The following is a 71,834-nucleotide window of genomic DNA, read 5'->3' as shown; positions in this document are numbered from 1 at the left end:
GATTAGATTCGATACATATCACATTGTATTCGTATCATCATCATCATCATCGGTTCCTGTTTCTCTCACTGGAGCATAGGGTCTCAGTAAACAACTCCATCTGATTCTATTTTTTGCAATAAGCTTGATTTCGTTCCACGTTTTTCCTGACGTTTCAACTTCCTTCTGGACAGTTCTCCTCCAAGATATTTTTGCGAGCATCTTGTAGATTCCAATCCAGTGCTTGACGGCAGATTTCATTTGCGCCCTTGCAAATCGTATGCCCAATCCACCTCCACTTTCACAATTTTATCATGTGAGCTACGAGCTGGATTTTGCACCTCTCGTATAGATCGTCGTTACTTATGATATTGGGCCACCAGATCTTCAATATCCTGCGTAAACATCTGTTCATACAGCTTTGAATTTTGTTTTCGATCCAATTATTTGTGAGCCAGGTTTCCGATCCATACAAGAGTACTGATAGTACATTTGTCTTAAAAATCCGTAATTTTGTTTTACGCTGAGGATGCTCGGAGACCAGATAGCTCGGAGCTGTGAATAGGCGCCTTTTGCTTTATTTATTCTGGCGATTACGTCTAGTTCCGCATTGTCTTCAGCGGCAATGATACTACCCAAGTAGGTTAAGGTGTCAACGTTCTCAATTTGATCACCATTTAAGAGGAACGGGCGGCTGATAGTGGATCGAATTTTCACGGCTTTCAATTTCTCGTGATTTATTTTTAGCCCTGCATTCAATGAGGTTGAGGACAGATCGTAAATTTTGTTCTTCATGTCGGTTTGACGGAGAGAAGGCATATATCATGAGCGTAGGCAAGGTCTTCCAGATGTTCATAGAAGTTCCAATAAATACCTCTTCTTTTCCCCTCAATACAGCTTTATATTATATCATCAATAACAATTCAAAATAATAAAGGAGACAGCAGGCAGCCTTGCCGTACACCAGCACTGCTGGGAATGCTTTCCGACAGATAACCATTGTGCAAAATCCTGCATTTAAAGTTGTTGTAGTGAGCGTATACGAGAGATATTAGTTTCGCCTGGATCCTTCGAGTGTGTAACGCGTCGCATATGCTGTTACGAGAAATGCAACAAAAAGCTGTACTATAATCAACAAAGGTTAGTTGGAAGGTTGCCTGCCACTCTTGTACTTGCTTCACAATGAGACGTAGGGTGTTAATTTGATCTACACAGGAACTCTTGCTTCTGAAACCTGCTTACTGTTTTCCAGGAAGCTGTGTATAGCGATTTTAATACGATTTAACAGCACGCTGGACAGGATCTTAGACGCTACTGACAACAACATAATCCCTATGTAGTTTTTGCGGAGCGATAAGTCACCTTTCTTCGGCAGGACGGCTAATATACCTTGTAACCAGTCATCAGGGAGCTCTTCTTCGTCCCAGATTGCATTGAAAATAGGCTGAAGAAGATTTGCAGACTGTTCTGGGTAAGCCATAAAAATTTCAGCTGGTAGACGGTCACAGCCGGCGGCTTGATTATTTTTGACGGGTTTTATTGCAGCGAGTATCTCCTGGTTGGATGGTGGGGAAAAAGATATTTTCGTTGACGAGGAGGAATTATGGTTTCAAGATCACAGCAGGGGGCCATTTGAGTCATTTTGTTGGATAAGAATTTCACTAAAGTGTTCTTTCCATCTTTGCAATTGCTCATCTTCAGTTGTTAATAGACTTCCATCTTTCGCTCTGATTGCGCGAGTTGTTTATTTTCTTGTTATTTCATACAGCATACGAGTGTTCTGAGCTTGAGCTGCTTATTCGGCCTCTTACACCAGCCCATTTATCCAATTGCGTTTGTCCTGTCTACATTGCATCAGAGGCTAAAAAAAAATCGAGAGAAAAGGCTTCTCATTGTGAATCTAAGCCGAAGTTCACTACAGGAAAAGAGGGCAAGTATTTTTATACAAAATAAAACATATGTCATCAAAAATAGCTCCTCGCCTTCTCTTGTATTATTCGGCAATAGGTTTCAACTCTTGGCGAGTTATGTCGCGATGGAGGTGATCGAACTTTTATCAGCAGAACTCAACAGAAATTTATTTTTTTAAATACATATTTTTTTTATTCTTTTATTAAGTTTAGGCAAGAATTTTTGCTTGAACTTTTTTAATTTCAGTGAATAATCTAAAACAAATACTCATACAAATGTTTGCAATCAACACTCCTCATACCAAAAAATACAAGTAACAGTAAAAAAAATGAATTTACTCTACCAAAGCTAATGACCGATTGATTTTACAATGAAGAACAATTTTTTTCTGTTTTTTGCTATTTTATTTTGGTCTCAAATCATTAAAATTCAACAGTCGATTTGTGTTTACTCGGACACATTTGTATAATTAAAGCCAATCAAAGAGGGTTTTGATGCACGATTTGTCGAAGTCGTCTGTCGCTTGTCGCCTACCAGCCGTTGCCTAGTTCTTGCATTCTCTGCTGCCTAAAGCTGGTGTGCCCAGTTGATGGATTTGACGTTGTGGCGTGAGCAGTGCACAACGGTATTTGGTGTCAATTTTTTTACACAGCAACAAAAACAAGCACGCTACACACGTACTCACTTGCAGAGAAAATGCTGGGATCGTAAAGTGGATCGGAAGGCCGCTGTTAGTAGCGGCACACAGGAGGATTCGTACTACAGATGTCGTATTTTAATCGATGGAATCGAAGGTGGATTAATCAAGGTTTTCTTAATCGATTTTTTAGTTTACGATTTTTTTATTTTACAATTTTTATTAACGATTTAATTCATGAATCGATTAAAAAAGTGGAAAATTTCTATATTTCTTCCGAGTTAGTGAAACTAAATTTGTTAATATTTTGCGCGGATTTCGAAGAAGATTGAATACAAATTTTAAGAATCTTTAATGGATAAAATTAAATAAACCTGTTTGCAGTATTTTAGTTGCAATTCAATTCAGCAATCAGTTTAAATAAATAAAGAATTGCGGATTTGATAATTTTCTCGTAAAGTAAAATAAAGTTAATTTAAAGTATTTTGTCTATATCTTCCACAGGTTTCGAAGAAGATCGAATAAAAGTTGTAAAATCGAAAAAAATTTTAAGAACTTTTAATCGATAAGATCGAAGATCGATTAGTCGATATATTCATAATATGTATATTATAGTTTTTGCGTGTAAAAATTTTTCGCAAATGGTTTAAAACTGTTTTATGGCGATCCTACGACTACTACGACTGCCGATCACCTTCGATTATTTCTGTGATTTTATCGACATTTTCGCTATTATCGACCTTTTTTTTAACAACAAAAATGCCTGAATAAAATCGGCGAAACCAAATTGCACCATTCACAATTTCAGCGACCTGGCTTGCATTTTCGCCTTTATCAAAGAAAAACTGTAAAATGTACCGAATTTTCTCTTTTTTCACTTCCATCGTTAATACCATGTAATTGAACAAACAAAAATGTCCTGTTTTTTTAATGTGAAATGCCACCTCGACAACGAGCATAAACTTTAAATTATTTATGAAGGATCGAGATATCGATCACTACAGCCATCTACCAAGAAAGTAATGAATTTCTCTCAACAAGTGTCGTTGACGAGGAGCCTTCAAAAACAATGAAGAAAGACATTGATGACGTTTTTGTCAAAATTTAAGAGAATTTTCAATGATAATTCCATTTTTGAAGTAAAATATAAAAAAATATTACATTCAATGAGCTTTTAAACAGATAAACGCCATCGTTTCATGATTCCCAAGAAAATACTTTTTTTGAAGTAGGATGAATGCGACAATTGGTTGCTATGCGTGTAAGATTTTTTATGCGATTACCATTCGGAATTCAGAGCGGTCGAACCTCGGCAGGCAATGACACACCTCCGAATGTATTTCTGCCATCAAAAATCTCCTCATAAATATATTCGCCGTTCGGAGTCGACTGTAGGTCCCTCCATTTGTGGAACAACATCAAGACGCACACTACAAATAGGAGGAGGAGCTCGGCCAAGCACCCAAATAAATATATATATCGCCTTTGTGACCTCTTCTGCCACTAACTGAATCTTTTTTTTTTTTTTTTTTTTTTTAGAATAATAAACTTTATTTAATTTATTCCAATTTTTTAAGAGTATCTTCATATTAATAAATATTTGTTGCGGTAACTTGAGTGGTTTTTTTTCTTGAAACATTTTTGTGCAACACTATTTGTCAAAAAAATGTATCTTGAAGACTGTAAATGTATTCATATTGGATTGGGGAATAAGTTCGTAGCGTTTTTATATTTTCTTTTTTTTTACAACGATTTGTTTGCTGTTTGGCAAAGGGCAAGTATTCATTCGGTAGAACTCTTTCTGCTCTACAAAACTATGTTAATTGAATTTTTGGTTATTTAATATTTTATTAGTTTTGAGGCTTAGAAATGGAATACTATGAAGGCAAAAATCAACATTTTTCTCATTTCTCAATCACCTTCATTCAATAGGATTTACCAAAAAATTGGGAGCCTGGAAGAGCCTATTCGACCAAACCATACTCCTTCACGACAACGCCAGGCCCCACATTACACAAGTCGTAAAAACCGCGCTCGAAGAACTCGAATGGGAGGTCCTTCAACATCCGCCGTATTCTCCGGACCTTGCATCAACCGATTACCATATTTTCCGCTTCCTTTCAAACTATATGAAGGGTGTTGCCTTCGATTAAAAAGAGATCCTTAAACCTGACTCAACAAACATTTTTTTGACACCAAATGGCGGAACGGCATCAAGAATTCGGTCGAGAGGTGGGAAGAGGTTATAAACAGCAACGATGAATATATAATTGATTAACTTATTTATAGAATTATTGTTTTCTGTTTAAATAAAACCCTTCGCTAAAAACGCTACGAACTTATTCCCCAACCTAATAGGTCGATATATTTTATTTCACTTCGAATCAAGGAAAAAATCGATTTTTTTATTATTGCTCTTACATCTCTAATTCATACCTCCCAAGTGCGCCAACACTTGATGTGGCCAAATTGGCTAAATATCTATACAAACTCATGCACATACATACTTTTGTACATAGCAATGGGCACAAAAGATATTCGAGAGCATGTAGACTACATATGTATGTATGTATGTATGTACAATTGTATTAGCTAAAGGTGATAGATAGCACTAGCCAGTGATCGGCAACGGGCGTTCAGCATTCGACTACTGAGAAATTAATAGCAAATTTTCACTCGTTTTTATATTGAAATCTTCATTTCGAAAAATTACTTTTAGTGGGGAAAATGACCTTAACGCGATAATTTCAAAATAATGGCCTTTCAGAGTTTTTCAATATTTTTTGGAAATCGATAATTTCAAAATAATGCCCTTTCAGAGTTTTTCAATATTTTTTGGGAATACTGCTAAAGTGATTGTCTTTGGTCAGATGCAATCATCATCATCATCATCATCTATTAGCGTTACTGCCCGGTGCGGGCTTTACCTGTCTCAGCAATCTTCCTCCATTCAACATGATCCACCGCTAGAAATTCCCTATTTTTGACGCCTAATTTCTTTCAGTCCTCGGTGACTTTATGCAGCCAAATTGTTTTTGGTCTGCCACGGGGCCCTGAGCATAAAGGATTGTAGGTCAGCAGAAGTTTTTGTGGCCTACCGTCAGCCATGCAGATGATGTGTCCTGCCCGTCTGATGTTTTGCGCCATTACAGAGACATAGGAGCTCCTTATTGTGCCTCATTCTGTATTCGCCATCTTCTTCGCACATTTGGTCAAATACTTTATGCAATATTTTGCGCTAAAATATTCTTAGGCGCTCCTCGGCTGCAAGATTCATTCATTCACGAGTCGAATGAGCGATTTATAAATAGCGAGTTGGCTCCTACGTGAGAGAGATCTTGATTTTAGGAGAGTTATGTTACCGTAGTAAACACGATTCGCCGCCATTATCATGTCAGATGTGCAATTTTGATTGCTGCTGTGGTTACTTATTAGTACGCTGAGATATGTAAATTTTGACCTGCTCTCAAAACTGAAGTCTTCGATGTCAATAATGCCAGACGTGTTCCTTTTCACTTTTTAGATCCTCATATATTTGGTTTTGTTTATGTTTATTGCCAATCCTACCAATCTCGCATTTTTTTCTATCGCTAGTAAGATTACGTCTTGGTAGCCTCTACTACGGGCTACAATGGCTTTATCGTTCGTTTATGCTATAGTCAGAGCGGACCTGAAAAATATTGGGTTGGCAACTAAGTAAATGCGGATTTCACACATAGATTTCACTCATAGATTGGCTTCAGTTGAATTTTTTCGTCATATTTTGTTTTTTATTTCCGCAAAGAGAAAACCGCATCGCAAGCTCATAAAAAGTTATAGGCTGTTTATGGTAACGAAGCCTTAAAAGTACGGCAGTGTCAAAATTGGATTGTCAAATTTCGTTCTGGTGATTTTTCACTCAAAGATGAAAAACGCTCTGGTCGCCCAGTTGAAGCTGATGACGCCCTAATCAAAGCAATAATCGATTCGAATCGTCACAGTACAACACGCGAGGTTGCAGAGAAGCTTCGTGTATCACATAGGTACATGCATTGAAAATCACTTAAAACAACTTGGCTATGTTCAAAAACTCGATACATGGGTTCCTCACGAACTGAAAGAAACGCATTAACAGCTGCGATTTGCTAAAGAGACTCAACGAAAATGATCCATTTTTAAAACGACTGCTAACTGACGATGAAAAACGGATTGTTTACAACAATATCAAGCGGAAAAGATCGTGAAGCAGTCCTAGTGAACCAACTCAAACAACATCAAAAACTGACAGTCATCAAAAGAAGGTTGTGTTATCAGTTCGCTGGGATTACAAAGGAATTGTCTGCTTTAAACGCTTACCACCCAATCGAATGATCAACTCTGATGTCTACATTGAACAACTAATGAAATTAAACAATGCAGTTGAAAAAAAGCGGACCAAATTGACAAATCGAAAAATATTTGTATTCCATCATGACAATGCAAGGCCATACACATCCTTGGCCACTCGGTGAAAATTATTGGAGCTTGGTCGGGTTGTTTTGCCATATCCACCATATAGTCCTGACCTTGCATCATCTGATTACTTTTTGCTTCGATCTTTACAAAACTCCTTGAATGGTAAAAATATCAGTAAGGATGATGATGTCAAATTGTACTTGATTCAGTTTTTTGCTAATAAAAACCAGAAGTTTTATGAACGTGGGATTATGATGCTGCCTGAAAGATGGCAAAGGGTCATTGATCAAAATGGGCAATACTTTACAGAATAAAGTTATTTAGTTGCATGAAAAAATTTTCTTCAATTACTTAGATGTCACGATCTTGTGAAGTCTTTAATATCACAATGCAAAACTAGATTGAAGAGGGCTGTTGAAAGGGCATCACCTTATTTTACACCGCTATTGATATTAAATGAGCTCGACATATTTTTTGGATCAGATACAAAGTGGCGCAAAATTAATCAGCCTATAGGAAAAGTAAATTTTTTTTTTTGGAATATTGGTACAACTGTTCTCTATAGTGTCGCAGAGTTTGAAGGTGATCTGTCAATTAGCTTGTTTTTGGCATTTAATTATATCAGTCAACCGCAGGTGGGCTCTGCGATTTCACTATGGATAGAAATATCGAACAAAGAGTTTGTCTTAAATTTTTTGTTCTGAGCGAGATTTATTGTGCCGAATCGTTGAATATGTTGCAGAAAGCCTATGGCGAATGTGCTTCATCAAAAACACGGGTCTACGAGTGGTATAAGGCTTTTGCAGGGAGCCGAGAAGTCGTGGAAGAGGGCCGATTTGCTCCGATCTGGTCGCCCGTCAACGGATGAAAACGTCGACAAAATCAAGGAAATGGTTCTGGAAAACCACCATTTAAGTTTGAGGAAGGAATCTCGTGACCTTAGCGTGTCTTATGAATCAATTCCCAACATTTTACACCATCAATTGGGCATGACACGCGTGGCTGCTCGACTCGTTCCAAGAGACTTGAAATTCTTTCAAAAAATTGATCAGAAGAAGGTGGCTGGAGACATGAAGGTGGCTGAGCAAGTGAATTCGGACCCAACGTTTATCCAGCGCACCATAACAGGTGATGAGACGTGGGTATTTGAGTTTGACATGCAAACCAGTCAACAGGCGACTGAATGGCGCTATCCACATGAGCCGAAACCGAAAAAACCACGTCAAGGTCGGTCAAAAGTGAAAGTCACACTACTCGTTTTATTTGATTGTCATGGCGTTGCGCACTTGGAATTCATTCCACATGGTTCTACGTTAAAAAGAAAGAATATTATTTGGAAGTTATGCGACGCTTGAGAGGGAATGTGCGTAGGAAACAGCCCAATTTGTGGAGAGAAAACTCATGGCTCTTGCACCATGATAACGCACCGTCTCACAAGGCTCATATGGTGCACACTTTTTTGACGAAAAACTCGACAAATATCAACGAACAACTACTGTATTCACCGGATTTAGCCTCCTGTGACTTTTTCCTTTTCCCAAAACTTAAATTGTCACTCCGCGGATGGCCGCTTTGAGTCGTTAGATGCCATTAAGGAGAATTCGCTGAAGGAACAGAAGAAGATCGTTAGATGCCATTAAGGAGAATTCGCCATTAAGGATAATTCGCCATTAAGGAGAATTCGCTGAAGGAGCAGAAGAAGATCTCTTCAAATGCGTTAAAAAGGTGCTTTGATGACTGGACTAATCGTTGGCATTTTTGTATTGCATCGAATGGAGCCTATTTTGAAGGCGGCAAACTAAATTTTGAAGATTAAACAATTATTTTGGGTTTTATTGAACAATTATCGATACTTTTTCGACAGAATGTAGTTAAAATATCAGTCAGGCACTTCCCAATACCACGTTTTGATATCATTATGAGACCTCCAACGGACAGATTTCCACAGCCAACTAGAACTGTTGATGTAACGGAGAAGGTTGACGAGTTTTAGGTTGGATCACAGGCGGTCAACGAAATGAGCACCGAGTAATCTCAATCATCTAGCTGCCAAATCCGGACATTTACAGAGAAAGCGCTCGACAGCCTTCTTTTCTGAAAGGTGACCAAAGCTTCTGCAATGGAGATTAAGTGGAAAACCGGGCTTTTTTGCGTGTGTGCCGATCGTGCAATGGCCGGTAAATACAGCTAGAAAGTTAGAAAATTGAATGGCGTCGAGTACCCAGGACTTTCTGAGTCTTCCGTTTATTGTATTGGCGCTAAAGGGTTTTCGAGATAGCACATGAATACATGAAGCTCCCTGTCTTCTGCGCTTTCCTGAGAAATAAGTTTTGCAAATTCCCCCTTAACAAGAGGCAGGGGGATGCCGATGACCAGGCGGCATGGTTCTGAGGCCAAAATGCAAAAATAAGGTGGGATGATTAAATTTGCGCCACCTTGCATAAAACCAGGTTCCAGGTCGTGCTGGTAACATAGAACTGACTGTCGAACTGTCGGACGATTTCTGAACTGGGCTCCTCTATTTTAATTTTTTTTTTTGCTTTTGATACTTAAGTCGTATTGGTCGATTCCTGAAGTGGCTTCGTCAATTTTAATTCTTTATTTTTTGCTACTGAAGTCAATTTGGTTCTGTGCACAAAATTTCGTTCGGATACTTACTTTTTCTACATTTGCACCTAATTTTTTAATGGTATCAGGACTCATTTGGGATTACTTGCCGACCACTGGTGTAAAGTTTACATATACACAAACATATATATTACCAAATGTGTGTGTGTGTGTGCGATGTATTCAAATGGTTTGGTGCGCTGCAATGGAATCATGTAAAATAGGTGGCACGTTACCGTTGTCTCGTGTTCAAAGCGTGTTGCTGGTGTATTTCCTTCAATTCTTCTGCCTATTACTGTTACTGTTGCTGTTGTTGCACTGTTTGTTACTGTCGAGTAACTGTCAATGCGACCGCTACGAAATGTAGACACAATTTCCAAGTGCAAAAGGTTACAGGTACAAAGTTGCTGGCTAACTTGTTGCCTGGCTGCCCACCTCCGCGTTGCAGGCACGACGCAAACATGCGGCACAAAGTGCAGTTGAGGGCGGCAAAAACCAAATCGAACCAAGAAAGTGAATTAAAAATAAATGAAATTAAAAAAAAAAACAGAAACAAAAGCAAAAACATTTAGGAAGTACCATTTCATTTGTTGTAGGCCATTAAAATCAACATTAGAACTGCCTCGAAGCGTTAAAGTCATGATGATGAAGTGATGTCGTTTGTCGTTTATTTCCAATGCTTGTAAGCATTTCTTTAACTCATTCAATTGGTTCTTGTGCATTGCTTTTTTGAATCGAAAAAATCAAAATAAAAAAAAATCAACTCTTACCATTGTTTGTTTGTACAGCGACGAGTACTACATTGAATTTGAATTTGAATTCGCTGGGTGCAGAAATCAAAGCGAAAGAAGCGCGCGCGCGCTCGCAGCCGCTACTACCACCATTGCCGCTGGTGTTGGTGCTGGTGCTGCTGCGCACGCGCAACAAACGACATCAAGCGGGCAGCTGAGCCATCGATCCACCGACCGACCAACCACAAACCGCACTCAATCATTCAGCTGCAGCGCTATGTAAAATATGTCTGTCTGTTGCTAGCACTGACTGCTGTTGTTTGTGTTGGCACTGTGGTGCCACCGAGACAAAGGTGACAAAGTCACGAAATTCTTGTCAATTTTCAACTACAGACCAATTTGTTGCGCGCTCTTTCGCTTTGTGAATTTCGTGACAAATCAAGCTACCAAAATTGGGAGAAAATTCAGCCACCTTCTTACTTTTCTAACACACACACACACACACACACGCAAACAAACAAACGAAAATCTCGTATGTAAGTGCCAGTGGTAGGTGCTGCTCGTTCAGCTCAATGTTTTGGCGTGAGCTTTTGTTCGTTGTCGCTTTGATCAGTGAGGATTTGACGTTTTTTAGCCAATATGTTTTTGCTATTCTGCATTTCCTTTTTTTATTTTTCTTATTTTATTTTTTTTTCTTTTTGTTATGTTGCAAATAAAACTTGCATTTTTTATATTGCACTGTTTCTCATTTTATTATATTGGAAATACGATTTATTGCCAAGGAAATACTGATATGGGTGTCATCTGGGCATACGACTCCCCGGAGGAGAGAGTGCACTGATGCCAGGTAGGCATTTTTTTCTGCAGGTGGGTGTTAAATAAATTTGCATAGAGAATTTGAAAATTTTGCACATATTTATTTATAAATTTTGTAAGGCAGAGGATTAGAGAGCGAGGGCACTGCTACTCGCCTCCCACTTGAAATTGAAATTTGAAAAGGTCGAGCCAAGGAGCACCAGGAGATTTGGTGGCTCCTAAAACACTCAGGCTAAAGAGCCCATTGTATTTAAAGCTCTGGAAAGAGGGTAGATAGTCAAGGAGAGAAGGAGAAAAGTATCAGAGAGAGAGACAGGAATAGAGGCAGAGATAGAGATAGTTAGTCTGTGAGAATTTTCCAGATTCTTTGGCAAATCTGTAAATATCCTCCAGTTTTAGAGAACGAATATTACTCATTCTCATGACATCGGAACCCAAAACTCGTAGTCGTGCTCTAGCAAAGGCTGGACACTCACAGAGAAAGTGCTCAGTGTTATCCGCCTCCTCCAAGTACGACAGACAAATTGGGTTCTCAATGATTCCAATGGTGGTCATATGCTGACCCCATGGGCTGTGTCCTGTAATGATACCAACCAGCAACCGAACGCCTTTCCTTCCAAGTTTTAGTAGAACAGTTTTCTGTTCGGACTTGTCACAAAACCCTTTGCAGTTCTGCAGCGTTCTAGACCGAACCATCGCTCTTTATGTAGATTACCTACATAATCGCTGATCCAGTTCTTGATTCCTGCGGAACTGATTCCGATTATTGGCTCTGGGCCCTGTGGGGGCACGGTTGGCCAATTCGTCGGCAATTTCGTTTCCTTGAACACCGGAGTGTCCCGGAACCCATATAAGTACAAGCCTGTTTTATCTTGCGACAGAATTAAGCTTCTTCTTACATTCTTGAACAATCTTTGAGGTTTGCTTCGCGTTCTCCTGGGTCTTCAATGCAGCCTGACTGTCACTGAAGACTCCAATCTGTTTACCGCTCCATATCCTCTCGACTATCCATTCGGCTACTTTTAGGATGGAAAAAACTTCTGTTTGGAAAGCAGTTGCCATTCCCCCCATAGCATAGTGATACTTATTACTATCGTTTAAGTACCATCCGGCTCCAGACCCTATTTCATTCTTGGACCCATCGGTAAAGAAAATATCCGTCAAACCTCCCTGCATGCATTCTGGATTGCTCCTTTGCTCACGCAATGGAAATCTGACATCAAATTTCCTTCCAAATGAAACTGTGGGTATCAGGTCATCTTTAGGTGCCAAAAACAGTGGATACTGCTCCGACAGCAACTTAAAGATTTCTCTGTGTCCCGAAGATCCATCTTCGTGTCAGAAACCATATTTATGGAGTCTACACATTACTTTTATTGCTTCCTGTTGTATCTTAAGATCCAGGGGGAGCAAATCAAGCATAGCATTTAGGGCATCACCAGAGGTTGTACTAATGGCACCCGTGATGCATAAACATACACTTCTTCGCAGCCTGTATAGTCCCCGGATTGTGGACTTAACCATGCTCCGTCGCCACCAGACCACAGAAGCGTAAGTAATGATTGGTCTGATAAGTGCCGTGTATATCCATAGGACCACAGCAGGTTTCAGAACCCAGGTTTTGCCAAAGGCTCTACGGCATTGCTGAAAAATCTTCAATGCGCAATTCATATTCATTGAAACGTGCGTGTACCCAAGTCAGTTTCTTATCCAAGATTACTCCTAGATATTTAACTTCATCGGAATGACCAAGTGTCACACCTTTCAGTGTTGGAAGACTGAGTCCATCCAATTTCCGTTTTCTCGTAAACAAGACTACGATTGTTTTGTTCGGATTAACGGAAAGACCTTGTCTCATGCACCAGTCATCGATTTTATCAAGAATCCTCTGCACTTTCGTGCAAAGCCTCCTTAAGGATTTATCCGATGTTAGCGCACAGACGTCGTCCGCATATGCTTGGACGTGAAACCCGAGTTCCTGCATCTCCACTAATAGAGAGTCTACGACGAAGCACCACAGCAGCGGAGAAAGAACACCGCCCTGGGGACATCCTTGCTTGGCCCTAACTGTGATTTGTTCGTCACTGCTCCCACCAGCGGTTAACAGCCTCTCAGAGAGCTTGGAATGTATCCATTTTATAATGGCTTCATTAACTCCGTGTCGTTCGGCAGAAGAACATATCCAGCCGAAAGTGGCATTATCAAAAGCCCCCTCAATGTCCACGAACACGCCCATTGTGTATTCGTCAGCTTCCAGCCCGGCTTCAATCTTGCTAACAAGATCGTGTAAGGCCGATTCACATGATTTTCCACTCTGGTAAGCATGTTGATTTCTACTAAGTGGACTTTTCGGCAATACCCCCACTCGGGAATAGTCATCTTTTCCTGGTTTCGGTATAAATACTACTCTTACGCGTCGCCATTGGGATGGTATATAACCAAATGCAAGACAGCCTGTGAAGATTCTTTTCAGGGCCTTAATCAGCCTGTCTCCTTCTTTTTTAAGCATTGCTGGATATATTCCGTCAGGTCCAGGGGACTTAAAGTTCTCAAAGGAAGACAAGGAAAACCTTATCGATTCCCTTGTCACTATCCGACTAGCAATATACCAGCTGTACCTAGAGGTTCCACCGTTGCTACCGTTATTGTTCATGCCACACTCTACTTCAGAGAGAGTTCTACTCCCACTTGATATGAGGAATATGGACAAGGATGATAGCTTTACCAGGCTTGGCCAATAACTATGGTGAAAAACAGAATTGTGAGGGGAACTTCAGCTGCCACGTCACAGAGGATTCGCCAGCCGAAATCTGCACGAACATTTCACACTTATTCACACTCTCGTTCAATCAGTTGTTGTTCAGACGGCATTCAAGGAACCTTGTGTTAATTTTTTCGTATATCACTAACACAGTCTTAGTTTTTTTCGTAAACAAACCGCTTCGTGACCCCAGTTACGTAAGCCCCTCAGCTGATTCTGTCAGCCGCATAACGGTCTGTTATTGGTCTCACCTTCTCAATTCTTTTCATCATGGATTGTAGGCATATCCTTCTCAACCTTCAAACTGTGTGCCATAAGCAGCAACGTTACTTCAGCCAACACAAGATAGGTTGATAGCCTGACATGTACGGCTACAAAAAGAATTTTACCAGAACGGGACATCAGGCGCTACTCAATCTGTCAAGGAAAAACGTTTCTATGTTAATTGATTTGATTAATATTTTATTTACTAGGCAACATCACTTGTCGTATGTAAGAAACCCGATATTGAATGGAGTCTACTTGTCGTTCAGCGAAAGTGCGCGCTACCTAGGCTTGATACGAGATAAAAAGTTAAATTGGAATTTAAATGTTGAAAACAATGTGAGGAAAGCCTCAACAGCATTTTAACGATGCAAGAAAGCCATAGGGTCCACTTGGGGGTTTTCTCCGAAAATAGTTGGTTGTATTCAGCAGTTGCAAGACCGATTGTACTGTCCGGAATATAATATTAATATGGTGCCCGCCACTTGCTAAAAATAAAGGGTGATTTTTTAAGAGCTATAGGAAAGTTTTTCAAAAAAACACACGTAAAATTCTGAAAACCGCAAGTAATTTTTATTGGCATCGATAGTACAGTCCATATAATTTAATGTTTGAAGATTATTTCATGCAAATGTTGACCGCGACTGCGCTTCAAATGGTCCATCCACTTAGTCCAATTTTGGCATACTCTTTCCAATGTTTCGGCCGGTATCTCACATATAAATGCTTTAATGTTGTCTTCCAATGCGTTAATTGAAGCAGGCTTGTCTGAATAGACATGAGCTTTAACATAGCCCCACAAAAAATAATCTAAAGGCGTTATATCGCACGATCTGGGTGGCCAATTGACAGGTCCCGAACGTGAAATAAAATGTTCACCGGACTCGCCTCCCAAGAAGTTCATTGTTACGCGTGCTGTGTGGCATGTGGCTCCGTCTTGCTGAAACCACATGTCATGCAAGTCAAGTTCTTGTATTTTGGGCAAAACAAGTTGGATATCATTCCACGGTAGCGCTCACCATTCACAGTTACGTTCGATTCGCAGCATCTTTGAAGAAGTACGGTCCAATGATACCTCCAGCTCATAAACCGCACCAAACTGTGACCATTTCTGGATACATTGGAAGCACTTGCAATTCTTCTGGCTGATCTTCAATCCAAAATCGACAATTCTGCTTATTTACGTACCCATTGACCCTAAATGAGCTTCGTCGCTGAACACTATTTTTCGATAAAAAAGTGTATCTTCGGCCAACTTTCCAAGGGCCCATTCACCAAAAATTCTGCGTTGCGGTAGGTCGTTTGGCTTCAATTCTTGCACCAGCTATATTTTGAAAGGCTTCACACCTAAATCCTTTCGCAAAATTTTCCACACTGTTGAGTAACAGAGGCCCAATTGCTGCGAACGGCGACGAATCGATAATTGATGGTCATCATTAGCACTGGCCGATACAGCTGCGATATTTTCGCCAGTTGCCACTCTATGTAAGCGAGTTGGTGGTTCTAAATTTAGTCACAATAGCTCGAAAAGCCCACTGAAGCGTCGATTAAACCGACCATAAAATGGAAGAAGCGCGCGATTGTAAGACGATTCATGGTTAAATTATAGACCAAACTGAAGATGTTTGACAGTGAAACAAAACACGAAGCGTGCGTCAGCTGTTTAAACCAGCTGTTTAAAAAGATAATAGCTAAAAAATCACTCGTTAGCTGTCAAGTCAGCGGGAACCCGCCGTCCTAAAAGCGTTCAATAAAGATCGACTATATTAGAAAAATTTTCCACTATTCCACCTACTACAGATTTCTGTAACAGCGAAGAGCTCTATTTGAATAAAGTTTTTAACTCAATATTCCCTTCTAAAAAGGACCGGGACGTTGGTACGGAGATGATTAAAATGGAGTCAATATATTATATTTACTAACGGATCTAGGCTTGACAATCAGGTCACTGTAGTGTCTTTCAAGCAGAAGTTATCGCCATTAAAGAATACTTATTGCTCTAAAAGAAGAGGACCCTAACTACAAAGGAAGTTTTAATATGTATGTCTACTCGGATAGTCAGGAAGCTCTAAAATTGGTAGAGTCAGTGAAACACTCGTCAAAAACAGTAATTTAATGCCACAAACTATTATTCGAAGTGTCGCAATATTTTAAAATATACCTGATCTGGGCGGCAAGCCATAGAAATATAGAAGGTAGCACATAATACAGGGTGGGCCATATAGCGTTTGCCTTTTGAACCACCTATTTTTTTGAGAATGGTAACACAAATGACATGTCAAATGTGTTCATAATTTACTTAAAGGTTTGACATTTACGAAATGGGACGCTATACGCTTGAACAAAATTGGGAAATATTGAAAACCTATTTCCAAAGTGGCGAGTCTTCTTCTTCTTCCGCGGTTACAGTAAATGGCGAGCGTTACCGTGACGTGCTCAACGAGTTTTTGTTTCCAACAATTGAAGAGGATGACATGGACGACATTTGGTTTCAACAGGACGGTGCAACTTGTCACACTGCCGAAGTTACACTCGAACTTTTGGCTACCGTTTTTGAAAACCGAATAATCAGCCGAAATTCCGATATCAATTGGCGGCCTCGGAGCTGTGATTTAAGCCCGTTAGACTATTTTTTGTGGGGAGCCGTTAAAGACAAATGCTATGCGAACCATCCAGAGACGATTGATGCTTTAAAACACGAAGTCGAAGTTGCCATTCACGAAATTGGAGCCCAAACAATCGAAAATGTGCATAAAAATTGGGTTGATCGAATGGCCTACTGTAAAGCCAGTCGTGGCAGTCATTTGAACGATATTATTTTTCATTTATAACTGACAATGTTCGGTCTTCAAAATAAAAAAAAAAGTTTGAAAAAATATTGATTAGTTTTTCTTTATAGCCGATTCAAAAAGCTGTCGAAGCTGTCAATGTATTGAAGAAGAGCAACACCTCTTTGTGCATGCATTGCTCTATACAGAAAAAAGTTTTTCCACGCTCGGACTCGCCTTGAAGAGCTCTCTCCAATAGGGTTGCCGCAACTAACAAAATTCATTAAATCCACAGGTTGATTCAGAATGAACTTAGTGTGTCGGATGACACCCACTCAGCCTAATTGCTTTGTCCACTGTATTCTAGATCGACATGCTCACTTCAACTATTGCAGAAGCAACAAGAATGAGGAGGAGGGACAGTCTGTCAGAAATCTTCTTCGGAACTGCCCTGCGTGGCATGCCCCTAGGTTTAGATACTTTCGCGCTTGCTTCTTTAATGATACTGCAGGCTTTAGTATCAGCCAGATCAATGGATTTGCACTTAAAACAAAGTGGTTTAACGAGGATTCAACTGCTAATATCATATCACAAAATATTAGAACGGTCTAAGTGAGTTAGTTTAGAGACCGACTTGCACTTTCAATTGCTACCTACATACCAAATTATTCATTTTACTCCAGAAATGAAACAAAATAAATCTTCTTGATTGGCGCGATAACTGCTTAAGCGATTTTGGCCGAGTTTAACAAACCGCGCCAGTTGCACACACCAAGTGAAGCCAAGTCCTTCTCCATCTGATCTTTTCAATGTAGGGAAAGCCTCTTCCACTGCTACCACCAGCTGGTGCCGCGTCGAATACTTTCAGAGCCGGATCGTTTGTATTCATTCGGACGACATAACCCAGCCAACGAATCCGGTAGAGTCTTATTCGCTGTGCTATGTTCATGTCGTCGTAAGCCTTATACAGCTCATCGTTCCATCGCTTGCGATATTCACCGTCGACATGTTGCTATGGTCCAAAAATCTACCGCAGAATATTTCTCTCAAATACTCCAAGGGACGCCTCATCGGATGTTGTCATCGTCCAAGCTGCTGCGCCATACGATAGAACGGACATGATGAGAGCCTTATAAAGTGTTAGTTTCGGAGCATGGAATTGTATTACGAAAATCTATGCTCTGTGAAAAGTATTCATCCGTATTTTCGCTCTCTAATTTTGTTCAGTCTACCATCGACCAAATATTCACAATACGCCAAATCTTGGAAAAGACCCACGAAAGGAGAATCGACACACACCATCTTTTCGTCGACTTCAAAGCTGCATTCGACAGTACGGAAAGGAGTTACCTGTATGCCGCTATGTCTGAATTTGGTATCCCCACAAAACTAATACGGCTATGTAAGATGACGTTGCTCAACACCAGCAGCGCCGTCAGAATTGGGAAGGACCTCTCCGAGCCGTTTGATACCAAACGAGGTTTCAGACAGGGTGACTCGCTGTCGTGTGACTTCTTTAACCTGATGTTGGAGAGCATCGTACGAGCCGCAGAACTTAATCGCTCAGGCACAATTTTTTATAAGAGCGTACAATTGCTGGCGTATGCCGATGATATTGACATCATCGGCCTTAACAACCGCGCTGTTAGTTCTGCCTTCTCCAAACTGGATAAAGAGGCAAAGCGAATGGGTTTGGTGGTGAACGAGGACAAAACGAAGTACCTCCTGTCTTCAAACAAACAGTCGGCGCACTCGCGTATCGGCACCCACGTCACTGTTGACAGTTATAATTTTGAGGTTGTAAAAGACTTCGTTTATTTAGGAACCAGCATTAACACCGATAACAATGTCAGCCTTGAAATCCAACGTAGAATCTCTCTTGCCAACAAGTGCTACTTTGGACTAAGTAGGCAATTGAGTAGTAAAGTCCTCTCTCGACGAACAAAACTAACACTCTACAAGACTCTCATCATGCCCGTCCTCACGTATGGTGCAGAAGCTTGGACGATGACAACATCCGATGAAGCGACGCTTGGAGTGTTCGAGAGAAAGATTCTGCGTAAGATTTTTGGACCTTTGCACGTTGGCAACGGCGAATATCGCAGACGATGGAACGATGAGCTGTATGAGCTTTACGACGACATAGGCATAGCGCAACGAATAAAGATCCAGCGGCTTCGTTGGCTGGGTCATGTCGTCCGAATGGATACAAACGCTCCGGCTTTGAAAGTATTCGATGCGGTACCAGCTGGTGGTAGCAGAGGAAGAGGAAGGCCTCCTCTGCGTTGGAAAGATCAGGTGGAGAAGGACTTGGCTTCACTTGGTGTGTCCAATTGGCGCCGGTTAGCACGAGAAAGAAACAACTGGCGCGCTTTGTTAATCTCGGCCAAAATCGCGTAAGCGGTTATCGCGCCAATTAAGAAGAAGAGAGAATTTTGTTCAGCGATGAGCCCTATTTTTGTCTTAATGGCTACGTCAATAAGCAAAATTGCCATATTTGGTCTGAAGAGCAACCGGAAGCCCGAAGCTATTCAAGATCGGCCATTACATTCATTGAAAACAACCGCTTGGTGCGGCCTATAGGCTGAAGGAATCATCGGCTCATATTTCTTCTAAGACTAGGCTGGCGTCAATGTAGCAGTGAATGGCGAAACGCTATAGCGCCATAATAAATGACTTTTTGATGTCGGAAATTGATGATGAACACAACATTTGGTTTCAACTTAAGCACGTGAAACAATGGATTTGCTGCGTCGTCGTTTCGATGAGTAATTTAACTCTCGGCTCGCACCAGTGGATTGGCCACCAAGAGCGTGTAATATCACACCTATGGACTTTTATTTGCAAGGGTATGTAAATTCTAAGACGGCCGCCGTAGCCGAATGGGTTGGTGCGTGACTACCATTCGGAACTCAGAGAGAAAACGTCGGTTCGAATCTCGGTGAAAGATCAAAATTAAGAAAAACTTTTTTCTAATAGCGGTCGGCTCTCGGCAGGCAATGGCAAACCTCCGAGTGTATTTCTGCCATGGAAAAGCTTCTCAGAAAAAAAAATATCTGCCGTTCGGAGTCGGATTCAAACTGTAGGTCGCTCCATTTGTGGAACAACATCAAGACGCACACCACAAATAGGAGGAGGAGCTCGGCCAAACACCCAAAAAAGATGTACGCGCCAATTATATTATATATAAAGGGTTTTTCAATTGGCGCGGGCCGATTTTGGCGCCCTGTGGCAGCCATTTTGTTTTGGTGACATCTGTCAAATCTTTTGTTTATTATTCAGTTGTTTATGCCAAATCATCATGGCAAGTTACACGATTGAACAGCACGTTCAAATGATAAAACTTTATTACCAAAATTAGTGTTCATTAACGCAAACGTTGCGCGCATTGCGCCCATTTTTCAGTAGACGTGGTGGCCCTTCCAATTTCTTATGGCCCATATTGAACCATATGGACCTAGACGACATGTGGTTCCATCAGGACGGCGCTACGTGCCATTCAGCAAACGCCATTTCATTCCATTTCAACATCTACCCGCCCTTATTGAAAAACCCTATATATATGTAAATTCTAAGTGCTTTGTTGATAAAACAGCTTCGATCGAGGCATTGGAAGCCAACATTAGTAAAGTTGTTCACGAGATACCGCTCGAAGTCCCCCAGGTAGTCATTCAAAATGGCCGAATTACGGCGTAGGTGCAACCAACAGCTCATATTTACAAGGAATTATCTATAAAAAAAATGTCATGAATGGTGCTGCCCAAAAATAATAAGGTTTGCCCAATCAATTTGAATTTTCGTTATTTTATGTCAATTTAAATTCGATACCTCTAAATTGATCACCCTTTATAACATTGAAACAAAATAATATTGTCATAAATATATTTGTGAGCCTTCCGTATTAAATGGTTTAAAACAACATCTATGAGCGTCTTTTGAAAGACCCTTTACATGTAAATGAATCTGTGCAATGCAAGGCTCGTCCGAGGTCAGATCGCCTGCTGTGCCAAAGCCAATTGAATTATTTCATTTGCCAAAATGGTGTTTGCTATTTTGACAAATTTTCACAAGCACTTTATTTTTAATAATATAAAATGTTTCTAATATTTTTTTTTTTGTAATCTTATTATTATTTTTTTTTTTTTTAGATTTAATGTAATTTTTTTATTTACCTTTTTTTTCAATTTAAAGTGAATTTTTTACATATTTGCATTGCTACTTTTTTGCCCTTACCATTAATTTTCTTTTCTCTACCAAATTTACAGCCGTGTTGTTGCTTTAGCTGTTGACACTATTATGCGGCACGTTGCCATTCTGTGGCAAAAAAACATTAGCTTGCGACGACATGCCAAAGTTCATGGTTGGGCCAATTTTCCATGTTTTTGTTGTGTAAGCGGAAGAAAAGTTGGCAAAATCGGTTTTAATAAAATGAGTCAATTTGTATATGCAACAATTTTTAGTTATAATGGCGTGTGTAACTGTAGTCGATTTCGCGGAAGTGTCAGCTCATGGAACCAGTATGCAACGTTAGTAGAGTAAGAAAGCAGTGGCTGCCATTAGAACAGGCAAGTGAGGTAAACGCCTAAGCTCAAGTTGGAGCGCCCTAAATGTGACCTCACTGGCCATTTTGCTGGGCCATTTTGGGTAAAATTTCAACGCTTCTTATTCAACGAACAAATTTCGTTGTCGGTTAGTCGGTTAATCTTGTTTGTGTTTTTTTGCAACATCATTCGTATTCAATTGCAAATAATGTGGCTTCACCCAGCAACATGTAACCACTACGGACAGCATTAGAATATACATACACACATATATAAGTGCATATGTTTATAGTTATATTCTTAACACTGGTGAAAAACACATCTCGCAGTTGATATATAAAATTGCCCCACATGTGCCCTCTTTAGCATTTTTGCCACTTTTGCGCTTATACTCGCATGCTCAGTGTTCTACTTTTGGGTGTAAGGTTAACGGTAGTCCAAAGCTCGTGTGTGTGCGAAAGGTATGCCTATTGAGGTTACCATGATGCAATCATGAACTTGTGCGCCTTACTATGCCGGTGCTTATTTTCAGTAATTTTTCTACGGACACACATACATACATAGAAGTACGAGTATTAATCAGGAGTTCTGCATTTTCCCAAGAGAAAAAAAATTAAAAAAAGTTTACTTATTAAGTAAAGAAATAGTTTGAGTTTTTATGAAGCCAAATTTTTTGGAAAAAATTATATAAATAATTTGACTACATAAATGGAAAGAGAGAAATTAATTAAGGGGTACGTACATACAGTGGCTCAATAAAGAACTCGGACAAACCTTAGTTAAAACTTTGTATAAAAAACTCTGCTAAAATAAAGGCAATTTGAAACAATATTTTTCGATTTCTATATGCTTTATTTATATAATTTAAGAAATAACAAAAACATAAGATAAGTCGTGTGCACTTCTTTTACAATAACAAAAAACTTTCAAAATGAGGAGAATTCACGCCAAAAAAGAACTCGGACATGGAAATTAATTTTACTTTAAAAGCCAATAAAAATAAAAAATAATATTTTGTGGGAAACCCTTTGGATTTAATAACAGCATTTAGTCGTTTCGGCATTGACTCCACCAAATTTCTGCAAACGGAAGGATCAATTTTAGGCCATTCGTCCTTAAGAGCAGCTTCGAGGTCCTTATTGTTTGAAATTTTGTGATTTTTGAGTTTATTCTCCAAATGCGCCCATAAATGCTCAATGACGTTTATATCAGGGGACTGTGGTGGAGTTTCAAGCACTTTCGGGCAGTTATACATCAACCACAAGCGAACTTCAAGCGCCTTATGCTTGGGGTCATTGTCTTGGTAAAAATAAAATTGTTCCTTTATGCCCAATTTTTAAGCACTTTGAATTAAATTTCTTTTTAAAATTGAAAGATATTGCTTGTGATCCATTATGCCATCAACAAAAAAAAGATTTCCGGGTCCGGAGGCGGACATACATTCCCAAACCATCACTGAACCGCCACCGTGTTTAACAGTGTCACGCAGGTTTTTCTCTTTCAGCTCCTCATTTGGCTTCCTCCATACATACGACTGCCCATCTGATCTGAATATGTTGTATTTGCTTTCGTCGCAAAATATCACATCTTTCCAAAATTCAATGTCCTTATTTTTATAGGTTTTTGGAAAATTAATTCGTTTGTTTTTATTTTCCTTACTAATGTAGGGTTTTTTTCTTGCGACTCTGCCATTGAGGTAGTTTTTTCTTAGAACTAATTGCAAACTTTCTGGATTGCAGTCACTTTCAAGATGTTCTTTAACTTGTGTTGTAAGTTTTGAAGCACTTAAATGAGAATTTGCTCTGACTTGGTTTACTATCCACCGCTCGTTAGCGTCCGTAAAAAGCTTTGGCCGTCCTGATTTCACTTTGTTTTCTACAGATTTTGTTTCTTTAAAGCGTTTTATGGTGTCACATACAGTTGATCGCGGTCGATTTACAAGTTTGCCGATTTCACGCATGGTTTTTCCATTTTTATGTTGCTCAATAATTATTTTTCGCACTTCCACCGAAGTTTGGCCACGTTGTCGACTCATTTTACAAAAAAGAAAATGCGTACTTGACACAATTTTATTGACACAATTTACTTCCAAAACTGTCGATCGTTCCTCAATTAACTATATATAATTTAAAAAATGGGATTCCCCCATTTAAACTGTCAGAAATTACGAAGTGATGCCAGATGTCCGAGTTCTTTTTTGGCGTGAATTCTCCTCATTTTGAAAGTTTTTTGTTATTGTAAAAGAAGTGCACACGACTTATCTTTTGTTTTTGTTATTTCTTAAATTATATAAATAAAGCATTTAGAAATCGAAAAATATTGTTTCAAATTGCCTTTATTTTAGCAGAGTTTTTTATACAAAGTTTTAACTAAGGTTTGTCCGAGTTCTTTATTGAGCCACTGTACGTCCAGCAGCGCCAAAAATGCGCTTAAGATAGTAGCCCGGTGTGACGAGTTCAAAAAATCGAATTTTTTTATTTTTTACATTTTTCGGAAGAAAAACATCTTAAAAATATACTATAAAAATTTCAGACAGAAATTTTAATTATTTTTAAAGTTATAGCTAAAATAAGAGAGCGCGCCGTAGTGTGTATGAAAGCGTGTGACACGCCAGCAGCAGCTGTTGTCGAAACTTTAAACGCGTTTTTCTCAAACCCATGTTTTCGAAATTTCGGGGAATCACTGACTCAAAACTATTCAACCGATTTGGCTAAAAATTTAACCCGTTATTCTAGACACACATATCTGGATTCCGGACCTTTAAAACATTTATTTTTTAATAATAAACTATTTAATTTAAACAATTTATGAAGAAAAACAATTAGATTTTGAGAACTTTTTTCACAAGTCCGCAATTTTGTTTTATTTTTTTTATTTTTATGTATATTTTAGGTTCGGGACCTAAAATAAAGTCAACAGAATAATAATTTCTTTGATTTTTTTATTTCAGATGACTTTGGAAGGCTGTGTGTTTCCCCGAACCAACTCATCTGTTTTTTAAGGACTCCACTTTGACGTCAAAAATTAAAAAAAAAAATTTTATATACTTCAAAACACCAATAAAAACACAAGTAAAAACTTTAAAAAGATCGCATTTTATTTTCTTTTTAAAAAAGATTCCTGAAAAAACGTCGAAATTTCGGTCGTTACACCGGACTACTACCTTAACGGGGGAGCCTGCTTTAGAGGCTTCAAAAAATCGATTTTTTTGTTATTTTTTTTTGGGAAGTAAAGAGATATTCGATTTAAACGAAACTTTCAAGTTTTATTGATATATATTTCAGCAGTCTTCTCAATTTTTTTCATTACAATATACGTCATATTATGCCTGGTACAAGCATTTTGCCGAGGCGCCTCGAGTGTGCATGTGTCGTGCGGCGGGAAAGATGCAGGTCGCAATTTTCATCTGAAACCAAAAACCCAATGAAATTTTTATTTTAGTATAGTATAAAAAAAAAAAATAAAAAATAAAAAAAGGCAGATATTTTTTTATGAGGAGCTTTTTCGTGACAGAAATACACTCGGAGGTTTGCCATTGCCTGCCGAGGGGCGACCGCTATTAGAAAAATGTTTTTATTAATTTTGCTTTCACCGAGATTCGAACCAACGACCTCTCTGTGAATTCCGAATGGTAATCACGCACCAACCCATTCGGCTACGGCGGCCGCACCAGAAAATTAAACAAAAAATGAGAAATTAAACAATTTTTCGCTAATTAGAAAAATAAATCATTTTTTTGGAAAAACATATTAAATTAAAAACATAAAAATCGTAAAAATAAAAAACCGAGAAATCGCACTTCGAGCGATCCGACCGCTCGTATACCTACTCGACGCTTGCCCACAATTTCTTCTGTAACTCCGAAAATATTTTGAATTTGCTTCTGAAATTTTGAGGACACATTCTTGGATAGTTTGGGAAGACATTTATGCAAAACAAATTCGATTTTTTGAAGCCTCTAAAGCAGGCTCCCCCCTTAAAGAAAAACTGATTTTAGAAGGCATAACAATAAAAATAAATATAAAAAAATTGTATAGATTGTTTTTTAGTGCCTAAACTTCATAAAAAATTTTGTTATAATTTTTCTTTACTAAAATTACTATATGAAAAATCACGTGACCCAAAGTACATACAATGGGAGAAAAGTTGCTCCACAGTCTGCATCATTTCTCCTTGAAATGTTGATGGATCTGTAAGAAGTAAAGAAATCCTTGTAAAATAAAGTTGCAGTTATAGTCTGTCGAAACGGATTTTTTTTTTGTAAGTGTGCGTTTTACGTCATAAATGGCACACTTTAATTATGTTTATAAAATTGTTTAATAAAACTATTAAAAATCAAATGTCTAGAAAAAAAAACTTTCAAATATTAAAAAGAAAACCGTATCAAAAAATATAATATTAAAAACTGCATGAGTTATCATGCAGACCGTGCCGGAAAAAGTATTATAGTTTCGAGAAAAACGAGTTTAAACTTTGGAGTGGATTTCGCTCGAGGTCACGCGCTAACGAAGGGCAGCTAGCTACCTGTGCGCATCAAACTCTTGTCGAGCAGTTACATTTTCTACTATAACTTTTTATCTATGGGGAATTTTTACAATCGACTTCCACAGAAATACACCTAAAACCATAAAGAATAATAATCTGTAAAAAAAGGACGTATGTATGTAACCCCTAAAGCCTCTTAATAAATGCTTTCAAATATCTCTTTTAACCAAACCACCTCTCCTAGTCTCAACCAACTGGCTGCGCAGAATGAGGCTTTTAGTAGCGCCCGTTTTTTAAGAGCTTGAGAACTTAAAATGATAATGACATATAAAGGGTTTTCCAATAGCAGGTGTTATCTATCGCTATCGAAAGATGATTAACGATTTTGTATGGCCGAAATTGGATGACTGATTGATCTGGACAACGTTTATTTGCAACAAGACGGCGCTACGTGCCACACAAGCAACGAAACCATTGGTCCTTTACGGTAAAAGTTTCCGGACCGTGTTATCTCTCGAAGAAGTGATCACAATTGTCGTCAATTTTTCTTTGGGGCCACGTGAAAGAAGAAGTCTACGCCAACAGCCCAGGGTCTATTCAAGACCTCAAAGATGGAATTCGTGAGGCTATCGAGGACATAGGGCAGCCACTTTGCAATTCGGTTATGGAAAATTTTAAGAAAAGGATATTGTCCTGTAGGCGTGGTCGTGGTGGTCATTTTCCGGATGTTATTTTCCACTATTAACGGCATACCTTCCTCTTTATAATAAAATAAACATCCGATCATTTATATTAAAAAATAGCATTTTTGTTTGAATATCAAAATAACACCTCTTATTGGAAAACCCTTTACATGTAAAAAGAGTGTTGTAATCAAAGATATTTAGAATGCAATTTTTGGCTGCTTTTCAAGGCATTACTTTTCAAATGTCAGCTGAGGTCAAAAAAGTATCTGTTGGAGTAAGCGCTTGGGCCAATTTTCGAAGCACTTTTCTCACTCCCGCTTAGGTAACTCTTGCATGTGATTTGAAAGCAACAACAGCTTTTTCAAGTAGAGAAGACTTCGCCTGTTTTTTTTTTTTTTGTTTTTTGAAATCTGCGGAAATAATATACGTAAAAATCATTTTGTGTCGAATCTGGACTATCTGGCGGATAACCCTTCTACTCAAAAATGCAAATGAGCCGCGATGGTTTCATTTTCAGCGATTGGTTACTCTCATTTTTTCGACCACTTCTGACCTTAATTTGATGTTCATCGATTTTGAAAAGGCTTTTGACGCGTTTCCGAAAAAATCATTTCAATAATTAAAACCAATTATGATGGCGTTAAAATGCCGTGTGCTGCTCAAAGGTAAGCTATCGGTGCCAATCGAAGTTCGAAGCGGAGTATGCCAGGCATGTGTTATTCCTCTTAGCAATAGGAGGTGTCCTCGAAGCAGCCTTAAGCCCTCACAACTGCAGTTTTAAATGGACGATGACTAGCACGCTACAACACATCTATTTATTATGGTAATGACGGATGCCTCCTGGCACATCGCCTCACCGAACTTAAAGAAGTGGGTTCCGTGCTTCATAGGGAAGCTAAATGTGCCGGCCTTAAAATCAATTTGGACAGGACGAAAGTGATGAGATAGGCAAATAAGATGGGTAGGTGGATGGAGATTGTAGGTAACCCTATCGAAACAGTGGAGGAATTTACTTACCTCGGCAGCAAAATTGCCCCGGGCGGACACGGATGTAGACGTACGCTCCTGAATCGAAAAATCCAGAAGCGCATTCGGAATGTTGTGATCTGTACGGCGAAATAACAACCTGAGCTCCAGTTTAGAGATTTGGCTCTTCAACTCGATTGTGCTAACGGTACTACTGTATCGTAGTTCTACCTGGAAAATTACCACCGCTGCAACCAGTCGCTCACAAGTTTTTGTCAACCGTTGTCTAAGGACTATATTCTGCACTTTCTGGCCAAAAATAATGCCAAACAAGGAATTACTCAATAAAGCAAACTGGAGCCGCTAGACATTTGGATTAGAAGACAGAAATGGAAGTGCATTTGCCACATTTTACGCACGGAAAACGTTAACATAGTGGAGCAGGCAATGAAATAGAACCCTCTCATAGCGAGAGGAAGACCGCCTGGCAGGCCAAGGGAAACCTGGAAAAGAACTGTGGATGGCGATACAGCTCAACTCGGGTGAAGGAGTTAGGGGTAACCCCTGAAGGTGGAAGAAGGTGAAGGCGTTACCCAGTAATCCGTCGAGGTCGCAAATAGGTGTTGTTGGTGCACTTAGTCCCGCTAGTGATTCGAGGCAACAATGATTATAATAATGTCAAACATTCCAATAGAAACATCAGATGGCGCCGGGATACACCAGAAGTGCCCAATACCAGAAATATAAATAGCAACCCTCGTATATGTATAGATTCACGAGTCGTCGCTTGTACAAACTTTAGGACATCTTTTTATGCTCGACGTTTGAATTTTATCAACATACATTCAATCGAACCGACTTATGTACATCAATCGACACGAGCCTTATTATGGGCCAATTTCAAATCGGCCAAATGTTCATGTAAAATGTGAATTGATCCTCAAACTGTTATTGGTAGAAAATTCATTTCGAAAGTCATAGAAAATCATCGCAAAAAATGTTGACGATTTAATTCAATTTTTTTTTACCAACCCGAACGTTTCAAGTAGCTTCAAATAACCCAAATAGCTTTCGTATGACAAAACTTTCTGAGAATGAATACCTTTAAAAATCATAAACTCTATGGTGGCAATGCCGAATTTCATATTTTCACGCAGATATAGCGATGTCCCAAAACTTATGTATGAACCCTCGTATTATTGTTATTAACAAATTCAAATTTGAATGAATCACAGGAAATACGTACGTGAACTAATAACATTTTCACGATTTTCGGATAAAAAATTGCTACAAATATTTTACTAAATCTAACAATCCATTTCGGAAATGTCAACAGAAGATTATTTTTCGTGCAAGCTGCACTTGTGCTACTAAGATGCAACGTCGACGTCGTACTCCTCTGCTTAAACGGTTAGTCGGTCCATTACGGCTGCAGCTCATCTGCTCGCCGCATCAGTAGATCGTTTGCAAAAAATCTGCATGAAAAACTAACGAAAAATATTTTTTCTTTCCTTTTGGTTGTTGTTATTTCTCCATCGTTTATGGAATATACGAACTTTGGTTGCACTGCAAATGCCTTGCGCCTTGCGCCTTGCGCTTTGTGCTTTGGAAGCGACCAGCAGCTGGTTTGAAGAAAATAAAAAATTAAAATAGTCGTTGGAAAGCAACAAAACAATTCGATAATTACAATGACAAGGCAATTGTGGAGTAACTATGGGGTTTCTGTTGCTGCTGGATTATAATGGCGTGCATTTTGTTGTTGTTAGACGAACTTGCAACGGCAGCAAAGTGCAACGATTTGGCGGCATACCTGCAATATTTTGATATTAACTTCGCAATGTTAGACAGCCTCGGACAGATCGGACAGTTGTTTTCACAAAGCGCTGGAATGATGGCAGATAACTCCATTTCCAATTGCAATTGCAGCGCGCCACTTGGTCGCTACATTTCGCTGGCATTTAGGCAGTCAACTAGCATAGCAAAGCTGGCTGGCTATGTTAAATAGTCAATATTGAGGACAGCCAGACAGAGCGACAGGTTCCGCGCTCGTGCTGTGCGCTTTTCCTGAATTTTCGTTTTGCGCTAAGCGAATTTTGTTTGGTATTTTAATTCGTCCGCGATTTTTTTTTTTTTTCTGTGTGGTTTTTCCTATTAACTACTGCTCAGGTGCATTTCAATCGCTATCTGAGCTCGTTGGCGGTCGTTTTCCGTAATTGTACAATTTCTTTTTTTTTTTAATTTTCTGGAATTTTCGTTTACTGCATTGGTGGGTGTTGTCGTTACGAGTATCTTTTTTATTTATGCAAGTGGAATAATGATTTTCAAATTACTTGCTTTATTAGTCGTAATAAAAATACGACGATCAACTGCAAATAACGGTTGATTATGGAAAACAGGGAATTCGCCCTAATCGCAGCATAACTCTAAGTTATTTCCGTTAGCCACCGGAGAGCGATGCCACTTTTTAGCAAGAAAAATTCAAGCCAATGCACAGTGGTCCCGCCGCGTAGGGAGAGCGGTCATAAGAACTTTTGGCGTGATAAATGACTTATTAGTACGTTTTTAAGTTGAGAAATGTTTTTATTTGTTAAAAAAAACATTAAGACATATAAAAAGTAATATATATATAATAAGAATATATATAAGATATAATAATATAATAATAATATATAATAAAGTAATATATAATTAATATAAAAAGTCAAAGGAAAATTAGGTACACACATTTTTTATATAAAATTTTTTTGTTTCGTTTAAAGTTTTGCATAAATCTTAAAATATAAACAATAATAGAAAAAAACATTGAATTCCGGAAGGATGAGCATAAAGTATACTTGGATGCCAGTTAACTTATTCTTATTTATGAAAACAATAAAACATTCACTTCAAAAAAAGTTAATGTACTTAGAAATACAAAACTTTTAACTCATTAAATCTAACACTTCTCTTGACATCATAGATTTCTTTTTTCATGGTAATTTTCGTAGACTAGATATAAATGGATCGGAATTGAGAAGAAGCCTGTGCAAAAGATCCGTGTTAGTTACAGTTCTTGAGTGCTTTCTGGTATTGTCACGTCTGAATTGTTTCACTAATTTATTACATGATTCAGCTGCCTCCTCTGATAATTCTCCAATTGATAATAAACAATGATCGATCACCTCCGACCCATGAATGAGCACTTTATGAACTGATGCAGGTAAATTATGCCATGAATATTTACTAACTAGAATTTAAGCAGTGTCTAGTGCGTATATTTTGAATTTATTCGAATTAATTTTGAAACCAGATGAAAGACATTGTAGGAGATAACTACATCTGTCTATAACGTGTTTGTCTATTCCTGTGATTTCGGATGATATGGTTGAATGAAGGAAACATTTTCGTGCTGTATTTCCATCATTAGAGGTGCCACTTCCTCCAATTCGCGGTTTGTCAACTATCAAGCCTAATTGTTCTCTAAACTCCCTCTGAACAAATTCCTTTCTCTTAGCTAAAAGTGCTTTTTCCTCAGATGAACGTGCTTGCCACCTTTTAAATTCGATTCTATAAGAAACATGAATAAAGTATTCAATTTACTTGTTTGTTTCTACACTTTTCTAAGTCATTCATTTCTTTAGGTGTCGCACCACAAATACAGGGTGGCTGATGAATTTTGCTACATTAAGAAACTCAAATAACTTTTTTTTTTAGTGTATGGAATTCATTTATTTTTTTTCAAGTTGAAGGTCATTAAATTTTATTAAATGTAGCTTAACTATATTAGTTTTAAAAATAATTGAATTTAAATGCCCCCCATGCTCGTTGACACAAGTGCGGCATCTTAGTAAAAAGTTGTTCATTGCTGCTTTGAGAGTTGCGACAGGAATAGCCGCAATTGTTGCCCGAATGGATTGTTTTAGTTCATCCAAATTTGTTGGCTTTGTTTTATAAACTTCTTGTTTACATAAACCCCACAAAAAAAAGTCAGGTGCAGTAAGGTCAGGCGACTTGGGGGGCCAACGAAATTCGGAGTTTCCTGAAATCAGTTTATTGGGAAATTTTCGTCGCAACTCTGTCATAACAGTCTGGGCTATGTGAGACGTTGCCCCATCTTGTTGAAATCACACAGAGTTGAAAGGAATTCTCTTTCGGCGTAGTTCTGGATAGAAAAATTCTTTCAGCATTTTCAAATAACGGTCTCCAGTAACCGTAACGGTGTGACCATTTTCTTCAAAAAAATAAGGCCCGACAATACAGCGTGAAGAAACCGCACACCACACTGTCACGCGAAGAGGATGCAATTCCGTCTCGTGGAGTATCTGTGGGATAGAAGTACTCCATATTCGACAATTTTGTTTGTTCACATTGCCGTTTAAATCGAAATGGGCCTCATCAGACATGAAAAGGCAGTTTAACATGTTTTGGTCTTCTTCCACCATTTGCAGGATCTTCTGGCAAAAGTCCAAGCGAATCGGCAAGTCTGCTGCATTCAGTTTGTTAACCATTTGAATTTTGTAGGGAAATAAGTCTAAATCTTTGTGCATTATTGTTTGCAAAGACTGTCGGCTGACACCAAGTTGAGCAGATAAGCTTCTTGTTGAAACCCTTGGATTGCTTTGTATAGCTGCAGCTACAGCAGCGATCGTTTCCTCCGTCCGAACTGGTGGGTTTCGATGATAAGGCCTTCTTGCGACTGTTCCTTGCTCAGCAAAATTATTCACCAGCCTCATTATGGTCCATCTGCTCGGGGGATCGCCGCCAAACATCCGCCTGTACTCTCTCTGTACCAAAACTACGGACTCCAGTGCGTGATAGCGGCGGACTATCCAAATTCTTGTTTGCGTGTCCCAGTTATCCATTTTAATAAATTTTAAAGATCAATCTGCAAATTAAAATAAAAATGGAACAGATAACTTAAAAAGAAAAAAAGTTATTCAATTTTTTTTTTGGTAGCGGCTTTCATCAGCCACCCTGTATAACATTTACTCGTAGATGAGTCACATAGGTACAGATTAGACCCTATATCAAGCGCAATCGCAGGTCATCGCAGCTGAAAATTATTTGTCCTTAAAGAGGACATACGTAAGAATATTTTAATGTATGTTTCATTTGTGCAGATTCGTGCGAACTTAGTTAAAACTTTACAAACTTCTTATAAAAAAAAATAAACGGCTAATTTTAAAGTACGTATTTCGTACAGTCTGAAAACCTATTAAATAATAATTAAAAAAGATAACAAAACGTTTAACATGTCGTACATACCTTCAACTTCAATTTCCATTGTACAACAGGTCATAAACACAGTAATGCCTAGAAAAATAACACTTCCCGGAACTGCGTAAGTACGGAGCGGAGACCACGCTAATTATCACTTTTCAAATTCTCTTACTTTGGAGGCACAATTATAAGTGAATTGTTTGTGCAGTTGAAATTTCTTTTATACTCTAAGTTACTATGACTAATGAACTAACATTTAGCTAAATATTGTTGCATAATTTTAACATGACTCTTTTCATCCAATGTCCTATGGCGGAACCACTGTGCAATGGGTGGAAATCTCGCTAGGACATTTAAAGCAATTGGACGGCTGGTACTAAATTATGCTGCGTCCGTCTTGTCGCCTGCTACTAGTGATTCGCAGTGGACCAAGCTCCAGACCTGTCAAAATTCCGCTAGCAAGACAGCTACGGGATGCCTCCTGATGCCCCGCCTGCAACACAGAAAAATACTTCTTTTAGGGAAATACTCAATTCTTGCTTTTGTGTTACCATAGGAATCATCTCTATATACATTTGCTAGAGCCTGAGCCACCTCCCAGGCGAATCAGGAGACATTTACGAGACGTTTACACCGAAGAGATCCAAGACTAAACACAACTACTACTACTGAACCGGACAGTTTTTAGACAGACATTAAGCAACATTCATCAGGAGACTCTGCTTCGTAAAACCCGCGTAATAGATATTGTAGCAGGTTAAACGCCCACTTATCTAGAATCGACCACGACATACTTAATATATACCCCCCATGTGAAGGAACATCGCACGATACTTACCACCTATTCACGTGCCCTCTTAAACCCACTCACCTAACACCCCTTTCCCTCTTGTGAAGGAACATCACACGATACTTACCACCTATTCACGTGCCCTCTTAAACTCACTCACCTAACACCCCTTTCCCTCTTGACCCAATCCTGTCGAAACAGGGACATATTACGAAGAAGCTAAAAGAATGTGCTTTGGTCTGATATGACCAAAGTAAATTTATTCAGCTCCGATGGCAAAATTTCCTTCCGAATTCGATGATATGTACAGCAGAAAGGCTTTAATGTGCCAATTTATTATTCCAATATTCTTAATACGGTAATGTTTCCACTATACAGAGCAGCACATGCCACTTAAATTGTCATTTATGTATGTTTTTTTTCTTTATTCACTCGGCTCGTGAGCATAGGGCCTCGGCAAGCCTCTCCCATCGTAGACGATTCTGGGCTGTTATTCTAGCGCGGTCGCACGTGATGTCGACATTTGCTAGCTCTCGCAACATCGACCTTCTCCAATATCGGCCGACCCAACTTCTGCTCCCTTGCGGGTTCCAGTCGAGTGCCATTATTTTGATGTAATCTGGGGATTTTCTAAGCATGTGACCTATCCACCTCAATTTTCTGCATTTAATTTGACATGGGATGAGTTTCTCATTCGTCGATCTTACAGCGCAGCGTTCGGCCAGTATATTCTGCAATTGATGCGGAGGCATTTGTCGAAAGATTGTAGACTCTGTGTGATGATGTTGGAGAACAGCCATGTTTCACTTCCGTACAACAATGCCGACTTCACAATCGAGCTGAATATTCGCAGTTTTAAGCGCCTGGAGATTTGCGAACTCACCCATACTGTATGCATTAACCCGAACGTCGACCTTGCTTTGTTTAGTCTGCAGTTGACATCTTCATCTGCTCCGCCGCATGCCGTGATAGTACAGCCGAGGTAGCAGAAGCTTTCGACAAATATCATCGAACAACCCTCAACCATTTGATTTATTGAGGTTGACTCTTAAGGTTTTGGTCTTGGCGATGTAGACCTCCAGTCTGACAGTGCGTGCTTGCGTGACTAGGATGTGTGTGGGAGGGAGGCAGTTGTCATCGACGAAGTCCATTTTCTCAAGATGTCTGATGCCTGATAACGACCCGAAATATTTGTCGAAAATAGTAAAGCCATGATTCCAAGCAATTAAGTTGGCGTTATGATGTGGTCCTCTCGGTCGCCGGACCTCAACACCATAGAATACCTCTGTGAAGTATTGAAAAAACTAAATATTATCTACTAACATAAATACCATCTACAAAGGCTCTCATCATGCTCGTCCCAACGTATGGCGCAGAAGCTTAGACAACATCATCCGATGAAGCGTCCCTCGGAGTGTTTAAGAGAAAGATTCTGCGGAAGATATTTAGACCTTTTGCGACTTGGTGAGCTGTATAAGCTTTACGACTATGTGGGCATAGTGCAACGGATAAAGATCCAGCGGCTACGTTGGCTGGGTCATGTCGTCCGAATGGATACAAACGCTCCGGCTTTGAATGTATTCGATGCGGTACCAGCTGGTGGTAGTAGAGAAAGAGGAAGGTCTCCTCTGCGTTGGAGATATCAGGTGGAAAGGTGCCACTTGGTGTTCCCTACTGGCGCCCGTTTGCATAAGAAAAAAACGACTGGCACGCTTTGTTAAACTCGGCCAAAATCGCGTAAGCGGCTATCGCGTCAATCAAGAAGAATACGAAGAAGGACATATTATACATATGTATAATATATATTTACACGAAGGACTGCGCACTTTTTATGCGTCATTTTTCCTGCTGAAAGTCTCACGGCCAGTGAAAACGGAGATAAAAGAATGAGATCTGCGGACTTAGCAGAAGAAGGCTGATCATTGAATACTATATCCATCAACATTTTTATATGAGCAAATAAAGAGTTTTTCAATTGGCGCGGTTCGATTTTGGCGTCCTGTGGCAGCCATTTTGTTTTAGTGACATCTGTCAAATCTTTTGTTTATTATTCAGTTGTTTATGCCAAATCATCATGGCAAGTGACACGATTGAACAGAACGTTCAAATGATAAAACTTTATTATCAAAATGAGTGTTCATTAACGCAAACGTTGCACGCATTGCGCCCATTTTTCGGTAGACGTGGTGGCCCTTCAAAGCCGACTCTTTAACGTTTGGTGGCCAAATTTGAGACGACCGGGTCAGTAAACAATCAGCCAACACCGGTACGTTCAAGGAACGCAAGATCAGCCGAGAACATTGCCGCGGTCCGTGAAAGTGTACAGCAGAACCCGAGGCAGTCTATTCCTCGCCGTGCACAAGAACTTGGCCTTTCGCAGACTTCAACTTGGCGAATTTTGCGCCGGGACTTGGGCCTACACCCGTACAAGATCCAACTGACCCAGGAGCTCAAAGTTGATGACCATAGACAACGCCGTTTGTTCGCTGACTGGCTTCGAATCGTTTGGAAGAGAACCCCAGTTTTGGGCGAAAAATCATCTTTAGTGACGAGGCGCATTTTTGGATGAATGGCTTTGTTAACAAACAAAATTGCCGTATATGGGACGACACCAATCCACACGAGGTTCACCAGGTGATAATGCATCCTCAAAAAGTTACCGTTTGATGGGCCGGCGGCGTCATTTGTCCGTACTTTTTGACGTGATAACGTCTTATAATTCGATTTAACAGGCTGCACGCACGAAAAAATGTGTCGTTACCTTGCTCATTAGTGTTACCTTGCTCATTAGTGTTACCTTGCTCATATGTAGTTACTTTGCTCATTAGTGTTACCTTGCTCTTTAGTGTTACCTTGCTCATTAGTGTTACCTTGCTCTTTAGTGTTACCTTGCTCTTTAGTGTTACCTTGCTCATTAGTGTTACCTTGCTCATTAGTGTTACCTTGCTCTTTAGTGTTACCTTGCTCATTAGTGTTACCTTGCTCATTAGTGTTACCTTGCTCTTTAGTGTTACCTTGCTCATTAGTGTTACCTTGCTCATTGCATTGAATGAACTGCAAGCGAAAGCACGGAACGAACGACAAAGCAAACGAACGGCAACGTTCGACATCTTGCTCTCTCCTACTTAAGTGAGCGTATATATGTATGTATATGCGCATATGTACATATATAAATTCACGTATTTGTATTGGCATATGCCTTCTTATTGATTATTATTAATTTGATTCATTTGAAGAATTTAAAATAAAACCAAGTTTGTTAATAATACCTGTTGTTTTAATGTTATTATTATTAATTTTTTTATTATATATGAAGGAAAAAATTTATGGTAATATTTACCATATACCTTATAAGATATGTTTTGTCTATACTAATATTATAAAGAGGAAAACTTTGTTTGTTTGTAATGAAGAGGCTCAAAAACTACTGGGCCAATTTTAAAAATTCTTTCACCATTCGAAAGCTACATCCTCCACGAGTAACATGAATTATATTTTATTTTGGAAATAGGGCTCGAGATATAGGTCAAAACGTGGACCCGGGTAACCTTCGGATGTGTATGTACAATATGGGTATCAAATGGAAACTGTTGGTGAATGCTTTAGTTGAGAGTATTTCCATCCGCTCCGTGACTAGGGTCTCGAGATAGAGACCAAAACGTGGACTCTAGAATGTGTTTGTACAATATGGATATCAAATGAAAGCTGTTGATAAGTGCTTTAATACGGGGTAATTTTCATACCTATTGATGACTAGGGTCTCAAAATATATGCCAAAACGTGGACCCGCCGTGTCTTTGAACCGAATTAAACCAAACTTACACACATTGTTAAGTAGGTATTGAAGATGATTTCTGCATAGTTTGAATACCTATTGGTAGATAGGGTCTCGATATATAGGTCAAAACGTGGACCCGGGTAACCTTCGGACGTGTATGTACAATATGGGTATCAAATGAAAGCTGTTGGTGAATGCTTTATGTTATGTTATGTTATGTTATGTTATGTTATGTTATGTTATGTTATGTCATGTTATGTTATGTTATGTTATGTTATGTTATGTTATGTTATGTTATGTTATGTTATGTTATGTTATGTTATGTTATGTTATGTTATGTTATGTTATGTTATGTTATGTTATGTTATGTTATGTTATGTTATGTTATGTTATGTTGTGTTGTGTTATGTTATGTTATGTTATGTTATATAATGTTATGTTAATGTTAACTCATTCTCTATATCCATACAAAATATCTATCAAACAAATAAAATTAAAATTTTCTTTTGAAAAATGCAACCATTCAATCAGTGTTTTCTTATGACGTTATCACGTTAAACTATCGTCAGTAAACCGACTTTACAGACAACCTCTTTTTGAAAACGACGTTGGTGAGGCGGTCACCGTCAACAGCGAGCGCCACACAACGATGATAACCAATTTCTTATGTCTCATATTGAACCATATGGACCTAGACGACATGTGGTTCCAGCAGGACGGCGCTACGTGCCACACAGCAAACGCCACGACATTCCATTTCAACATCTACCCGACCTTATTGAAAAACCCTTTATGTGTGTATTCTAGGGATGGCGTTCCCGTGACCACTAACCGAGGGATTACTTGAAAAATATACCGAAACCTCTATTGCAAAAATCTCCACTAATATTGGCATCCCAAGTGATTTCGTACTATAAAAACGTGAATAATTTTGCAGCAGCCTTATACATTTTTGAAGTTTGCGTCCTCCTTTCAGTATCAAAATGAATCCATTATAATGTTTTTATTACAACGGTGACCTAACAAACTATTCAAAGCAAAAACCATTCGTTTTGTTCCCAAAAATCGCTTGAAATACTCATGCAGCAACTACTATTCCTCTGTAACACCCTGTGTTCAATCAAAACAGCTGATGCAAGCAGCTGTGCGCCACACTTATTTCTGTGACGAAGTAGAACAAAAACACATACGCCTCCTTGTAGAATACATTTAATTTGGCTAAAACATGCAATCAGCCAAAAAGCAAATCGAGCACATAAAGAAAGCTAATTCGCAGAGAAATAAGTTAAAAGGTAGGCGAAGGCAATTGCCATACGACAGTCGGTAACTGACAAGCAAGCACACAGGACAACACAAAATACATTTACGGCCTACGACATTGGGCGCAACTGTTGTAAATACATTGTTGAAATTGGCGTGCGCCGGAAATAGCAACTGGTAGTTGCAAGCATAGCGCAGTATATACGAGTTATAATGTCGGTATATGCCTGGGTAAGCAAGAAATTTGCATTGCAAATTATTTGGCACTTTGTACTTCCGTACAATTAATGTGGAAAGTGTTGTTGTTTTTTTGTTTTTACAATTTTCGTACCAGGGCGCCAACTCGCACGGACAACTCAGCCTTGGCTTTGAATCGGAGTTGTGCACGACACCACAACTAGTGCGGGCGTATTCGTTTAATCCGGCTAGCGTGCGCCGTATCCGTGGCGGTGGCGGTCATGTGCTTGTGCTCGACACCAACGGACGGATACATGCCTGTGGCTGGAATGGACGCGGCCAGTTAGGTTTAGACTCGCGCGAAGAGTGCTTTAATGAATTTCAAAATATACCTGGTGAATATTTTGGGGTATTTATCACTGATTTCGTTGTCGTCTAACTCGTCAGATAAATTCATGCTGCTTCATTGATTTTTAGGATGTACCTGTGGAAAGTATTGCTTGCGGTTGGGATATATCTGGCTGCATAACTGTGACGAAAAAGCTTTACGTTTGGGGTTCTAATTGCTTTCAACAGCTAGGGCTGTGTCAACGCGAATTCAATGCAGTACGACGTCCACTGCCTGTGATTTTGCCTCGCCATGATGCACCTGCACGCATAAGTTTCGGACTACGGCATTGTGCAATTCTCACCGAGGATCATAAGGTGTATGTTTTCGGGCGTCTGCGTATTAGTGATGAGCCGCCGTCGGATTTATGCATAACAGCGACAACGCTCAATTGTGCGCCCGTAATAAAAATTCAAGTAAACGAACCCAGTGAGGTGCGTATCACTGGTGTGGCAAGTGGTCAAAATCATATTTTGCTTAAAGTGGTTGACCTGCAATACGGTAGTGGTGCTAAGCGTGTTATTGCGCTGGGTGACAATAAATTCGGTCAAGCGAATTCTTTTCAATTCGAGGATGAAATTAAACAAATAGCTACCGGTTGGACGCACAATGCCGTGATGTTAAATGATAAACGAGTTTTAACTTGGGGACGCAACTGCTATGGACAGTTGGGTATTGGCAGCATAACCCAAAATCAAGCAACGCCACAAGAGATTGATTTGCGCAGTTCGATTGTGCCGGCATATTTAGCCTTGGGCTCAGAGCATGGCCTTATACGTAGCACTGATGGTGACATATACACCTGGGGATGGAACGAGCATGGCAATTGCGGCAATGATGCAACGGATAATTTGTAAGTGCAATCCAATTTAAAGTGAGCTAAATACAATTCAAATAAGGATTTTATTTTCAGATGTGCGCCTACGCAGGTTCTACTCCCAGGGCATTGCAAAGTTGCTGGCGCTGGCGCAGGATTTTGCTATGCGATCTGCGACGACACGTCTAAGAAAAGCGACTAAGAAAAAAATGCAAATTCCCATGGCAGCCGGTTCTACGTTGCCGGAACACCTCGGGGGTTTTCCCGACCAAGGGCTGCCGCCCCAGTAAACTAGCCCTGTCTAGTGAACCGTTTATTATTAAAAAAGCAAATTGTTTATATTATGAAAAAATATATTTATAAAAAGGACGAAAGATTATTTAAATACCAATAAAAAGTAAAACCGCAAATTTAGTTGAATCCCTTTTCGACGTCAACCTACGCACTTTTTTCATAAGAAGCGCCAAAATATATGCTATAATTTTGTACCAAGAGCAAAGAACACTTTGGCCTTTGCAAATAACTCCTGCAGTGAGTTTTGACGGCTATAGGGAATTGCATTGCGATTAACCTCAAAAACACTTGACCTTTTGTGTAGCAAATGGTTTAAGTTGGCCAAATTCGTAAAAAGCTACTGAAAAAGATAACAAAATTCTAAATTTTCAATAGAAAATATATTAAAGACAATTACGAAAGTACCCGCAGCGAAAATTTATAGAAAAAACCGAAAACTTTGAAGATAATAGAAAATTGTTGTAAAAAAAACATTAAGGTTTGAATTACAACGGACAGCTGAGAAAGTAACCGTTATAAACACATTACTGTTGGTGCACCTCAGTTGTTATTTTATTTTGCACTTCATAAGTGCGAAAAGCGACTATCAAAGACGATCGGAAGTATGGAAACGCAACAGCCTCAACAAACCGAAAAACTCATTGAGAATATGCTGGGATTTTTAGACTGTAATTACAAATTACATTTATAACAAATAAACGCGGTCAAATGCTAAAATATACCAATGTAATTTATAAATTCGAACGCAACAACAACTTAAGTATTTCTTTGTCCAGCATAATGTGAAAAATTAAACTTCAAAAAAAAAATTTCATGTCAGCTTAATTTTTTCAGCAACGAGTGAGGACGAAGACGACAGCAACAACATGAAAGCGGAATCGAATAGCCTTGAAGAGTCGTACGCCAATGTTCATGAAGATTTTTTGCGACTTGAGGAGGAAACGGAAAACCCTTTGGTAGGGCGAAACAAAAAGGAAAGAAAATTGAAAAGTTCAATTGCAAAGGAATTAACAAAAATTAAAAATGAATTTCCCGTTTGGAATGCCAAGGAGCTTTGTAAGCTAAAATCTAAAATCTACATAAAACCACTCAATCCAATCAATCCTACTTGTCACATTCCTTCACAGCGCCCACATCCAAAAAGCTTACGGATCCGATTTGGCATCAAACCTACACTTCCGCTGGGAAATGTGAGCCATTAGATGTGGAAAACGATTGGAATAAAAAACTGGAATCGAATTGCCGTCGCAGCAGCAATACGTACGTACAAGAAGTGAATCGCGCTATTTACGGTGACACCACCGGTCACCCGCCAAAAGACACCGACGAGTATTTCCAAGCAGCACAAAACTATGCCATATACGGTAAAGATTTTCTCGACTTTCCTGAAAATTTAACGCCACTACTCAATGAGAAAGGCGCATTGACACCACCGGAAGCAGTGCCATTTGTTGCCGGCTATGGTAATGGTTTGTATCCCACACCACCAGTGCCGGAGACAACTACTGGCATTGGCTTTTCAAATTTCAATGTAAGTCTAAGCACAAAAGTTATATTTTTCCCCATTGCTTAAGCAGAATTGTGCATTACTTTCAGAAGCAATCATCGGCTGCTTCGTCCACTGCTGCAGCGGCTTATTATCAATTGTGTAACGGCTTGCAGCCTGCTTCCGTGCGTCCAGCTACTGGCAACGCTGCATATGGCATGTTCCTTGGCAACAAAGTCACCTACGTCGCCGCTGCTCCCGCGGCACCGCCACTTGTCTACAATCAACATTCGTCCACTACTACGAGTTTTATATCGAATAGTTTGGCCAATGCCGCACTTGCCTCTTCGCCCACTATTCTTTACTCGAATCCCATGTTGACCACGACAACTCAGCAATATCTGAATACATTTTTTAAGGAAACGCAGTATTTGAGCGGCGCCACCTCACAGGCTAACACAGTGGGTACCACTACAGGTATTTATGAGCGGCTTGTCTACGCACAGATGCTGCAGCAGCAAATCTACCATCAAACACAGCAGCAGGCTGCCGCTGTCGCAGCAATGTTCCATAAAACCCGTCCCGCACGTGCCACCAACGGTGGGGGAGCATCGCCAGTTGCTTGTGAGTAAACATGAAAAGTGTTTCCTTAGTTTATAAAATGTAAACAAAATCAGCTGTTCTGACTAGAGTAGCGTTGCCACAGCTGCCAATAATGCGCCGTACTAAACAGGGTCTTCCATGTTCAAGTTTTTTTTAGCAGTGTTTTGTACTTCGCATCCTACGTGATGTCTACTTTAAATCTTAATAGAGGTCAAACTCCAGCTGGTATCACTAGGGATCAAAAGGAGTATGCGTGGCGGGGTTAACCTAACCTAACTTTTGTACTGACAGCTTTTACAATTCGGAGTTGTCTGTTTTGACAGATCTGAAGTAGAAAAGCTACAATTTATGAAATGAGTTTGAGTTACGGAGCCGCATAAAAGTAGTTAAAATCTATTATGAAAGTAGTTTATCCGTTTTGGATATTTTCAATTAGTTAATATACATAAAGGGTATTTCAAAAGATGCGCCTAAATGTTGTTTTAAAATTAAATACGTAAAAATTTAGATTTCACAATTTTTATTCAAAATACGACAGCAATTATATTACAGGGTGGGTCATGTAAAATTTGCTTTTTGAATCGGCGATAAAAAAAACTAATCAATATTTTTTCAAACTTTTTTTTTATTTTGACGATTGAACATTGTCATTTATGAATAAAAAATAATATCGTTCAAATGACTGCCACGACTGGCTTTACAGTAGGCCATTCGATCAACCCAATTTTTAAGCACATTTCCGATTGTTTGGGCTCCAATTTCATGAATGGCAACTTCGATTTCGTGTTTGAAAGCATCAATCGTCTCTAGATGGTTCGCACAGCATTTGTCCTTAACGGCTCCCCACAAAAAATAGTCCAACGGGCTTAAATCACAGCTCCGAGGCGGCCAATGGATATCGGAATTTCGGCTGATTATTCGGTTTTCAAAAACGATAGCCAAAAGTTCGAGTGTAACTTTGGCAGTATGACAAGTTGCACCATCCTGTTGAAACCAAATGTCGTCCATGTCATCCTCTTCAATTTTTGGAAACAACTCGTTGAGCATGTCACGGTAACGCTCGCCATTTACTATAACCGCGGCTCCTCGCTCATTTTCGAAAAAAAATGGCCCGATGATGCCGCCAGACCAAAAATCGCACCAAACAGTGACTCGTTGTGGATTCATTTGCTTTTCTACAGTAACCTGTGGATTTTCTGAGCCCCAAATCCGACAATTTTGCTTATTGACGTAGCCACTGATGTGAAAATCAGAAAAGAAGAAGCAGACTCACCACTTTGGGAATAAGTTTTCAATATTTCCCAATTTTGTTCATGCTTATATCGTCCCATTTCGTAAATGTCAAACCTTTAAGTAAATTATGAACACATTTGGCATGTCATTTGTGTTACTATTCTCAAAAAAATAGGTGGTTCAAAAAGCAAATGCTATATGGCCCACCCTGTATATGAAAAATTGCATCACTTAAATGTCCACAAAGCGCACGAGTACAGGTAAAATTCGCCAAACAGTCCATTCATAAATGCCTGTGGAGCACCCTTTACCCAGCTAACTGACCTGGCGACTCACTCAATTTTTTTACAGGTAAAATTCGCCAAACAGTCCATTCATTAATGCCTCTGGAGCACCCTTTACCCAGCTAACTGACTTGACGACTCACTCAACTTTTCTTACGTTTTATACTGTATACTGTTAATATTCGATACTCATTTCCTCTTGCCTAATTGTAACTTTATTTTATAACAAAAACCAATGATCGCGATAAATAGCTGTTAACACAACGAGAGACTAAACGTAAGTGGCGTTACAAAATTCAAGTGAATTAATGATAGGCTTACGCTTTGTTAAAATATAGTAACGGAAAATACTATTACCGTTGGCTTATGTACTAGAAATGTAAATGCTACGAACAAATGAATTAAGCAAGAGAGAAATGAGCATCGAATATTAACAGTATACAGCATAAAACGTAAGAGAAATTGAGTGATATGTTATCGAGTCAGTTAGCTGGGTAAAGGGTGCATCACATGCCTAATTATTGAGAATGTCGAGATATCGGATATCAATGCTGGAGGTTGTTCAGCAACACCTTGCGCTACAGTAGCAATATTTTCAATAGAACGTCCAAATTTTTGGCTGACAGTCCTTTTTCTATGCTCGACAGAACCAGTTTCTTGAAATTTTTTACCAATCTTTGAATTGTCGATTTACTCGGATGATTATTTCCACCAAAAAAATTACGTATTTTGCGGTATGTTGTTCGTAGAAATCGATTATTTTTATAATAAGTTTCAATAATTTTAACGCCTTGTTCTATCGTGTAAAACTGTGCATCTGTCCACTTGAAAAACGTTAAAGATGACACAAAAAAGGGACCATCTAGAAATTACTCACTACTAACACTCGCTGACGTCACTTTTGAAAGGCCACTTATAATGGACGAATTGGCTTCTGTAAGCGTGTTCAAGTCCAGCATTTGGAATATATCATTTGCCATTCATGAATTGTAGACCCTCTACCACATATGTATGTGTGCCAATAAGTAGGCAGAAAACTCCCATGCAAAACTCGTTTTCAATTAGAATTAAATATAAAACCAGAACTTGAAAACCCTGTTCTTGATATTTCCATTTCTCTACTATTCAGGTGCTCCCAATTCTGCAACACAAAATATGCCTCCACCAAATAATATACCAGGGCTTAATATTTGCGGACGTCAAACAGCAATGGCCACAAATACCACTGACATGCTGGCGAAACTACCACCAGCTGCAACGCCGATTACTGCCAATGGCAATGAGGACAATGTGGCTTCATTGAACGACTAGTGGAATTTGAATGGCTTTCATGAACTTTCTTGTTGTAGACTTATAATCTTCTCTTTTCATTGTTAACATTTGTCTCTATTACTTTAAAACTTACTTGAATTAGAAAAAATTAATACGTCAAAATAAAAATCTAACGAAAATAATTAAACAAATATGTGAATTAACTTAGTCGATTTCCACAGAAACTTTAACTGCAGTTAAAAGGTGCAGTTAACGGGAGGGATGTAGTCATTGTACAAAAAAACAGGTAAAATTCACTTTTCTTCCTAACAACCGATGGGTGGGCCCTTGGTGTATTTGAAAGCATTATCTGCATATATCAAGCGTACCGTGTACCTTCCCTTAATAAAAAAACAAGGAATTTGCCAAATACATTTACAAATTTATTTGAACATTTTACAATATATCGATGGGGAAGTCTCGAGCTTCGAAGGTTTACGTCGCCGTAGCGAAACCAACCTGGTTGTTTTCAAAATCGAAGACGGTGTAGTACTTACCAATAAAGACATCACCCAAAATCCAGAAAGGTGTGCCCCCATTCTCGAAAGCAGACATGCACAATGTCTCACCACTCTCACTTTCGATATCAACGATGTAGTCCTTACCCTCCAGCTCAAAAGTAGTGCCGCCAATGCTGAACGTAACCGTTGGTAAGCTGGATATTTGTGAACAATCCACGAAGTAATTACCATACTCGTCGGGTTCAGCACCAATAGCGCTTTGCACCTCTTCATAGATGTAGTACGGCACGGCCACCAGACTGGTGCCAGTATCGGCGATAGCTGAGAATTGGGTGAATGCCACAACACCTTCAATGGTTACTGCGTCAACGTTAAATTGCCAATAGCCTTGCTCTGAGACGGGTACGTAGGTGATTTCACCAGTATAGTGATTGGGATCAATGCCACCCAAAGTCAATTCACCACCCTGACTGGAGGTGCCGTCACGAGTCAAATAGAAAGCGAAAACATTCGACTCAACTAGGCCTTGATTGAAGAGGTTGTAGAATGGTGGCACCACATTATCATTAGAGATTTGTTGATAACCCATGCCAAGGATGCCATCGAATTCCGAATCGACGAAGGTAGTACCAGGCTCTGCGGTTGCTACGGCGAAAGTTTGACCGCTTATGGCCAAACCAGCAACGCTCACGGTGTCCTCAACTAAGTAACCCGAAAGACTGCCACTGCCATATTGGATGGCGAAACTTTCACCGTTCGGCTGGTATGTGCTCGATTTGCTGGCATCGTAGGAATTGTGATTTTGACATGCCTGATTTGAGGCGCTGCAAGGGCCAGCTGGTACCCACAAATTTGACGAACCGGTATCGAAGAGCACTTGGAAATCCTGTGGGGGTGTGCCAATAGTAATAGGGCCGTAGTACGAATCATCCAAGTAGTTACTCAATTGTTCCGTTGAGACGGTGATGTCGGAGTGATATTTGCTACGAAGTACGGCCAATTGTGCGGCGACATTCTTCAAGGCACGCTTCTTGCTGGGCCTGTTCAAAGGAATGCGAACGATAGTCGCTTCTACGACCAAAGCCAAGCACAACACCACCACTGCTAACTTTAGCATTTTGAGTTTTAGGACGATTTTAAAGGTAAATTTGTTTTCAAACACAGAAGGGATCTCTGTACTGTGATGAGCGTTGATGGTTTGGGCGGCCTTTTATACTACTGGAAATGCATAAATTAAGCAAGTGTCGGGTTTAGAGACGCTTCCTTGCGTAATTATTTATCGGTAATGGAAGTAGTCATTACCGATAAGGAAGCAGACTTGTAAGAGTGGATTCAAAAAAACAAAAAAAAAAAAAAATGTGCATTAGGCTTATTAAGGCATACGAATTTGTGGGCACGTGCACGACTTCAGACACTTTACTAGCTCCATGCTGCACAATGATAATTATATATAATATGATAGAATATACGCAGTGGGATTAATTTGGTTCAATTTTAGAAGTAACCGATTTCCGCTTTTCCGGTTAGAGGGGGTTGATGGCATACCTATAATATCAGGCTGTCGAACTGCACTCCCAAATTTGTTTTTCAAAATTGTAATGTTGGCCACTGTAGTAGAATTATTTGTGCGGGACTACCATTCGGTGGAGCTTGAGTTCGAAACCCATTGTGGGTAAGAAACATCAACTTATATAAACTATTTTTTCTAATAGCGGTCGCCCCTCGGTAGGTAAAGTCAAGCCTCTGAGTGCATTTCTGCTATGAAAAAAAGCTTCTCATTAAAAACTAAAAACCATTCGCCCTTCGGAGGTGGTGTAAAACTAATTGTTGGACCCTCCATTTGTGAACGCAGACTCCAAATTAGAGATGGAGGTAGGTTAAATACCTCATAAAGAGAATAAGCATCAATGCCATTGACAGATAAATAGCTCAAATGTGAACCTTATATGTTAAGTCAAGTTTTTAGTACGAACTCTGCTTTGATCAAATAAATTTGTTTGTTTACATTCATTACCGTTATTAAGCTTAGATTTATGCGAGGAATTTAGCGATTTTTTTTTCGATGGAATTTTTTGCGTTCTATTTTATTTATGTTTATTGCTCTTTTACGTGGACACCATGAAAGCCGTTTGTATCACTTTCGAACAGAACATGGCTAATAAAGGGTGTTTTTTTTAGAGGTTAGGTTTTCAAGATGAAATAAAACTTATATAATTTAATGTTATGGCCAAGAATTTAGCTTTATTATAGAGATAAGGGTTTGTCATTATGTTTTAAAAATGATTTCGGGCAAGTGGCCGCCGCGGCTGGCTCGAATAAATTCCAGCCGAGAGGCCCAATTTTCGACCACTTTTTGCAGCAATTGGAGCCGTATGTCAGCAATAACGCGCCGAATATTCTCTTCCAAGACGTCAATCGTCTCGGGCTTATCTGCGTAGACAAGCGACTTCACATAGCCCCACAAGAAATAGTCCAGCGGTGTTATATCGCACGATCTTTGAGGCCACGCCACAGGTCCACGGCGCGAGATAATGCGCTCACCAAAAGTTTCCTTCAATAAATCGATTGTTGCGTTGGCTGTATGGCATGTAGCGCCGTCTTGTTGGAACCAAAGGTCGTCCACATCAACATCGTCCAATTCAGGCACGAAAAAGTCATTAATCATGGCTCTATAGCGCTCTCCGTTGACTGTAACATTATGGCCGGCTTCATTTTTAAAGAAATATGGACCTATGATTCCCTCTGCCCATAGAGCACACCAAACAGTGACTTTTTGAGGATGTAACGGCGTCTCAGCAATGGCTTGTGGAGTATGTTCACTCCAAATGCGACAAGTTTGCTTATTGACATACGCATTCAACCAAAAGTGAGCTTCATCGCTGAACAAAATTTTCTTGTGATGCGTCGCGCGAACCGAACCATTATTTTCGTAATAAATTTGCACGATTTGCAAAGGTTGTTCAGGTGTAAGTCTATTCATTATGAAATGGCAAACCAAACTGAGCATAAATCAAGTGACAGCTGTCAAAAAGACGATCTACGAAAAAACTTACTCTAAAAAAAACACCCTTTAGTTACTTTTTATAAATAAGCCGCCAGAGTTTTGGAAACAAATAGATTTTTCATACAGCCAAACACGGCGGCGGTGGTGCTAGTTATGGTGTGGGAATGCATGGCGACAAGTGCGGTGGGTCAGTTAGAATTTATTGAATCGCCAATGGAGAAAAGGGGGGTATTTGAACATTTTAAAAATGCATTTGAAACAGAGTGACGAAAGTCTTGACTTATCAACGCTTTGGTTCTAGCAAGATAACGACCCAAAACACACAGCCGAATTGGTTAAGACTTGGCTCTTGTACAAAGCTTCAATACAGCTCAAAACACCCCATAGTCACCCGTGTATGGAGTTTTTGCAAAGTGTTATGCAGCCAAAATTTGCGAAGATTGCAACTGAGGAAACAGAAAAGTTAGTAAACTCAATACCAAATAGGGTTAAAAATATTATAGAGTATCAAAAAATTCACTTAAAATCAGATATACAAAAAAAAGGCAAACAATTTTTATATCATTTTTGGTTTTTTTGTTTGTTTTTTTTCAGCCCCTTGTTGACTCAATGAATAGACGTATGTAAATATAATGAGGTAATTGGTAAGAGAGAGAGGAGATACAAGGCATTACTAACTTAATAAAAGTTCGCTAAAAATGTTACGTAGCTATGTAAGATACATACATATACATTTATATGTATGTACAACTGATTTTTTTAAATATTTCGATATAAAAAGTAATGTAGATAACTAAAACTACTCATGCCCATAAGCTCTTCTTTATCAGTTTCTGCTGAACAGAATTTTCTTTATTTAGATATATGTAAGTATGTATGTATGTATGTATGTATGTATGTACATATGAACATATGAATAAGTAGTTAGATATAAATATAATCACAGTATTGTAAGTAAAGCGATTTAGATAAAAAAATTATAGTAACATTTACTTTTTTCAAGGCTTGCAGTCAAGTGAATATATTTTCAATTAGCAATTTGATTTATGAGTTCGTGAGGCATAAAGTATTCACTTTTCAATGGCAAATTCTGCATTTTAAAATAAACTTAATTACTGTAGTTTGCTGTACGTAGGTACTCAGGTAGAGTAATGCAATTTTGCACGAATTTTTAAAATTTTTAATCTAAGCAATACTGAAAGGCGATTATAAAGTACAAACTTCAGCGGCATTGCCTGTTTTATTTATAAATTTATCAGCATATTCAATTTCTACTGAGACACATTCTTCAACGGACTAGACACACTGAAATTCTTATAAATGCGCCACATATTTTTTGTATTGAAATGCTATAAACTCTTAGACAGAAGATAAGTGAAAAAAATTTACCCGTTACGGATTTGAATGCGAACATCTGACCGTAATCAGCCTACATAGAGTTCTTGCAAGAATGATAGAAAGAAGTTTGCGCCCATCAAGAGTGCGTGACGTCACGTTTTTCCGAGTTGTGCAGTGTTGCCCACCATTTGCTCTCCACAATAAATTTAGTGCTTTTTTATACCCAAAAAGCTACCGAAACTTTAAGTTAAAAAAAGAGGTTGTCTGTAAAGTCGGTTTACTGACGATAGTTTAACGTGACAACGTCATAAGAAAATATTGATGGAATGGTTGCAATTTTCAAAACAAAATTTTAATTTTATTTGTTTGATAGATATTTTGTATGGATATAGAGGAGGAGGTAAATGGAATCGTAATGGAATTGATCAAGTTACATTTACACAAACGTGAAAAATGACGAAACATTTATCAAATTCATGAAAGATATTCATTACCATGCACACAGGAAGAAGGCATATGCAAATACAAGTATGTGAATTTATATACAAATGCGCATATACATACATATACATACATATATATGCTCACTCAAGTAGGACAGAGCCAGATGTCGAACGTTACCGAACGCGGGGGCCGATTGTGCTCTTTGTCGTTCGTTCCGCGCTCTCGCTGGCAGTTCAAGCACATTAGCTTACATTTGCTTGCGTACGGAATAGATTCGTATAATTGATATGTCCATATGATTTGTATGCATCTTTACATATACAATAGATTTATTCTTTTTGAAAATTGCGCGAAATTGTATATGTACATGCATGTTTATATACATATATTAGTATACAACATATCTTATAAGGTATGTGGTAAATATTACTATACATTTTTTCCTTCATATATAATAAAAAAATTAATAATAACATTAAAACAACAGGTATTATTAACAAACTTGGTTTTATTTTAAATTCTTCAAGTAAACCAAATTAATAATAATAATAAAACTGTATTATTATACAAAAGACGGTTAAAAAAGGCCACTCTGCGAAGACTTTAGTGTTAATGAAAATTTGTTGGTTCTTATAAAATTTGATATTTTGAAAGGGAAAATTGAATTTTTTGTTCCATTTAAGGTTATGTTTGAATATTAAATTATTAAAATTTCTTTCAACTCTTCTTAATATTGAAAACCTTTTTACATATTTTAAAAAGCGTTTGAATTTACTGAATGCGAATTGAAACCACAGAGGTGTTATCGTTTTTTGCGGTCCTCAATCCTTAGTGGGACATAGAGCTTCAAGAGTTGTACTCATCGTAAAAATAAGCCATAAAATACCAGAAAATACTAAAGAAACCATACTGACAGTTTTACGAAAAGAGTACCTTATCAGTTACATAACCTCAAATATAGCAAAAAAGTCGTTCCCTTAATAAAAGAGTCTCGCTTAACAAAAAAAACTCATAAATTAAATTATACATAAGCATAACACTTTTATTTAAAAAAAAAACGCAGAAGACAAGAAGACAATTTGGCACGCATACAAAATTCATACAAAAAGTTGGTATTTTATTTACTTTAAATGAGCATTTTGGTGCGTTTTTATATCCAAAACTAGATAACACTGCAGTAACGGGAGAGAGATTTGACTGCTGAAAGGAGAAGAACACCAACAATAACCGCAATCGCGGGCAATGCGACCAGATGTTGAAAAAAAGTAAAGTTAAATAAAACTGAGAGAAAATATTGAACTAATTTAAAAAAATGTATATTTTACAAAATTATAAACATTACATTTTAATTAGAACAGGCTAGAAAAATGTCATGAAGAGAGAACTAAAACTCCGAGGCTAAATAACGAAAAAAATGCTAAATCAAGTAAAGAAAATGTTAATCTGGCCATACGAGGAAATGTCACTGTCAAATTTGCTGAGACCAAAGTAACGGTACCACGATAGGCACCATCTCATTATTCTTTCCATCACGGCTGTGCACGTCTTCATATAGGAATAAAATATTAGCGGATCACCATGATGAAAAGATTTTTAGAGGAGTGCTGTTAAGCAGACCGTTATTCAGCTCTCAGCGTTTACAAAAAACTGAAATTGTGTTGCTGATATACGAACAAAATCAACCAAAGACATTTCGTTGCCATCTGAACAACGACTGATTGGGCGAGTGTATGAATACATGTGAAATGATCGTGCAGAATTCGACTACCGAATTCTCAAGTAACGTGGCAGGCAAAGTTCCCCGCACACTTTTCTTTTTGAGCATAGTTAAAGAGCAAACCTGGTAAATCTATCATCCTTTGATTTTGAGAGCGTAAGAATGCGTGTGTTGAGTGTACTGCTCGCACTAGTAAGCTTTGTCGAAATCTGGTCTAAATGGAGCCACCAACACTTCGAGCGACCCACACGAAACAGTCTCAGTCTCATCTATGCATACTCTCTCTACAAGTTGTGATCGTTGTGCACGCTATCATATTACAACAAAATATTAGTGGATGTCTATTTTTTTTATATATTAACATTTGTAGCAACATTTACTACAAATACTCGAGAAAATGGCGGATAATAGTAGGTGTGACAATTTGGGGTAAACGCCAGCTGTGATGACGGGCCTTAAATTGTTCGCATTTTTATTAAAACACTACCTACATACTTACATGTCTGTGCATGCAAATGTTATGCTTAAAAATATGTACAGTATGCAAAGTTCGTATTAGTACACCCTCTTAAAAATAAAAATACCACGTATATTTTCAAATTTACTTTAAAGCAATTGATTTCAATCGTAGTGCGGTATTGTACAATATAATTCATAAAAAAATAGAATAATAACAAAAACTCCGAAACATTTGCATAGAATTGAAAAAAATAGGTTTAGTAGCAGTGTAGCTATTTCTACTGCAGGCAAAATTCGTATTAGTACACTTAGTATGCGTTGAATTTGTAAACAATTTGTTGGTATTTACCGTTATTTTCGAAACGATTGTGTTAAACATTCAATGTTTAACCTTTGGCAGTTGCGTTTTAGTAGCCATTTGTTGAAGTTCGCAGAGTTAGTTTGCAATGTCGCCTAAAGTAAGTGAATTATCAAACGAAACTAGGAGATTAATAATAAATATTAACAAAAACGGAAAGTCTTTACGCGAAATTGCGAGAACATTGCAGAAAAGAGTGTCTACAAGACAAAACGTAGTAAAAATTTATAGAGACAGTGGAAGGATTGACAAAAAGCTTCGAAATGTGAACAGGGCAAAGCTTGGACAGAGGCACAAGACTTATTTGAAACGCCTTATCAGGAAAGATCCCACCGTCAGTGGAGTTTCACTAGCTGCAGAACTAGAAAAATACGTTTCTATCAAAGTTACACCTCAAACAGTGCGCAATTATGTAAATTGGGATTTAGAAGCAGAACTGCGGTTAGAAAACCGTATGTAAGCTCAGTCAATAGAAGAAAGCGTGGCAATATTCGCCAGGCAATATTTAAACAAAAATATGCGATTTTGGAAAAGGGTAATTTTTTCGGACGAGTGTAAATTTAATATAAAAATGTCCGATGGACGCATAAAAATTTGGAGAGACTGTAATACTTGCCTTCAAAAACGAAATCTGCAGCCTTCTTTCAAGCACGGTGGTGGTTCTCTGTTGGTATGGGGATGTTTCGGGGCAAACGGAGTAGGAAAGTTGCATTTTATTGATGGAATTATGACTGCGAGGCAATATATTGATATTTAAAAAAAGAATCTACGCAAAAGTGCCAAAAAATTCGGTTGCAAAAAAAAATGTATATTCCAACAAGATAACGACCCTAAGCACACGGCGTTGGATACAAGGTTATGGATCCTTTATAACTGTCCAAATTATCTCAAAACACCACCATAAAGCCCGGATATTAATCCCATAGAAAATTTATGGTCGATTTTCAAAAAGCAACTGAAACATCATCAAATAAGGAAGCGAGAACATTTAAAAAAAGTCCTAAAATCAGAGTGGAAGAAGATTTCTCCAAATCTCACAAAAAAATTGGTGGAATCTATGCCGAAGAGATTGTCTGCTGTTCTAAGGCAACGAGGGTATCCTACAAAATATTAATTTTCTGAACTATCTTTTATTTCCTCTTTAAATCATTAAAAATACATGTGCACTAATACGAATTTTGCTTCTGTGAAAAGTGTTAATTTTTTTCTTTCTTATTTTTTTTTTTTTGCAATTCAATACACTTTGTGAACGGTTTTGTTATTTGGCCTTATTTATAGGACTATGTTTAAGTTCGTGCGGTTTTTTTTCGAAATTTGAAACTTTATTGACGTAAAATGGTTACAAATTTAATATTCAAAGTATTGTCCATCGCTTACTACTACTTTTTCCCATCTTTCTGGCAATTCACGGATTCCCTTTGTGAAAAATTCGGTCGGTTTTGCCGCAATCCACGAATCGATCCATTTTTTGACTTCATCGTAATTACGGAAGTGCTGGTCAGCCAGGCCATGTTGCATCGATCGGAAGAGATAGTAATCGGATGGCGCAAGGTCTGGACTATACGGCGGGTGGGGTAGGACATCCCATTTGAGCGTTTCTAAGTATGTTTTGACCACTTGTGCAACATGTGGCCGAGCATTGTCATGTTGCAAAATAACTTTGTCGTGTCTATCGGCGTATTGCGGCCGTTTTTCTCGCAGTGCTCGGCTCAAACGCATCAATTGTCGTCGGTAGACATCCCCCGTAATCGTTTCATTCGGTTTCAGTAGCTCATAATACACAACACCCAGCTGGTCCCACCAGATACACAGCATAACCTTCAGGCCATGAATATTCTGCGCCGACGTCGATGTTGAAGCATGGCCAGGGTATCCATACGTTGCCCGACGTTTTGGATTGTCGTAATGGACCCACTTTTCATCGGCAGTCACAATTCGATGCAAAAAACCCTTTCTTTTGTGCCGTTGAAGCAGTTGTTCGCATGCCATAAAACGGCGTTCAACGTCTCTTGGCTTCAATTCATACGGCACCCAATGGCCTACCTTTCGGATCATTCCCATGGCTTTTAAACGTTTGGAAATGGTTGATTGATCAACTCCCAAAGTTTTTGCAACCTCTTCTTGCGTTTGAGCCGGATCTTGATCGAGCAATTCCTCCAATTCGGTATCCATGAACTTTGGCGGCGCACCCTCGCGTTCTTCGTCTTCCAAGCCAAAATCACCACTTTTAAAGCGTGCAAACCACTTCTGGCACGTTCGCTCAGCTAGAGCATGCTCACCATAAACTTCCACCAAGATACGATGACTTTCGGCTGCTTTTTTCTTCATATTATATTAAAAAATTCCCCGCAAAAACACATTATTTGGCACGAAATTCGACATTTTCAAGTGTGGTAAAAATATTGTTGTTTACGCTTCAAATAAAAAACTTATACTGACGTTTGTGCCTTACGACAGTAGCTCTCCAATGAATGTTTGGAAATGTGGATCGATGGAATAATAATCAAGTTACGCCATCTGTTGTAAAACCGCACGAACTTATCGATAGACCTATAGTTAATTATCTATAAAATAAAACGGTTTCAAGCATTTGTTTTAAAATTAATTTGAAAATATACGTGTTTTTTTATTTATAAGGGGGTGTACTAATATAAATTTTGCATACTGTACATACTAACTATATGCACACTTAGAAGCTTAAAAAGCGCTTTGTCCACTACCGTCGATAAGAAATGAGAAATGACACGTATCGGTAAGGTATGACACACAGTAAGTAAAAAGTGTTGAATAGTATATAAAGAGCTTTGACGCCAAACCGACGAAATTTAACATTTAATATTCCAACTTACCTCATGTGTTGCTCGCATTTCGGGCTGGTCAGTTAAAATGTTAAAACTAATAGTAGTCGTGTTGTGTTTGGGGTTGGCCGTCGTTGCCGATATCCTACGTATTCCATTGTTAAAGCCCTGCAAAATGAGGAGTCTAGAGAATCGCGGCACGATGCTAGCTGTATTGCGTGGGAAGTACAATTCAAGTCATTCTATATCCTCAGAACAACTGAGCAATTACGTCGACGATGAGTACTATGGACCTATCACAATTGGCACACCACCGCAGACTTTTAACGTTCTTTTCGATACTGGCTCATCGAACTTATGGGTACCCAGAGCACCGTGCGATGCCACCAATAAGGCTTGCCAAAAACACAATACCTACAACGCGAACGCATCCAGTACATATCGGCCAAATGGTAAAGCTTTCCGCATAAAATATGGCAGCGGCAATCTTACGGGTTACTTAGTTGAGGACACCGTGAGCGTTGCTGGTTTGGCCATAAGCGGTCAAACTTTCGCCGTAGCAACCGCAGAGCCTGATACCACCTTCGCCGATACGAAATTCGATGGCATACTTGGCATGGCCTATCAACATTTAGCTATTGATAATGTAGTGCCACCATTTTATAATTTATACAAGCAGGGTTTAATCGACTCGCCTGTCTTTGCTTTCTACTTGGCCCGTAATGGTACATCGCGGAAAGGTGGCGAACTTACACTCGGCGGTGTGGATCCGAAACACTTTGTTGGCAAACTCACGTATGTGCCAGTCTCACGACAGATGTATTGGGAATTCCAGATGGAATGGGTAAGCGTAGGTTTGACTAAAACCTGTTACAATTGCTCCGCCATTGCTGATACTGGCACCAGCTTGATTGCTGTGCCAACTCACCTTCATAAGAATATACAAAACTCTATTGGTGCTTTGCCCAATAAAACGGGTGAATACTTGGTGGAATGCGCCAATGTGGATATTCTGCCGCCGATTTCGTTCCAAATTGCTGGCACTACGTTTACTCTCAGCAGTGCTGAATATATTGTTGAACTCGAAAATAAAAATGGTGAAATTGTGTGTATGTCGGCCTTCGAAGATGGCGGCACAAATTTCTGGATTCTTGGTGATGTCTTTATTGGAAAGTATTACACCGTTTTCGATTGGGGCAACAACCGAGTTGGTTTTGGTTTGGCCGCATGAAACGAAAAAGGTGGCACTTCAGTTTGGAGTGCCACCTGTCTCGGAGTTATATTGCCCATTATTGTGGGTGTGTGCGAGTATGTGTAGTTTGTGGGTAAGGAAGACATTTTTTAAAGATATTTAACAAAATATCAAATAGGAGTGTTGAAGAGAAATTTAGCGGTATATTATAATAATTACGTATACATCTCAATATTTTGATCAGTTCCGACTATTTATGTGTTTATTTTTTTATAAAAAAATATTAAAAAAATATTTATAAAAAATTGTATACAGCGCACGCTCGATAACGTGAACTAACTCAAACCACGTTTTGGAATGCCCAAAAAGACTAAGTAAATATATTTTTTCACATTTAAATTCACATTTTATTCTTGTTTTCGTTACATATATATTAATTGAGAATTAAGTCGTACGATGGTTTTATTTAAAAAAAATCAGTTATCTTTTTTCGCATCTTCTGTTTTTCTAAAATTTGAAGCACAGCGTTCTCCCTTAATCGTCTTAGCACAATCATATCATCTAGATCGACGTCTTCATGACCAGCCCATTTTAACGCCTTGTTGAAAATTTCAACTACTTCAGTCGGCTTAATTTTCTCCAGTTGCTCTGATACGCTGTCGTTATCGGTTTCGTCCTCTTGCTGATGATCGTCATCTGCATTGCCCTCCTTGATATCTTCGTTCAATTCATGAATGGCTGGTAACGTGAATTCAATCTGAAATTTTTAATAAAAAAGTTTTTTCATGCTATCTTTGAGCATATCTACGAACACGAACGAGGTGCGAAGTTCAGCTTCCCATTTTTCTTTTAAAACCGCCAACGGAACATTATGTTCGGGTTCATCATTGTTTACCGCAAAATTTAAAATACTGTTCCAGCATTTAGCTAATGTTAGTTCACCAACAAGAAACCAAGCCGCATCCAAAAGATTTATAGCTGTTTTTAAGTTAATTTTTTTCAACGACTCGAGCAAATCAGACTTTGGCGCTGCTATTGAAGCTAAGGCTAGAAGCCTGTTTCTGTAATGCAACTTAGTGATTTTTATTGCATTCTGTTCCATCGGTTGAATGACGGGAGTAACGTTTGGTGGCATAAACATTGCCGAAATTTGCCCATTCTCCGTTGCCAGTTCAGCTTCATTTGGGTGAGAAGGAGCGTTGTCGATTAGGAGGAGAGCTTTAATTGGTAGGGCTTTCTCCTTTAAAAACGATGTAACCTTAAAAAACAACCAGTTAACCATAAAAATCGGACAAAACTTAAAAGGAATATTTATCTTTGGAACAAATGACTCATGAAACCATTGTTTGAAAATAGCCGACGTCATCCAGGCGAATTTCGAGCTCTTATAGTCGGTGAGACACTGAAAGTTTTTAGAGCAGCGTGGATTCTTCGCCTTTCCAATTACCAAAAGCTTAAGCTTGTGGGATCCAGTGGCGTTTGAAAAGCATAAAAACGTGATTCGCTGCTTCTCGAACTTTGCCCCTGGGGCTCTCTTCTCCAAACTGGACGCGTACGTTTTCTCTGGCAAAAGTCTCCAGAATAACCCTGACTGATCAGTATTATATAACTGATCGTTGCACAACTCCAATTCGGCCATTTTAGCTTTAAGTTTTTCTTTAAACAGATCCACTATCTGAGGTTGCGAAAGCAGCGACTGAACTATTTTACTCCTTACATGCAATTACGAAAAAAATGCCTATTTTATAATTAGGGGATTCGCCAATTTCAGAATTACTTGAGATCAATGTAAAGTAAGTACATTCAAATAATTGTAACGTTTATTGTTCATGTTATAGAGCTTTTTGGGTTTGTTCACGTTTTAGAGTAGTCAATGCACAAAAATGTCTGTTCACGTTTTGGGGTGTTCACGCTTTAGAGCGTTCACGTTATCGCGCGTGCGCTGTATTTTTATATTTTTTTCTAAAATATTTTTTTTCTAAAAATGGTTCTTTTTTAATCCAATTTTAGTCTAAATTTCAAACTTAGTACAACATTTACAAAATTCGTAAAATTTGCAACAAAATGTTTGCTCGGAATTAAAAAAAAAATTTAGTACACAGTTTTATAGTCCCTTAAATTTTAGCATAATAAAGTGCAAGTTTGATGTGGCTCAAAATTCTTGTTGATTTCTGATAATTATTTCCCCCGAAGCTGTTGAATATTTTCTCCATATGAAAAAAAATCGTGGATTTTTTATATATTTTATTCTTGGCGGTGCTTCGTATTTTCTTCGTGAATTTTTTTATAGAGAAAATGTGCCAGCCTAACAAGGAAAAAAGTATAAAAAATCAACAGGCTATTCTAGCAACTTAAAACATGCGCTTTATAACACTTAAATTTAATGGGCTGCTTTCCCAAATTTTCTGTTTTTAAATCCTAATTTTTTTTATAATTTTAAAATTTTGAAAATAATCTGTCGAGTTTTTCTAAATTTTGTACAAAGTTTGAAGCCCTGCTTAATAAGGTGTTTATTACAGCATGAACTATGTTTTTATAGAAAAATAATTTAAAATAAAAAATAAATAAATAAATTGCTCAAATTTGTCAAACTGTTCAGGCGCTATTTTTTTCGCGGGCTGCATAAAGCACAACTCTGAAGTATTGAAATATAGAAGATGTAACAAAATATAAATTGGAGTGCAATTAAGCAAGCGCCATTTGTGATATCTGCAAGCTTTTGATACAAATTTTGACTAGTTTTCTATAAAACATAAAATTACTGTTGTATTTTCGTAAGCAATTTTTTAAAATTATGCGCGAATTTTCATTGAATTCTTTATTGCGCAGTGCAAAATAAATGTGAAATTTATTTGAAAAAAGTAAATATTATACATTTATTTAAAAACTAAATAGAAATATAAATAAAAAGAAAGCAAAAAAGCCTCCTCATTTGATAGAAAAATACGCGATGCGTTAGAGAGAAGTCCCAATCCCATTATACGATGTACTTTAATATAAGAGAGTGAGAGCGCACAAACTGTAATTTTAAGAGTGATTGACTTTTCAGCTCAAGCATGGAATTTCAATATTGCTGTATTTAGCTACCGCTGATATTATTTTCTTTCTAATTTGTTCTCACATTTCTCATCAGAAACTAAATTGTATACAAATGCATGAAATACAGAAATTGTTATTTCACTTGTAAGTTGCTCTTTGATCAAATGTTATAATTATAAGATCAAATAGTCCTATAGGGCTTACTTTTACTATGTACGAAAATTATATCTATAAATAAATATGAAAATAAACATAAATGTAAATAAAATCCAATAAGTATAAAATCAATAATATGAAAAACAAAAATGCCGCAGTTGATCCTCCGTCCGACTTTTCTTCTGACTTAGTTTATGCCCTGAACTTTGGAGGTCTTTGCCTCTCTCCTGAGGATATTAGTAACGCTTTAATTGAATGGAAATGGTGGACAGCGACAAGAAAACTGACATAAATAAAGCCACTAGAAAGGATTCAACGACTCGCTGCTCTGTGCATTAATGAACCTTCTTTGAGGCGAACTGCTACCATTTCAAGTCTCAAGTCTCTTTACATTCAGAATATGACAGTACAGTCTACACATTGGAGCAAAGCTGATACTTAAAACGTATCATCGCGGCACGATCAAATGTCAGCAGGAAAAACTTCCAGATTACTTTCCATGTGCTTGAAATAACTTTCCTCTGCCATAGTTCCTGAAGGTAAATGTATATGGCTGTAATCTTATTTTCTGGTACCTCTACTTTTTATACTAACATTTTTGGCCTCCAACTTACTTTTTTGATACAGCTCGTTCTTCTGCTCTTGCGCTATCGTTCAATTGCAGTGCGCGTCATGGGCGATAGTATTTTAACACATACACCTTCTTTGTGAAGTTGAATGGTACGAGGGCGGGTCAATAAGTCCGTGACTTTTGGAATAAAACATAGACTTTTTGATAAATAAATCATTTTATTTTTCAACGTAGTCTCCTTTGAGTTCTATACACTTTGCCCAACGCTTCTCCAATTTTTTTATCCCTTCCAAAAAATATGATTTATCGAGGTCCTCAAAATAGGCCTTTGTTTGCGAGATGACATCATCATTGGAGTCAAATCTTTTTCCACCAAGCCATTTCTTCAGATTTGGGAACAAGAAGTAGTCACTCGGAGCCAAATCTGGAGAATAGTGCGGATGAGGGAGCAATGCATAGCCCAATTCATGGATTTTTGCCATGGCAACTGCACAAGTGTGCACCCTTGCATTGTCTTGGTGGAAAAGCACTTTTTTCTTGGCCAAATGAGGTCGGTTTTTTTCAAATCGTTATTGAATCGGTCCAATAAGTTGGCATAATATTCCCCATTGATTGTTTTTCCCTTTTGAAGGTAGTCAATGTGGATTATCCCACGTGCATCCCAAAAAACAGTCGCCATAACTTTATTGGCTGACAAACCCACCTTGGCCTTTTTTGGCGCCGATTCACCCTTAGAAACCCACTTTTTTGACTGTTGAGATCCAGAGACCAAATCTGGTGTGTGGTGATAGATCCATGTTTCGTCCACGGTTACAAAACGGCGCAAAAACTCCTCCATATTGAGATTAAACAACGCCAAACCTTCCTGTGAAGTTGCTACACGATTGCGTTTGTGGTCGACTGTGGGCAAACGCGGCACCCATCTTGCGGAAAGCTTTCTAATGCCCAAGTGATCATTCAAAATTGGAACCAGTGAACCATGCGAGATCCCTACGGCTTCCACAATCTCTCGCACTTTCAATCTTCGGTCGGACAACACCATATCGTGAATTTTTTCGATTGTTTCGGGTATAGAGACCTCAACTGGGCGTCCAGGACGTTCGGCATCTTCAGTGCTTGTACGGCCACAACGAAATTCAGTAAACCACTTTTTTACCATTGAATCGATGGTGCAGAGTCCCTATAGTTTTTATTAAGCTTAGCTTTGGTCTCGGTAATGTTTTTTTTTCGCAAAAAATAATGCTTAATAAGCACACGAAATTCAGTTTTTTCCATTTTCTCCTCAAATTACTGGGTAGTCTGATAAAGGTAGCTGTAAAACACAAACTAACTGACGCAGCACGTTCAAATTTTGACAGGAGTCAACTGACAGATGCCTGTTGACAGGAGCAGTATTTCTTTTTCAGTAAAGAGGTCAGAAATACAAAAAGTCACGGACTTATCGCTCCGCCCTCGTAGCAGACAAACAAATGGCAAACGGTAATAGGCTACTGAGAGGGGTAGAAAGGGTGTACACATATTCCGAGAGGGTACAAAACTTGGCATATAATAAATAGTGAAAGACATTAGCAAACGTAACGCATATTCAGGTTAGATTGTGTGTGTTTTAAGATGTGCAATCCATAGTCAAAGAGGTGCATTGTGATGCCAGGAAATAATGACTTCCCAAATTCTATCTTTACATTCCGATCCCATACCGATCTTCTGCCGAATCTAGCCAACCCTACCCACCAGTCTGTGCCTTAACTGTTTCCTTCCGCGATGAAGTGCTCTGGCAAAAATCTGAAGCGCATTCTTCAAAGCGCAAAGCAGTCGCAATGGAAGTTTCAAATATACGATGCCTCCCACTTCATACTTTTCAGCTACTTTAGAAATCGTTTGGCGTTGCTTCGACCCTGGTAGGCGTGCGACTAATAGTCTCGTGCCTCGATAGTGTTTTCGTGAGTAGTCGTATGCTCGGTTTTAGACTCAGTATTTAAAAGGATTGCTTCTAAACGCTTCCCTCTCTTCAACCGAAGATTGGCAGCGCTTTCACTACGAGAAGGAATGCCTAGCAGGTTTATGTTAAGTGCAGCCTTTAAGCCGCTTTAAATGCTACTCTGAATCTCCCATCAGTGGTGAATTTGCTAGGGCGCATATGTATATTGAGTATCTATGATCGCCGCAGATGCAGGAAGTGAGACTGACTTTGAAAGCAGAATTACCAAAGCCAAAGTGCCGTTCGGCACGCTTGCACCGCTCTCGCAAAATAATAACATAACTGCGAATTTCCAACGCATGCGTCAAGTCGATCCTGCTAGGTCCTGGAAGGTCACTGTAATGATCACAAGGCATCTCCAAACATTCATTAATCGCTACTTGCGCCGCATAATGCGAATTTTCTGCCCTCGTACTATACCTAACTCCGAATTACTGAGGAAGACTAATTAATTCGATGTGGTGACTGAAATCCGCAGAAGGAAATGGCAATGGGGAAGAGTGACAATGACGTCACCAAACAGACGCTGCGATGGAACCACTATCAACAGCCAGGTAAAGGGACGAAAGGTAGGCAGACCACAAACTACCTGGCGCCGTTCAACGGAGCCTGAAATGAGGTCTTTGGCGTCGACAACTCCTCTTTCCATGTAATGACTTCTCAACGTTAATTTAATTATTACCTGAATTTATTGTACTTTCGCTAAATTCATTTATCAATCAAACTCTATGATCACCTCAAAATGTATCCTTCAAAAGTCGGTAGTACGAAAAATTTCAAACATAACAAAGAAGAAGTGCTTTTTGACGTGATAACGTCTTATAATTCGATTTAGCCGGCTGCACGCACGAAAAAATGTGTCGTTACCTTGCTCATTTATCGTTACCTTGCTCATTTGTCGTTACCTTGCTCATTGCCGTTACCTTGCTCATTTGTCGTTACCTTGCTCATTGCTGTTACCTTGAATGAACTGCAAGCGAAAGCGCGGAACGAATGACAAAGCAAACGAACGGCAACGTTCGACATCTTGCTATCTCCTACTTAAGTGAGCGTATATATGTATGTATATGCGCATATGTACATATATAAATTCACGTATTTGTATTTGCATATGCCTTCTTATTGATTATTATTAATTTGATTTACTTGAAGAATTTAAAATAAAACCAAGTTTGTTAATAATATCTGTTGTTTTAATGTTATTATTATTAATTTTTTTATTATATATGAAGGAACAAATGTATGGTAATATTTACCACATACCTTATAAGATAAGTTGTATACTAATATATGTATATAAACATACATATACATATACAATTTCGCGCAATGTTCAAAAAGAAGAAATCTATATGTAAAGATGCATACAAGTCATAAGGACATATCAAATATACGAATCTATTCCGTACGCAAGCAAATGTAAGCTAATGTGCTTGAACTGCCAGCGAGAGCGCGGAACGAACGACAAAGAGCACAATCGGCCCCCGCGTTCGGCAACGTTCGACATCTTGCTCTGTCCCACTTGAGTGAGCATATATATGTATGTATATGCGCATTTGTATATAAACTCACATACTTATATTTGCATATGCCTTCTTCCTGTGTGCATGGTAATGAATCCATTCTCTGTTGAGAATAGGACGATGATAGGAAAAGTAGGAAATGAAAGGGAGTATTTCGAGTGTAAAGTGTCTTGAAAAAGGCAAATCGATGATGGTGCCTCTTAGTGTTGTTGACTTATTAACGTCTGATGCACAATCGAAATTGAACAGATCTTTCATGAATTTGATAAATGTTTCGTCATTTTTCACGTTTGTGTAAATGTAACTTGACCTATTCCATTGCAATTCCATTTACCTCCTCCTCTATATCCATACAAAATATCTATCAAACAAATAAAATTAAAATTTTGTTTTAAAAATTGCAACCATTCCATCAATATTTTCTTATGACGTTGTTACGTTAAACTATCGTCAGTAAACCGACTTTACAGACAACCTCTTTTTTTTCTAATATTTATGAAATCAAATAGTAAAAGAGGTTAAATAACACAATTAGTTTAAACTCCTTTAGCCAGTCTTTGGTTTTCCATGTATTTCTTTTGAGTCAGGCGCAGACGCAACTGGAGCTGGAACTGGAAGCCGTACTATTGATTGCAGCTGGGGCAAAACCAACTCGGTTGTTGCCCCAATCGAAAACGGTGTAATACTTTCCAATGAAGACATCGCCAAGGATCCACAAAGACGAGCCGGAATCCTCGAAGACAGACATACAAACTGTGTCACCATAATAATTTTCTGCTTCGATTATGTAATCAGAACTGGTGAGGTGGAACATTGTGCCACCCATATAGAAGTAAACATTCGGCAAGCTAGCCACCTGAGAGCAATTCACAACGTATTCACCATCATCATTGAGTTGAGCACCAATGCCGCTTTGAATGTTGGTATACAACTCAGTGGGGACACCAATCAAACTGGTGCCGGTGTCGGCAATGGCTGAGCAATAGACGCATGCCAAAGTTTCGCTAATGCTGACCCAGCCCATCTGGAATTGCCAATAGCCTTCACTCTGGACCGGCACATAGGTGAGTTCACCAACATAATGGCTTGAATCAATGCCACCAAGTGTAAGTTCACCACCATCGGTGCCATCGCTGGCTGATCCATTACGTGTTAGGTAGAAACCGAAGACCGGGGACTCGATCCAACCTTCTGTATACAAATTATAGAATGGTGGTTCCACATTATCAACAGAGATTTGTTGATAGCCCATGCCAAGAATGCCATCAAAGTCCGAGTAGACGAAAGTGTCACCAGGTTCGGAGGTAGCTACTGCAAACGTTTGTCCGGTAATGTTCATGCCGCTAATCGTTACCGTGTCTTGAGCCAAGTAACCCGAAAGGCTGCCGCTGCCGTATTGGATGGCGAAAGCCTCACCATTTGCCCGATAAGTGGAGGAGGCGCTCGCATTGTAGGTATTGTGATATAGGCAAGCTAGATCGCTGTCCGCACAGGGTGCGCCGGGTACCCATAAGTTCGACGAACCGGTATCGAAGAGAACGAGAAAGTTCTGTGGTGGCGTGCCAATGGTAATGGGTCCATAGTAGGCATCGTTGTAAGCGTTGCTCAATTGTTCGGATGTGGCAAATAATGTTGAATTATATTTGCTACGTAGCATAGCTCCCTGAGCTTTTCTATCCTTAACGGAATTACGCTTGCCGCTCTTTTTTAACGGTACGCGTACGAGTGCAGCGTCGGCGACCAAGGCCAAACACAAAATGGCTACAGCCAACTTGAACATTTTTAAAGAATTTGGCGGCGGTTCGAACTAAGCAGCAAACTTTGTGGTAATATTGTAACTCAAGAGAACTCGAAAGAATAACTTGCTTTGGTGTACCGTGCAAGCCATTTATATACTGCCCTCTACTCACAAGATACCGAGGTACATTCGCATAATTTCTTATCAATAATAATAATAAAACAGATATATTTCCAAATTGACACGATAGTAGAAAGAAATTAGTCATAGGAGAGGGGGTGCAGATATTGCAAATTCTTGAAGAAGAGATCCAGTGGCCGCTAGTTAGTGAACACCTTTACGGTTGTTTCATTCGCACTTGAAGCTCTTCGTATGATTTGTCTACTGTTACATAGTTCAGGTTCAAAATATTTACGCATTTGTCTGAGATAACCAAAATACATAAATACGCCTCTTATCAGCACCCATCGATCATTTCGATAATTTTTGGAACAGCGAAAGGAATACTGTTGTTTAAAAAAAGTCTTAACAAAGTTTTTTGTTTTGTCTGAAAGTAACTTTTTTGACATTTTGGCATAATTGTCGAAAATATGATTTATCGGGTTTATTTATCGTTCGATTCCCACTGCAAGATATCTAAGCACATAATCAACGAAACGTAATGGAGCTCTAATCGTAATTACAAAATTCTTTATAAAAAATGTGTTCACTGATATGTAATTATTATACTAATACCTGTGGGTTTTCCCCCCACACACACATACACATATTTTTTAAGTTCGACGAACTTGAAAAAGAGATAGGCTTAAGACCAGATAAGATGGCAGGACACCCTGAACAGCTGCGTTGCAGTGCCACTTTGTTTCGACGAAAAGATCTTTCGAGGCAGCAACCATGAAAACGAAAGCAAGTACAGTAGAAGCCCGATAAGTACAATTGGAAAATTTCAGCAATGATTGCACTTAGCGAAAAATTGCACTTTTGCGAATTTCTCCTGTGGATCGAGGAATACCTAGGGAAAAATATTTTAACTCTATTAAATGCAATTAATGAGCTCAAAAGGTCGATATTCAAGAAATATGAACACATATTTATTGAAATTAATACAAAGAGATCAATGCGGAAGGACATATGAGTGTGTGCTCCAAAATTCAATTATTTTTTTTGGAAAAACTTTGTTATTTTCGATTGCGTTTTCTCGTAACACTTTTCAAGTGCTTTTGATCGGATATCATGCAAACAAGCGATCTGATTGAATGACAGTACATCGTTCTGTTCACCCCATTTCAAAATTGTATTGACACAGCCAAAAATCGATTCATGTTGGACTTTTTCGGCTGTTTCTTCTTGAGTAGTATCTTCGGGTTCATTGGCTTCACTATCACCTTCATCTATTCCTAATTCCAAAAGCCAATTGCGGATTTCATCTGTGTCTGCTTCACCCACATAGTTTTCGACCATCTCATTTAACCGTTGTAATCCTCCAACAAGAAGGGGGTCGTCAATTTCGATATCCAATGGCATATCGTCTGGATTAGATTCAATAATCGCGTCAACTGTTGGGCTTGTACCCAATACGCTTTTCCAGCATTTAGCGATCGTTTCAGGGAGCAATTTCCCCCAGGCTGGGCTCAACATGATCACGGCGGTTTTCAAATCAATTTTCTTCAATAGTTCATGTAATGAAAAATCTTTTTCACTAATTATGGTTTCCATTAGCAATGTTTTGTATTGAATTTTTGTCAAGTTAATAATACCTTGATCCATTGGCTGTAAAATCGCTGTGCAATTGGCCGGAAAATACATCACTTCGATCTCACCACAAACTAATTCTTCTTCGAGCGGATGAGATGGGGCTTGATCCAGGAAGAGTAATGCTTTGGGTGGAACATCATTTTCTTTGCCGAATTTTTTCACTTCTTCGACAAAATTATCAAAGAACCAGTTTTTGAAAATATCCTGCGTCATCCAAGCAGTCTTGTTGCTAGCATAATTCACCGGTAAACGAAAATTTTTAAAACAACGCGGATTCATAGATTTGCCGGTCGTTAATGGTTTTATTTTGTGGCTGCCATCACCATTTGCACACAAAAGAACACTGATTCGATCTTTTGAAACTTTGTTGCCTGGAGCACTCTTTTCATCTTTCGAAACGTAGGTTTTATTTGGCAAAAGTTTCCAAAAGAGCCCCGTTTCATCAGCATTATATATTTGTGATGTTACATATCCTTTTTCAGCGATTTTCGCCGTCAATTTTTCCTTAAATGGCTCAATGGTTTCTGGATCACAAGATACTGATTCACCAGTCACAGTCAAATAGCGAAGTCCGAAGCGTTTCTTGAATCGCGAAAACCATCCATCACTTGCATTGAATTGTTCTCCATCCTTTTTTATTTCATCAAATATTTTTAATGCTTTGCTTTTCAATATCAAGCTAGAAACAGGAGCATTTCGTCGCCGCTGATTCATGAAAAACTGGTACAAACGCTTCTCGAGCTTTGGATGATTGCCAAACCGCAAAGTTTTCCGTTTATTTCCAAGTGAAAATGAATTGTATGCATTTTCTTTTAATGAACGGGACTGTTTTTTTATTCGGCAAATCGTTGCGCAATCAACTTTGTACTCGAATGTAAGATCTCGTTGTTTAACGCCTTTTTCAATTTTTTGGAGAATCTCATCTCTTTCTTTCAATGTAAGAAAATGTAGATTCTTTTTCACTTTTCCCATGATTTTATTTGATGAAAGCAAAAAAAAAATGATTCAAACTCCGAACGATTGTTTTACTCTCAAGAACCAGCTTGAAACTAACGCGTGTTGAATGTCACAAACGATTCGATGCCATATTTTATGATATCAGCGCTACAATTTTACAGTTATTTGTAAAAATCAAAAATCACAAAGCGTGAGAACAGTGTTTTTGGTCCGAGAACCATAACTGCGCATAGCTATAAAGCTGTGTCTTCGCGCGTGATGAACGCAAATACATTGCCGTATTAAGTAAAAAATTTCTTCGAACAAGAATTCTTTTGCGCCGGAAAATGGCAATTTTTTATTGCTCTTTTCGAGTTTTCTATGGACTCAAAATCGAATTGTACTTTCCGCGAAATTGCAGTTATCGGTATTGCACTTATCGGGCTTCTACTGTATCCGTAAACACAGTGCAGGAATAAAGATGAGAAAGGCCAGTATGTGCTGACATAACTTCATCAAAGGCGGAGCCAAGTCGTAAAGTTGTATCGTCTCGCTCCAAGGAGGCTAATAAATTCACGTAAAAAAAGTAAAGGTCTGTCTAAAAGGAGATAAAGAGTTACCTTGATAGCGAGGTGGCAATCGAGAGGTTACACAGAGCAAAAAGTACCTAATAAAGTTAATAAGATTGTCTTCATGAGCAGTTTCTGGACTCGGGGGTAGTCAAAACGTGTGAAACGAAACAAATATCATGTGAAATTCTCTTTGGTTTGATTAAGAAATTCTTATTGATATTATTAAGTGCAATTTCTTCTTAATTTTGTAGCAATTCTTTTTGAATGTGTTATTTATACGAAAATCTTCTCATTTCCTTTCAAAATTTCTGAGAAAAAATGGGGAAAAATGAAAAGAGAGAAAACTTCTTATTTTTTCAAGGTATCTTTTTAATTAGACTTTTAAAACTTAACTGTCGGTTTGCAAAACTCAACATGTTTTGTTTCGTATTTTCTAGTAATTGGCTTACATGAATCTATGTATGTTCGTATGTAAATATATTCATGTCAGTGAAATGCTTACTTATGTAGCACAACATAACGGTTCCTTGCATTCCTTGATATGTTCTTGAGCTAAAACTTCACCGAGTTGCTATGGCGCTCAACGCAATGTTAAATGTGGTACCCGTAGATATGGCAGGCAGAATTGCCGCTACACGTACCGCAATCAGACTGAGGGGCTGGAGCTATAAGCTCAACCTCCCTTATGGGCACTCAATCATCCTTGGAAACTTTGAGTTCATCCCTCTGTCAACAGACCAGTGTATACCCTCGTTTAGTCCAACGGGAACATTCTCCACTCACATCCCGTCAAGGGAAGAGTGGACGGAGGGCTACACTTGGGAGCAGGGCCTGGTGAACTTGTTCACGGATGGATCGAAGTTGGAAGGAAAGGTTCGCGGAGGAGACTTTTGCGAAGGGCTCCCCATCAGACGAAAATTCAGGTTACCGGACCACTGCAGTGTGTTCCAGGCAGAGGTAGCCGCAATCAAGGAGGCAGCTGATTGGCTGCTCAAATGTGTACTAACAGTCAAGAAGGTAGCTCGGGTGAGCTTCTGAGGCTGTCAAAATATCAGCTCTCCAATCTAGTGGGCTCTCTCACAGGACACAATGCACGAGGAATGCATGCTGTGAGACTTGGAATCACCTCGAGTCCTTTCTGTGCTGGATGTATGGAGGATGAGGTGGAATCATCTCAGCACCTTCTCCTTAGCTGCCCTGCTCTGGCGGGGCTAAGATTCAGGCATCTTGGCTCTTACTTCTTTGCCACGCCTGCTGATATAGCTGGCGCTGACATTAAAAATCTGATGAGTTTCATCAACAGCACAAAGCGGTTGACGCAAACATAGTCATCGTTCATAATCCGCACGCTCCTAACCTTTCCATCACCACCTCTCCCCGCCCTCTCCCTGCACCTCATCGGTCCTTCCCCTCTCCTCACTTCCTTGACAATGGTATCACAAAGAACGAATCCTTCTTCGTCCAAGTGTGCTCACTCCCTGGGCAACCATACTAACCTAACCTAACATGCTCTAAAAATAGGCGCCTTTTGTGCAATTTATTTTTTTGCCATTCAGGATATATTTCGGTCCATTTTATAAAAGCGTTTAGAGCGGAAATATCACAAAGTTGTAGTATTCAATTATTTCTTCAAAAATGTTGCTATTATGGTGAAGGGTGCTAAGCAAATAAATCATTCTGTATTTTTTAGGCACATACAAAACTACAGTTACTTTTTCATGGAAAAAAAATTTACTTGAGTGTATTGGAAGCTTACGCAATTCTTGTGATGTTGCATGAACCGGCAGAAAACGTGTGTTGTTCCTTACTGTGCCAATAATAGTAATTTTCTGCTTTAGCAGTTCTAATACAAGGTTATGACTCGTAAAAAAATTATCGGTAATCACATTTCGTCCACGGTATGAAGACGCTAAGGCCCTTATTATGAGCAACGTTCGATCTTCGACTGTAGTCGAAAGTGCTGATCGAACGAATTTTCATTTGGTATTATGGTGCTCATTCGTTGATGAATAGGACTATTGTGAATTTCGATCGCTCGACGCATTTACAATAGATAATTTTTCTCAGCTGATACAGCAAATCAAAGTAAAAGAAAAACCGATTGTGTTTAAATTCTTTGCTAACAACATTTTTAAAAGTTAAAAAAGGTATTTTTTGTGAAAATGAGTACAACGGAGTTGTGGTTCGACGATTCATCGGACGTTGAAAGATTAGTGAACTAGCCAGAAGTAGAAAACAGTTGAGGGGCGCATCCAACTCCCTAGAAATGGCTTCCACTGAGTAAGTTTAGAATTTTCAAAATGTGTTGACGTACTTAATATTACAGAAATTTCCTTACAAATTTTTATAGAACTTTAGATTATCTAAAGAGGCGTTTATGAACCTACTGTCCAGTACAGAAAACCAGTTGCAGCAAAGCACCCGAGCCAAATCCATTCCAAATATGTTAAAGCTAGCCACAGTTCTGCGATTTTGTGCTCAGGGATCGTACCAATTGAGTATTGGTAATGAAGGTATGCTAGGACTTGCTCAACCCACTGTGTACGATGATGCTGAAGATATTGAAGTGGAGTCAAATAACGGAGAAGT

The 71,834-nt window shown here is 38.8% G+C and overlaps 6 protein-coding genes and 1 pseudogene across 8 annotated transcripts; 3 read left to right on the top strand and 4 right to left on the bottom strand.

Annotated features, from left to right (window-relative positions):
- Positions 1-28,814: 28,814 nt before the first annotated feature.
- Positions 28,815-29,935, bottom strand: LOC129248569 (uncharacterized). Its single transcript, XM_054888168.1, has 2 exons — positions 29,274-29,935; positions 28,815-29,208 (listed from the first exon to the last, which is right to left on the bottom strand). Exons 1-2 carry the CDS (start codon positions 29,492-29,494, stop codon positions 29,010-29,012), a joined length of 420 nt encoding a protein of 139 aa, XP_054744143.1. The 5' UTR covers positions 29,495-29,935; the 3' UTR covers positions 28,815-29,009.
- An 8,562-nt stretch (positions 29,936-38,497) lies between these two features.
- LOC129247685 (secretion-regulating guanine nucleotide exchange factor) lies at positions 38,498-40,409 on the top strand. Its single transcript, XM_054886925.1, has 4 exons — positions 38,498-38,844; positions 38,948-39,199; positions 39,268-40,031; positions 40,092-40,409. The coding sequence occupies exons 1-4, from the start codon at positions 38,827-38,829 to the stop codon at positions 40,195-40,197; spliced, it is 1,140 nt and encodes a 379-aa protein (XP_054742900.1). The 5' UTR covers positions 38,498-38,826; the 3' UTR covers positions 40,198-40,409.
- A 63-nt stretch (positions 40,410-40,472) lies between these two features.
- Positions 40,473-45,812, top strand: LOC129247683 (uncharacterized). Of its 3 annotated transcripts, none has more exons than XM_054886922.1 (5): positions 40,473-40,957; positions 41,124-41,345; positions 41,417-41,820; positions 41,889-42,399; positions 45,025-45,812. In XM_054886922.1, the coding sequence occupies exons 1-5, from the start codon at positions 40,894-40,896 to the stop codon at positions 45,204-45,206; spliced, it is 1,383 nt and encodes a 460-aa protein (XP_054742897.1). In that variant the 5' UTR covers positions 40,473-40,893; the 3' UTR covers positions 45,207-45,812. The 3 variants fall into 3 exon arrangements, with proteins under 3 accessions (XP_054742897.1, XP_054742896.1, XP_054742898.1); XM_054886921.1 differs by having other exon boundaries at positions 41,886-42,399; XM_054886923.1 differs by having other exon boundaries at positions 40,937-41,015; positions 41,886-42,399.
- On the bottom strand, positions 45,568-46,859 carry LOC129247684 (lysosomal aspartic protease-like). Its single transcript, XM_054886924.1, has one exon. The coding sequence runs from the start codon at positions 46,782-46,784 to the stop codon at positions 45,642-45,644; it is 1,143 nt and encodes a 380-aa protein (XP_054742899.1). The 5' UTR covers positions 46,785-46,859; the 3' UTR covers positions 45,568-45,641.
- Positions 46,860-55,831: 8,972 nt separating this feature from the next.
- LOC129249190 (lysosomal aspartic protease-like) lies at positions 55,832-59,158 on the top strand. Its single transcript, XM_054888856.1, has one exon. The coding sequence runs from the start codon at positions 55,874-55,876 to the stop codon at positions 57,014-57,016; it is 1,143 nt and encodes a 380-aa protein (XP_054744831.1). The 5' UTR covers positions 55,832-55,873; the 3' UTR covers positions 57,017-59,158.
- On the bottom strand, positions 57,701-61,902 carry LOC129248884 (jerky protein homolog-like; annotated as a pseudogene).
- Positions 61,903-64,403: 2,501 nt separating this feature from the next.
- On the bottom strand, positions 64,404-66,081 carry LOC129248089 (lysosomal aspartic protease-like). The gene has a single exon (XM_054887524.1). It carries the CDS (start codon positions 66,022-66,024, stop codon positions 64,828-64,830), a length of 1,197 nt encoding a protein of 398 aa, XP_054743499.1. The 5' UTR covers positions 66,025-66,081; the 3' UTR covers positions 64,404-64,827.
- Between the last annotated feature and the right edge of the window lie 5,753 nt (positions 66,082-71,834).

Source organism: Anastrepha obliqua, chromosome 5 (genome assembly GCF_027943255.1).
Source record: "Anastrepha obliqua isolate idAnaObli1 chromosome 5, idAnaObli1_1.0, whole genome shotgun sequence".
Classification (NCBI taxonomy): Eukaryota; Metazoa; Arthropoda; class Insecta; order Diptera; family Tephritidae; genus Anastrepha; species Anastrepha obliqua.
Note: the sequence above shows the minus strand (reverse complement) of the source record. Positions and strands in the feature narration are given on the sequence as shown.

Excerpts from the sequence above, each read along its gene's own strand:
- LOC129248569 (XM_054888168.1), bottom strand. The coding sequence starts at position 29,494 with ATGGAGTTATCTGCCATCATTCCAGCGCTTTGTGAAAACAACTGTCCG. Across the intron at positions 29,209-29,273 it reads TCCACAATTGCCTTGTCATT|CTGCTGGTCGCTTCCAAAGC; the intron begins GTAATTATCGAA and ends TCTTCAAACCAG.
- LOC129249190 (XM_054888856.1), top strand. The coding sequence starts at position 55,874 with ATGTTAAAACTAATAGTAGTCGTGTTGTGTTTGGGGTTGGCCGTCGTT.
- LOC129248089 (XM_054887524.1), bottom strand. The coding sequence starts at position 66,024 with ATGTTCAAGTTGGCTGTAGCCATTTTGTGTTTGGCCTTGGTCGCCGAC.
- LOC129247685 (XM_054886925.1), top strand. Across the intron at positions 39,200-39,267 it reads TACCTGGTGAATATTTTGGG|GATGTACCTGTGGAAAGTAT; the intron begins GTATTTATCACT and ends ATTGATTTTTAG. Across the intron at positions 40,032-40,091 it reads AATGATGCAACGGATAATTT|ATGTGCGCCTACGCAGGTTC; the intron begins GTAAGTGCAATC and ends TTTTATTTTCAG.
- LOC129247684 (XM_054886924.1), bottom strand. The coding sequence starts at position 46,784 with ATGCTAAAGTTAGCAGTGGTGGTGTTGTGCTTGGCTTTGGTCGTAGAA.
- LOC129247683 (XM_054886921.1), top strand. The coding sequence starts at position 40,894 with ATGGAAACGCAACAGCCTCAACAAACCGAAAAACTCATTGAGAATATG. Across the intron at positions 40,958-41,123 it reads TATGCTGGGATTTTTAGACT|CAACGAGTGAGGACGAAGAC; the intron begins GTAATTACAAAT and ends TAATTTTTTCAG. Across the intron at positions 41,346-41,416 it reads TTGGAATGCCAAGGAGCTTT|CGCCCACATCCAAAAAGCTT; the intron begins GTAAGCTAAAAT and ends ATTCCTTCACAG.